This window comes from Ictidomys tridecemlineatus, chromosome 11 (genome assembly GCF_052094955.1).
Source record: "Ictidomys tridecemlineatus isolate mIctTri1 chromosome 11, mIctTri1.hap1, whole genome shotgun sequence".
Taxonomy (NCBI): Eukaryota; Metazoa; Chordata; class Mammalia; order Rodentia; family Sciuridae; genus Ictidomys; species Ictidomys tridecemlineatus.
Window position 1 is genome coordinate 117,173,685 of NC_135487.1, and position 72,089 is coordinate 117,245,773.

The 72,089-nt window shown below is 41.8% G+C and overlaps 2 protein-coding genes across 2 annotated transcripts; both read right to left on the minus strand.

Moving 5' to 3' along the window:
* Positions 1-5,053: 5,053 nt before the first annotated feature.
* Slamf7 (SLAM family member 7) lies at positions 5,054-22,439 on the minus strand. Its single transcript, XM_040287277.2, has 7 exons — positions 22,358-22,439; positions 11,139-11,462; positions 9,417-9,689; positions 9,087-9,206; positions 8,091-8,194; positions 7,078-7,140; positions 5,054-6,433 (listed from the first exon to the last, which is right to left on the minus strand). The coding sequence occupies exons 1-7, from the start codon at positions 22,410-22,412 to the stop codon at positions 6,362-6,364; spliced, it is 1,011 nt and encodes a 336-aa protein (XP_040143211.2). The 5' UTR covers positions 22,413-22,439; the 3' UTR covers positions 5,054-6,361.
* Positions 22,440-64,932: 42,493 nt separating this feature from the next.
* Positions 64,933-71,011, minus strand: LOC144368332 (myomegalin-like). Its single transcript, XM_078027161.1, has 4 exons — positions 70,117-71,011; positions 69,015-69,158; positions 67,464-68,020; positions 64,933-65,892 (listed from the first exon to the last, which is right to left on the minus strand). The coding sequence occupies exons 1-3, from the start codon at positions 70,384-70,386 to the stop codon at positions 67,868-67,870; spliced, it is 567 nt and encodes a 188-aa protein (XP_077883287.1). The 5' UTR covers positions 70,387-71,011; the 3' UTR covers positions 64,933-65,892; positions 67,464-67,867.
* Positions 71,012-72,089: the final 1,078 nt, after the last annotated feature.

Genomic DNA, 72,089 nt, shown 5'->3' on the forward strand with positions numbered 1-72,089 from the left:
TTCTCCCTACTGTGTTATCTGTGACTTCTGTTGTTGAAGCATCTTGTTTTGTTTGGGGCACTTTATTCTCCTTGTTTTTTAATGTTGTTAATGTGTTTTCCCACCTAAAAGTATGGATCTAAGGCAGGATAAATTCTACCTTGTAGACCTATAGTGTCCCTAAAAGTTTTCAGCACCTCGCATTTACTGGTGAGATGAATATCATCAGCACCCAGTGTACACAATACATAGCCTTAAACCTAATAGCTCCCACTATGCGTCTACTGCTTTCTCGCATTGAACCAAAATGATGAGTTCAATAACTATCTATGGTACAAAGGGAATATTTGTTAAAAGGATTTAATATTTCAAATGGTGGATGAGATAACTGAGGTAGTGTAGTATGTGATATTCTTGAGGGGGGAAGAGTGGAAGAGGAGCTGACAGAGATTGGCTGTTGGTTGGAGAAAATTTGGAACCAAAATCCAAGAAAATAGAAAAGAGAGAGAAAGAATACAAACAAAGACAAAAAATTAAAGATATAAGAATACAAAAAAAGCAAAACACTATTCATATATCATTGTCCTCCACACACTGATGCATAAAAACATCCTGTTCCAAATATGGTAGAGATATTAGCAAATTGAAAAATAAAATAAAATAAAATAAATCTTGCTGGAAAGTCAAACTGTCTCTATCAGTGTTCAACATTTTCTCAGCCTTGTCTCTGACATCTCTCGGGATCACCAGGCCCAGATCAGCCCTCGTAGACCTTGTCACTATCCCACTAGTCTGGGCTTCACATATCTCAGGATCGGCTATGTTCCAAGATCTCAATGCTGCTCCTACATGCAAAGAGACCACAGGGATACACTAACGCAAAGGAGCAACCCTGAGATGCAGCAGCAAGACAAGGGCCACCAGAACTCTCAGCAGGAGGACTCCAGGCTCCTCCAAACCCTTAGGTACCTCCACACTGGACCTGCAGGTCCCAGCTGGAGTCCTCAGACAGAGGCTCTTGTGGTAATAAATCTGCTGACACCCAGGCCCCAGGCCTTGGCTGGTGTCCCAAAATGGGTGTGGCTACATGTGACCAAACCTGGAGTCTCCCCCCAAAGCAGTCCTCTAGGCCATGGTAGCAGCAATCATGGTGGTGGTTGTTGGCAGCAGGCAGTGTGTCAGCAATAGTGGTGGCTGCAGCAGTAGCTGCAGCTGCAGCTGTGGGGACAGTGTCACCAGTTGATCTTCGGGGATCAGCAGCAGTGTCAGCTTCAGCTGTATCTGGGGCAGCAGTTTCTTCTGTGGCAGCAGCACCAGAAAGAAGACCATAGGTGATCTCAGGCTGGCAGCAGTGGAATCAGAGGCAGCAGCAATGGCAGTAGTGGTGCAGGTGGCGGTTGATTGACAGGGGACTTCTGGTTCAGCAGCAGCAGCATGGAGGTCATGAGGGAATTGGCATCAAGGTAACTGAGGCTGGACCCAGAGAAGAGACCTCCGGGCATGGCAGTGGCATCTGTGGTATGACATCTGCCTTAGCCTGGACCTTTGGAGTTACATCACTACATCCAGGATATCCAAAAAAGCAAAAATCATTTTTTTTGGATCCTACCTCTCTAGCTGATCAAATACTTGAACAAGAATCCAGGATTTTAAAATAACAGCTCATTATTTGCAAAGTAAAAAGGGGGATATGTGGGGGCCATGCCTGAGCTATTTGAATAGCCTCAACTTGGCCTTGGAGTGTAAGAGAAGTATAAGAATTGGAATTTCCTAAACCTCAGTAGCAGAATCTCTATTCCCCAATGACAGTAGCCTCCCAACCACAGTTGTATAGGTCTCTCCACACATGGTGGTCTCAGACTTTCCACTTCTGTCTGAGGGGATTCAGACTGCATTGTCTAAGGAAACAGAAATGCCACTCCTGAGACTATTGCCCTGCAAGACATTTTCTTTTCCAGTGTGAAAGCTGACCTTCAAGGTCTAAGAGCTGTCCTGCTCTTGATTTGAAAACTTATGTTTGTGTTGTGTGATTTTTCGCTCCCTTCTTCTTAGTTTAATGTGGCAGCCAGTCCATTTAAACCCAGTCTGTCTCATCTGTGAGGGTCACAGGTGAGAGATAGCTTTTCTCTCCTTTCCCTTCATCAAGTTTCTGTGCTTGAGAATCCATCGCTCACATTTCACAAGTTCCCAACCACACCGCTCTAGGTCTGCATGTGGTGTGCTCAGGATATGGTTGACTTCTAACCCTCACAAGCTAGTGGTTTCCTTTGCTTGCTTGGTTGAGCTCAGGACGGGGAGCTTTTATCTGCAGACAGCATTGGGAAAAGATCTTACTGAGTGTCCAGATTCCAAATCTATTGGTCTCCCTGGATCCCCATCTAGCTTAAAAGGGGGGTAGGGTGATAACTAGGATGATCAATTTTAATTACTTACCATCTGAGTCGGCTATCAAGAGAAGAGGCATGCAGGAAGGATGCATTCTAAAGCCTAGCAATCCTCTTCCCCCTCCCACTTCATACGTTGAGGCCCTCCGCAGTCTCAGTTACCCTCTCTGAGGCAGACTAATTCTTTCCTCCAATCATCATTGGAGGGGCTTCCTCCCTTCTGCCCACCTAGTCTCACTCAGGGGACACTTTCCATCCTCCTACCCACACCTACAACATAAGGGTTCAGACTTTCCCCTCAGCCACTCTTAGTGACACACCGCTTTCTTCTCTGTTTAAAACTTCTTCTGCTCTATTATGCAATACACACTTTCCCATGAAAAAGCATTTGGAAAGCGAATATAAAAGGAAAAAAAATCCAAGCCACCTAAACTTTCATTCTCCTCAACCAGCATTGATATTTTGATGTATTTTCTTCCAAGTTTTTCTATGCATATGTGTCTTTTGGAAATACTTGCCATCATACAGCAAATTGAATTTTACACTCTACTTTCACTTGCTATTTTACAACACTTTCTAGGTTTATAACCTGTTTGTGTTCACTTAACCTTTATCTGTGGCCTGACTCCAATTTGTTTCCAGAATTTTACTAATGCAAATAGTGACACAGTGCATATTTTTGTATGTGAATTTTATAATGTCTTTTTCCCTATAATTATGCATTTGTTGGTATTGTTATAATGCCTTTTAAAAAAGACAATAAAGGATGCTATTCACTGAGGTCTATTGTCTATTGTCATAGACCTCAGTAAAGGAGAGACATAGGCCTCAACTGCCCTCTCACTATGCTTTTTGAGACAGATAATTCTCAATCCAACTTTTGCTCAATGAGCCACCATTGTGTTTAAATTCTTTCAACACTCTGAGGGAAGCTAATTCCCACTTTCCCTCTTCCTTGTGCTCCTCTTCACTATAAATCTTTCTTTCAAGGACAGATTCTCTATTTTAGTGCTTCCATTTCTTATCCTAAGTTGCTTCTAGGAAGCTGTAACCATTTTAATGAACCATTCCTTTAATTATCATGTTCCGTGTATGAATTTCCATGTATGAAACAAGTGTACCAAGTGCTTACACTTGTTTCATATAATCCCCACAGTGAAAGAAAGCAGAGGCTCCCAGAACCCAAGTCATTGGCCAGAGTCACTGTGCTAGTGGGGGAATCTGAATCCAGGCTTACTTCCAAAGCTATTATCCTTTCCCCCATTCTGCACTGACAAGAGGCACCCATCTCCCTCAAGCTTTGAGCCCCGGCTTCCCACCTCCTCTGCAGAGGTAGATGGTGGTGGAGTGGGCACTTCTTCTTTTTTTCTCCTAATCTCTATTACTGGGAGGTTTGGGTAGGTGCATCCTGGTAAGATCTGAACCATGCCCCCCCGCCCCCGGGAGAGTCAGGCAAACACCTGAGCTCTGGTTAAGGTGAGGCTTCATTCAGAGAGATTATATGACCTCAGTTTAGGGACACTGAAAATTAATTTGTGACTTTTCTTTTTTGGTCAGTTAGACTACTGGGTCCTGCCACATCCTGTGCGGGTGGTAGAAGTGAAGGTTCCTCTTGGTGGAGCGGGCTGCCTGCGGGTTAAAAGCTAAGAAAGAGAAAAATGGTGAAAAAAACCCCACAGGACACAAAAAGTGATTTTAAAAAGCGGGGGCAGGACCGACCAGCCAATCTTAGGGATTGAGCTTCCATGCTGAAAAGATACCAGCAAAAGCAAGATGGAGCCCATGCTTGTTTTATTTATATGGGGGGAACATCAAAGATTTCCATGGAATGTTCTTTGCCAGATAAAGGAGGAGGTGGCTGTCCAGTTTACAACAGGTTATGCCAACTCTGGAGCTACTGGAGCAGTCTCCCTGGTAGAGTGGAGATAGGGTTCATGTGCATTGGGCAGTTCATTGAGTGGCAGGAGCCACAAAGTAGTTCATTATGCCAAACCTGAATCTCCCTGGCTCCAGACTGAGGGAAGGTCTTCAAGTCATTCAGGGGTGGCTCCCTGCAATTGGGGAGTTCACATTCTTGCCTGAAGATACATCTGGCTTTGGCATGAAGAGGAGCAATGATGTAACTTGGCAAAGAGCAAATAACAATTTTTATTAGACTGACATGACATGGTGCTTTCTTTATTTAAAATTAAAAATTTTTTTTTTTGTAATTGTAGATGGGCATCATACCTTTATTTTATTTGTTTATTTTCATGTGGTGCTGAGGATCGAACTGGGTGCCTTACACATGCTAGGCAAGTGCTCTGCCGCTGAGCTACAGCTACAGCCCTTTATTTAACATTTTGACATTTTGATTATTGAGGAGTTTTTGCACTGTTTTTGATCTTCAAAATGACTGTAGTAAAATATCATTTAATATTAATGCCAAATATTTTGGTATGCACCCTTCCCCTCTGCCCCCCTAAGTTTTACGCTTTAGTGTCTCACCTCATTTCAGGTCCTGAGGATGTGGCACATTAACATAGCTGTGGTAACATCAGTGTGGGTAACACAAGTACCCTGTTGGTATTGGAAAAGTTTAAAGTCTTGGCTTCCATCTTAGCCTTATCATAAATAGTTCTTTCCAAGTGATGCTATCCGCCCACTTCCCCCCCCCACACCACTGTTGTAAGAATTCAAAAAAACACCCCTTCCTCAAAGCATGATTTTATTAAAAGGAACACTCCCCACCATTCCCCCAGAAAATTGTAGCAATAAATACAGCATTTATCATGCTATGGTTCGGGCAATCCACACCTGCCCAGCTCTGGGTGGGCCTAGCCAAGTCCCTCATGGTGGTGATGGGTTAGTTTCCACACCTACTCCTATTTTTAACTTTTACTTCCTCTCACATCAGCCTGAGTTCATTCTCTTTGTTTTTTACTTGCAAGTTTATTTTCTCTTAACTTGGCCATTTTATATTCAAACGTTTTCCCTCCCAGATGTTTTCTCTTTTCACAAATTTAAATGCACAATGTGTCCACCTTATTTCATACCCCAGCCCTGGGGCCCCAGTTCCCTTCCTGGTATCTCCATTCAAAACACGTATCAGGAACACATCAAGTGCAGTCCTACTTTTCACCCTCCCCAAGTCTTTACCATTTCACTAAAGAGAAGGTGAGTTCTATAGGGGTAGAGATTGTGTCTGACTTATTTGTGAAAGTGACCTAGCAGAGCTTATTAATAAATATTGAAACACATTTTGAAAGTTTACAAGTAATTCATTCACCAGGCCCCACATCCCAACTCTAGGTGTCATACTAGATCCAAAATGTGCCTGTAGAGTTTTTGCATCGAGATAGGCTCCTGTATAGACCTTAACAAGGCCTAGGCTTTTATTTGCAGCTTAGGAGTACAAATTAAGCCAGGCCATGGTGGGGTGCACAATTCTGTGTCCTTGTTTGTGTATTCAGAACTTATACACAGGAATTTAAGCCTCACATAACTGGCCATAAAAGTAGTTTATAAGTGATCAGGTTCATGAGAGCATGAGTTCATGGTTCATCTGCCCAATTAAGTTCAACAGTGCCCCATACATAGTGAATGATTCATTCATTCATTTTTGGCAGCTATACCTGCTGGTGCCAGACACACCTGTCTGGCCTGGTCTTCTTGCCGTCCTGGCAACCAGACTCTTGGTATGTTCTGTCTGGAATGAGACTCCAAGCCCTGTCCTGGGGCCATCATTAATATGACCGAGGCAGATATTGATAGGCATTTACATGTTAGTAGAGATATTTAGCCTTTTCTTGAGATTGACTGATAAATTCACAGTCACATTCCATATGGGAAGTGATATAGATTCTAGGTTTAAAGAGAGTTCTCAGTAGTTGGTAGAATTATGAACTCCTAAACTCAAAGGTGTATGCTTAGGAATGGTTTCTTCCAGGTATTCTGGACAAGAAGATGAATTTCTTTGTACTTCCTCTGGAGTGTGGTTTGAGGGAGCATGCTGATGTCTAAATGACATTCTCATAGGTAAACAGCCTGGGTGTGTCTGGCGTGATGGTCGGTGAGCAGGGATTCTCCACCTGTAGGCGACATGAGGAAGCAGAACGCTAGAAGTGGGCAGGGATCTGGGTCTACCATAGAAGACCCTGCATCCCAGACACTCACTATGTCCAACGGTACCCAACCCGAACCTCCACCATGCTTGCTCCCACTGTTTAATCCCTCCTAGTTTAGAGAAACTATTCTTTAGGATAAACCCATCTTTATCTTGCTGAGTACTTAATGAACTGAACTTATAATCATTCACAGAAGCATGGCCAATGAATTTGACATGTCACTAAGCAAACTGCTTTCAAGATCCCCATCTATCAGTTCTGTTTGAGGAAGAGAAAGGAGTTAGGAAGGTACAAGTGCTCCTCCCACACATCATCTGTGAAAGAATGAGCCTTAGGTCTTACCACGTTGAACTAGGGGAGGGCGCAAACCAGACGTAACATAGCTAGACCAAAGGGAAAATGGAAATCTCTCTCCTAAAACAGAATTCTTTTCTAAATTCCCCATATTCTTGTGTCACCCCCTAAGCAAATGGGATGGGGGGAACTATCAGAGGTACATTTTAATGCCAGTGAATATGAGATTCCTGAGGTCCAAGATTTTTAACCTAAACACGAACCAGGAGAAGGGATAGGACAATTTAGATGAAACTCAGCTCTAAATCTCTTACCATTTTTGGTATCTGCACAGTGGAATAAAGTGTATTTAGTGGATCTTCTGCTGGATTAATTTTCTATAAAAAACAAGCAACAAACAAAAAGAATCATCACCTACCCTGGGTCATGTAGAAAATACCAGAGATGGCACACACATTATCCTAGTGACTTGGGAGGCTGAGGCATGAGGTTCTCAAGCCTGAGGCCAGCCTCATCAAATTAGAGAAATAAAATAAAAATAAAATATAAAAGGGACAGGAGTGCTAGAGGGCCTCTGGGTTCAATCCCTAGTACCACAAAAAATGAAAAAAAGAAAGAAAAAAGAAATAAAGAAAGAAAAGATCCAGAGAGAGACTCAGAGTCACAAGAGGGAGAAGCGGAGGTGGGAGAAGATGAAGAGAGGGTTCTGGAAAATGGATGGCTCAGGGGAAGTGCTCTAACTGGTGACTGTGATTACAGTGATTATGAATAACATTTTTAGGAAGTCACAGCATTGATTTAATTCATGTTTTTATGCTCTTAGGTTTGTTTATTGCATTATTCATCCTGTGAAATTAAAATGAATGCCAAAAATACATAAAATATCTAACTCTCACGAACTGTGACCCTCCAGGAATCAGCCCACAGGAAAGAAGCATTTCTTGAGCAATGCATCTTCTGACAACATGACTCAAACATCACACCAAAGTCACACTCCACTGCACACTGCCTTATGCAAGAGTAACCAGGCCTCTGGAGAGGAGACTGTGAACTGTGGGGAGGAAGGGTGACTCATGTAACCTTCACAGTATGAGCGTTACCGAGGGAGGAGAATCAGGTGCCCCAGGAGTGAATTCACTTCTACCCAGAAGTAGATTCATAAAGACTTGGGGGAGATGGAGTTGCCTTGGGTTTTAAGGACTATCCATCCTAATTCCTCCTCCCCATTCCCATATTAACCAAACCCATGGAAAAAAAAATCTTCAGTAAAACAAGGCGAGTCTCAGAGAGGTGAATCAGGTCCCAGGAAAAAAGGGAAAGTACTCACATGGGCATCGCAAATTGTCTCATACACTGTTTTCTCTTCAGAATGGGGGCAGACATTGGGAATTTCCTGATGAACGTCCATTCTTTTTTCCCCCTCCATGGGCTCTGAAACCAAGTTGAGAGTGAATGAAAGTCTGCCTCTCTGACCACTCCTCCTCCCTCTTGGCCCACCATCCCACCTGGATGGCCCACTTAAGAGGACCAGCCATCTTACTAATTCAGGCTTTTTGGGGACAGGGATTTTCAGGGTTAAAATTAGGAAAGTCCTAAAAAAAAAATCAGGATGAATTAGTTGCCCTTGTAATTTCACTTCCTGATCTCTGGGCCGAGGTGGCCACAGTGGGAAGCAGAGAAAGGCTTTCAGAGTGCTCCTAACAGGGAAGGGCGGTCTCAAAGTCTTTCAGGTCCCTTCCTGACATTGGACACGAGAAGGTAAATCCGCAGGGCTTAGGGACGCAGAGAATGGGGTGCCACCTGGAGAGAGACAGAGCCCAGCTTCTCCAGGGGGAATGTGTCTACACTGCAGTGGGGAGGAAAGGGAGATCTTGGAGTTGAACCCATGGAGAAGACTGGAACTGGTTTGGGAACTCTGACAAGGATGAAGCTAGGAAGGACTGGTTGGAGGGTATCGGTCTGTGGAGGCATCAAAGTTGGAGGCCATCACCTCCCAGGTCAGGGAGCAGAGTGAATAGTATAGAGCTTGTGCCAAGAGAAGGGCCACCTCAGTGACTCTCTCTGAAGGAAGGAGAGGAGTGGGCACTGGAGTGGGGCTTTGTCCTAGGAGAGAAGGCAAGGACTGCAGCTCTTGCTCTCTCTCTCTAATCTGGAATGAAGAGTGTTGGCTGACTGTGTGCTTCTTGAAGGCAGACACGATGACCTCTTCAGCTCAGTATCGTGTTAGCACCAGGCCTCATACACCACTCGGTACATGCTCGAGAAATAAATGAGGGATTCAGTGGATGAATGAGGATGAGGACAAAAAACATACGTGCCCTACCTTTTCTTCTCTTCATCCGCATAGTCAAATGGAACGTCAACACAAGGGTGCAGAGTGTGAAGACCACCAACAGAAGACACAGCAAGGTGAGGAGGAAATTGGAACCACCACCATCAGCATCTTTAAAGAGAGAATGAGTAGAGGCCTGAAAAGGGAGCAAGCCAACTAGGAAATATGACCCAGAGTTTAGAGCATCTGCCACTTTCTTCCCAGCCTGATGACTTTCCACAGGCCACCGGTTTTCACACAGGGCCTGATCTTTGGGGACACAGAATTGAAGAAGGTATAGTTACCCAGACCAGAGGCTCCGAAAAAAGAAGGGACAATCACCTCTACAGAGCTTCCAGGCAAGGATGGGACTTGAGGAATTACTGCTGATGGGGTTCCTGGCCGTGCAGATGAAGACCATGTCCATTTCTCCCAGTCTCCAGGATATGGGAAGGATGGAGCCATCATAAGACTTGTTGCTTCTCTGCCCCAGGACATTCCAGCTGTATGTCACATTCTCTCCTCCCTGTTCCATGGAACATGTCAGATTAGTTATGCAGGTGCCATTCTTATTGTTCTGCAGACCCATGGTGACTTTAGGCTTTGACAGGCACTCTGTGAAAGACAAAGAACAACCAGGGACGGAAATTATGCACACAGCTCTCCTTTGTCTGAATTACCCTTGGATAACTTGAACCTCAGTCTCCCCAAGGAGCTTCAGAATGCAGAGAAAACAGCAATTCAGAGCAGAACCTGGGAAAGAGAACTACCTAGTTCTTGCCCACCACTGTATAGCAATAACCATGGTGACAATAACTGCAATAATAAAAGAAATGATTATGTAACAATAATGCAGCCATCACTTATTGTCCTGAGGCTTCCTTGAAGAGATTTCTACTTTTATTCTCCAGGAGAGAACAGTATAGGAGTGGCACTCCATTGTGCTCACTCTTCCACTCTCCAAGGATGAGCAGTTGGTTGATTGGTGAGGTCAAGTCTGCTGTCCATCATTTTCTTTCTCTACTTACAGATTTGAGCCATTAAAGATTGGGGACATGGAACTGAAGAAGGTATGTACTCTTTTATTCCCACCCACAGCTAGTTTGCCTGTAGAATATACATCTTCTGTGTCCTTTGATCATGTCCCTATGGAAGACATGTAGATTGAGGTTCATGGTCTTGGAGGCCCATTTCCTGGTCTCCCTGCTATTGGAGCTGGGTGAGTGAGGCAAGTACTCCTTTTGTAACTGAGTGAGTAATTATTTTGTAAATTTGACTTCCCTGGGTGGTGGGTTCCTAAATCTAGATTTGGAAGGAGATATTTCTCCTACTGAGCTATACCAGAAACAGAGTGGATATTTTTATCTTCTTTTTACCAATCTTTTTTTTTTTTTTTTTGAGACAGGGTTTTCTATATGGTATAGTCTGACCCCTAACTTCTGGGTTCAGGTAATCTTCCTGCCTCATGTTCTTGAGTAGCTGAAATTGCAGGTATGCACCATTATACCCAGCCTTTATCTTCTTTTTTGACCCTTATGTCTTTTCCAGAAATGCTTAGAATCTTTAGTGGAAGGGCTGGGATTGACACTTATATCCAATAATCTTCCTAAAGTAGATATTGCTTTTTTCTTGGATATGGAAAATAAGATTCAAAGAAATTAAATAACTGGGCTAAGCCCAGGCACCTAGTAAGTAGAGAAGCCAGCATTTGACTTAGATCTGTGTGGTTGCCACTTCTCATGTTGCCCAAGTACTACACCATACAGTCTCTTACAAAATATTTGAGTAAGCAGAGGCCTACGAGGTCAGCTTCATCCATGCATTCTCTCCCACATTCTTTTTTTTCCTTTATTTTACTTATTTATTTTTACGTGGTGCTGAGGATTGAACCCAGAGCCTTGCATGCGCTAGGCGAGCACCGTACCGCTGAGCCACAACCCCAGACCTTTTCTCCCATATTCTTGCCAAGCATTTATCCATCCTTTTCTGGAACATTTGCTGTTGTCAGGGAGTGCACCCTCTCACCATGGCACGCTACCCACCATTAGGACGGATTCTGCTCACCGTAGACTTGTAGCCCATATTCCTGGGTGAAGGATGGCTGAGAGGATAAGAGGTTCATCTGCACACGGTAGACCCCTGAGTCATTCTTCTTCAGCTGGAGGAGTGTCAGAGAATAGTCACTGTCTGAGAAGATCATCCTTTCCTTGTTCTGACTTCGGGTCATAAGGATAGTGGCTTTTTTGTCTTCCACACCCGGCTTTATGATGGCAAGTGTGTTTGAATTGAAGTGCCAGACAATACTGTCAATGTTCTGCATTGAAGCTTCCACAGGAAAGGTCACAGATCCACCAAGGACACCAAACTTCTCCTTCAGGGCTCCAGAGGCTGCAGACACAGAAAATCAGAAAATAAGTCTGAGTCCCTGCCTTTGCCACCAATTACTCACCATCCTCTTTGGGTCCTGGGAAGATCCTGAAAAATTCTCATCTAACCCAAGCAGCCTCCAGGAAGCACTTCAGAATCTCAGTCGCATGAAATAATTGAGATCAGAACTCTCTGCCTGCAAAGGGGGACTGCAGATGACCCGATCCATTCCTAGATACCTCCGGTTGTAAAGCCCAATGCCACCCTGGGCAGGTCCCTGTGAGTGGACAAGTGGAGAGGTTGCTGTCCTTCCTTTGGTACTGCCACATTGCCCCAGAGAGAGAGCTGAGTGCAAGCTGATAAAGTAAGCCTGCTGAACATGGGCAGTGGTTTGCAATCATGGATCAGGATGGTGAGAGCTAGAGCCATGTGTTCTTAGTGATAAAAATAGCGTATCCCAAACTATTAGGAATCACACTAGAGGGTTACTTCCACAAGAAATTTTTGTTTCACCAAAGTCTCGCTTCACCCCAGAGAACATGACTTCAAAAACCCTGGCCTCAAATTTGCCATCCTTCTGCCTCAGCTTCTGTGCCTTGATCCTATACATTTTTACATTTATTGACTCTTCTTCCTTAAGGAATCATTTTTATCAATGAGTATATGACTCCAAGTGAGAAACAGTTAAGAATGACTGCTCAAGGAACTTTTAGAGCAGCCAAGCAGACGTTTTCAGTGAGGAGGTATGAGGACTCATTCATCTTCTACCTATTAAAATTTAAGGGAAAAAATCAAGAATGACTGGGGCAATGAGACTTTAGATCATGTCCAACAGTCTAAAAGCACTTAGTAGGATCGTATTTATCATTTTATTTGTTGTTTTTAGATACACATGGCAGTAGGGTGTACTTTGACATATTATACATACATGGAGTGCCACCCATTCTAATTGGGATCCCATCCTTGTGTTTGAACATGATGTGGGGTCACACTGGTTGTGCATTCGTACATGAGCTTAGGAAAGTCATGTCTGATTCATTCTACTGTCTTTCCTATTTTACTTACTCTTAAAACAACCCTTAAAAGAAATTTTTTTTCTTTTTTTTTAATTTTTTAATTTTTTTATTGGTTGTTCACAACATTACAAAGCTCTTGACATATCATATTTCATACATTAGATTGAAGTGGGTTATGAACTCCCAATTTTACCCCAAATGCAGATTGCAGAATCACGTCGGTTATACATCCACAATTTTACATAATTCCCAATTAGTAATTGTTGTATTCTGATACCTTTCCTATCCCCTACTATCCCCCCTCCCCTCCCCTCCCCTCCCTTCTTCTCTCTCTACCCCATCTACTGTAATTCATTACTCTCCTTGTTTATTTTCCCATTCCCCTCACAACCTCTTATATGTAATTTTGTATAGCAATGAGGGTCTCCCTTCATTTCCATGCAATTTCCTTTTTCTCTCCCTTTCCCTCCCTTAAAAGAATTTTTTTATAAACCCATCTTACAAATCAGGAACATGAGGCACAATGGATAAACCCCTTACAACTACATACATGATAAGTGAGGTGCTTTGCTCCACAGGCGGAGACTTCAAAGCACATATTGTATAGATGAGAAAGCAGCATGGCAGAGACCTTATACAAGGTTCCTAGAAATGAGCAATCTAAAATTAAATACTTATAGGTCTTCTCCTTAAAAGAACAAAACCCAAAGTTATGTTCTCTTCTGCCTTTTAACATAGTTTACCAGGTTAAACTTTTTTTAATGCTTTTTAATTTTATTTCTAAAAGTTATTTTGGTACTGGGCACTGAACCTAGAGATGCTCTACTACTGAGCCACATCCCCAGTCCTTTTTTTAAATTTTGAGGCCAGGTCTCATTAAGTTGCCCAACCTGGCCTCAAATTTGCCATCCTTCTGCCTCAGCCTCTGTAGTCATTGGGATTAGTTGTCAAAAACACTCAGGGTCACTCCAGGGGATCTGGGCTGCACGAAATAACCACACAAGAGACAGAGATACCTTCTTCTTCGGGGGTCCTATGATGGCTCCTCTGACCTTAAGGGTCCACAGAAAGAGAGTGAGAGCCAGCATGTGCTAACCCTTTTATTGAGGAGAAGCCATTCAAATGAGGCAAGGGGTCAGGGGGCTGAGTCTAGCTTTATGATGTCTGCTGTCAGCAGGTTGACTGACATCTAGCAAGGCCACACCCAAAGGCAGAGCAAGAGAAGGGGACACACAAAGGGCTTTTCTGTGGGACATCCTATCCCAAACAGGGCAAAGGGGTAATATCACAAAGGAACAGATAGGCGCAGCTGGATCCATGGGGCTGCAGGAAGGCATGCCTACGCATGAAGATACGTTTTGCTACTTCGAGGATCAGGGCAGTGTCTAGGGCCAATATGAATGTGGCCAGATCACTACAAAAGTGACCTTCAGAGCCTCTACCTATCACTGGAAGGAAAATGCTGATCACTTAGTGTGACAGCCCCCCACAATTAGTTGGGTTCAAGTTAAAAATTTTAAAAGGAATTTCATTAATTTAGTCACGGAAAGCCAAAAGAAACGAAGGCAATATTAACAAGCCATACTGGCTGAATGTTTTCTCTGATACGTGGATGCTAATTCACAATAAGGAGGGTGGCCAGAGAAGAATAGAGTTAATTTAGATGAGGGAAGAAAGGGGGTTGGGGGGGTAGGAAGGATGATAGAATGAATCAGACATTATTATCCTATATACTTGTATATGACCGGTGGGATTCTACACCATGTACAGCCAGAAGAATAAGAAATTATACTCCATTTGTATATGATGTATCAAAGTGAATTCTATAGTAATGTCATGTATAACTAATTAGAATAACAACAACCAAAAGCCTGGGCTGGGCAGGTGGCCTACACCTGTAATCTCAGCAGCTGGGGAGGCTGAGGAAGGAGGAATGCTAGTTCAAAGCTAGCCTCAGCAACTTATTGAGGCCCTAAGCAACTCAATGAGATGCTGTCACTAAATAAAATACAAAAAAGGGCTGCAGATGTGGCTCAGTGGTTAAGTGCCCCTGGGTTAAATCCTGAGCAAAAAATAAAAAATTAAAAAAAGCCACACCGTAAGATGCTGACAGCTCTATTGATTGCCAGGGTTATGGCTTGCCTGGATCCTATATATTTTTATTTTATTTTATTTTTTATTTTATTTTTTTTATTGGTTGTTCAAAACATTACAAAGCTTTTGACATATCATGTTTCATACATTAGATTCAAGTTGGTTATGAGATCCTATACATTTTTACATTGGTTGACTCTTCCTCCATAAGGAATACTCCTAAATATTAATTATAATTTTTGATGGAGTTGGTATGAACATAAATAGAGCCTTGGGTGTTTGCTTAGTTCTGGTGGCGGCTGAGGTGGGGAGCAATTCAGCAGGAACCAATACTTGTGCTGTGACTAGCAGGGTGACATGGAGGGGCCACTGTGAGCAAGATTGTCTCTCTCTCACAGACATGCATGACTTCCCTGGATCTCGCTCAGTGCCTTGCAGGGAAACCCACAGACAGATCTATATCAGCTCTAACCTTCAGACTGCAGAATGTAACTTGGAATTTCTTGTAAAACACTCAAGGAAGAAATGAAGACAATCTGGAAAAGTGCTCACTTGTGGTAGAAATGAGAATTTGTAACTTATGTGCTATATGCATTTAAATAAATAGATTAACATTTTTTAAAAATGAATATAATTCAAACTATATTCACTACATTTATTATTGTTATGTTCATTTTCTTTTTCTTTCAAAAGAAATTTAAACTACGTTGTGTGCCTAATTGGTCCTGAGAAACCCACCAAGCACTGAGTTTCTGTTGGTTTAACAACTTAGACTCTCTTACCACAATATTTTCTACTACTCCTGCACTGATGTCACTCATGACAAGAAAAAAAGACAAATTTCTGTGCTGGACCTCTCGGTACTGACTTCTCCAGATATCCAAAATCACTTCGTGAGTGATTTATTTCCTTGATCCCTATTAAAATTCAAATTTTCTGGAAACAATTTCCAAATAGTAATAGTTGCCATGTAATAAAGGTTTACTCTGTGTTAAACATTTACTGTAAGATTCTGCCTAATACCTGAAGCAATCCTGCAAAATTAGGCTTTCTGGCCCATTTTGGGCTACTTCATTAAAAAAAAAAATAAAAAAAGTCTTACTGAAACATAGCCATGTGTCTTCATTTACATGTTGTCTGTCTATGGCTGCTTTTGCAATTCTAAGGTTGAATTGAGTATTTGCAATAGAGATCCTATTGATGAAGATCACATCGCCAGCAAAGCTTAAAATATTTACTATCTTTTTTAAAAGCAAAAGTTTGTTAATATCTGACTTCATAAGAATTCTGAGATATAAATAAATAAATAAATAGATAGATAGATAAATTGACAAATTGACAAATTAAGTAACTTATCCAAGGGACATAGCTAGTGGGTGATGCTTTGAGGACTTAACTCAATGTCACTTCAGTTCTGGGAACTTGGACTCAATCTGGACGTGTCACTCAATTTGAAAGTACAGTGGCATCAGTGTCAACTTTAGTTCTTTTCCTGACTCCCTTTTCCCACGCTCCTACAGTGCTCAGGTGTCAAGTCCAAAGTCCTTGGACATGGTTGAGCCCCATTTCCCCTTCACGTTCTTTAGTGAGTCACCCCCATACACAAGCTGCTCTGCCAGAGCTCAGGGTGAGGAACTCAGACGTGGTGGACCTACTCCTTCGATTCCAGGTCGAAGGCCTCTACCAACTTTTTGCCAGGTTTATGTCCAAAAGTACTAGTTTCTCTTCCTGGATAAATGTATTTTAAGAGAAAGTTCCCATTTTTTTTTTAACTTTTCTCTCTCTACTTTACCAGTCAGCACATAATGTATGTGTTGGTTCCCTGAAGATATATCAAATTATCCAGCCAAGTAATCTGATTTTTTTAAAAAGCTACTCTCCCTACTTCTTCAACATGAAGGCCAGGATGCTTTTAGATTGCCTTCTGTAATCATCTCAAGGCGTATCAAAGAAGTTCTGGTAAATAATTAATTTTATTTTTAATTTTTAATCAATTAATACATTTATTCTTTCACTTCTACAATAGAGATAGAAAGAGTAAATATTTTGAAGTCAAATAAATATTGGATATCCCTTGTCCCCAAGGGAGATCCTGGATTTAGGCAATCTTTGAGCAATTTCATTTTCACAGGGGCATATCAGTCCATTTTTTTTTTGTTGTTGCAATAACAAAATAGTTGGAACTGGATACTTTATAAAGAAAAGAGGTTTATTTAGCTCACAGTTTTGGAGGCTGAAAGTCCAAGATTGTGTGGTATCATCTGTTAGGCCTCTGGTGAGGGATCCCTTGGCTGGATCACAACAAGGCAGAGAAATTGAAAGAAAACCAATCGTGTGCAGAAGAGGTCAATGTCGGGTGGCTTTGCTTGATAACAACATGTTCTTGAGAGAGAGTTGACTCTGGGACAGCAGCGTGAATTCCTTCTGAAGGTGTCACTCTCATGACCTAACACCTTCCACTAGGCTCACACCCTAAAGGTTCCAACACCTCTGCGCCACCACATTGAGAACCAAGTTCCTAGCATATGAATCTCTCAGGGACAAACCACATTCAAACAACTTCAGTGGCAAAATTTCAAGCACATGGGTTTTGTGTGTCTGCATGTTTGCATGCATTTAAGCCATGAGCATTTCAATCTTCCACACACATGGTGCTATTTGCTCAGGGTTTAGTACCCCATGTGCAAATTGTGGGAGAGTATAAAAAATGCCTTCCAATGAATTGTCCCTTGGAGAGAAATTGGAGGATGACATTGGACAAACCAGATGGAGTATATTGTCCTATCGTAGTGTATTTTCAGGGTGGGAAGAAGAAGAATGAAAGAGGAAAATAACTTCCTGCCATTTCCTAAATATGGGTTCAGAGAATAAGGGGCAGGGTTGGTGAGACCTAACCAGTCTTATCCATGCTTCTCAGCCGGCTGGAAAAAGGTATCCAGAAACAAGAGACTTTTCTGTCCAGCTGTCCAGGGCTTACCTGAAGCTCCCTTTCTGTGCTGGCTTTGCTTCCTGCGCTGTGTGGCTCTACAGTATTTTACCATATCAAAGCAGGTCACATTTGTCCCATTCAGTTATTTCTGCCTTGGACAAGAATTTATTTAGTTTCACATTTATGACAGGCATTTGTTTAGGAGCCACATACATAACCGGGGAGCAAGACAGTCATGATTCGGGCGTCCATGGAGTTGGGAGATGGTCATTAAGTAAGCACTTGTATGTGTGATACAAAAGGAAGTAACAGGTATTATGAGGGTGCATAGTAGAGGGGCTTAATGTGACTCGTGGGGTCAGAAAACTCTAGAGATGAGTAACTACCAATACTCACCTGAAGGTCCAGGAGGACTGGACCACTGTGAGTCTTGTCTCCAGAGGGTTGCTTTTCCAAAGTCAGAGCAGGGAATGCTGGAATTTGCCTCCTCTGCATCTATTCTATCCCTTTCTCATTTTCACAGCAGCTAAATGGTTTGGTAAGTCTGAGGGCACTCGGCTATAATGATAGCTCTTCTCTGGCACAGTGGGCGCCACGTGACCGAGGGTCGTTCTACCCCAGGAAAACCCAGGGCTTTTGCTCTAAGGTTAGGATGATGCTATCTATAATGCTGTGAAAAGATACGAAACCCAAGACTGCTACCCACTGCCACCAGCAGATGCTCAGCCAGGCCTCCTCCCTCTCCTGACTGTCAATTCACTTCCTACTTCAGGCCCAGAGAGGAGTCTCTGTCCATCTAAAATAAATCTTATTCAAAACCCATAAAGCCCACTAGGAAGTTCTCCCGCAAGGAAGTCTCTAACACTTATTTTTACACCCATGCCCCGAACATTCACCACTTATGTTACTTCATTTTTAAAATTCTCCAGAAAGAAATAGATCCTTGGGTGGTAACTGGACAGAGCCTTTTGCTGTGTATTAGCCCATGACCAGTCTATTAGCACTAGGTTCCGGATGGAGTCCTGGGGCCCTTCCCAGAGAGTCATGGCATGATGATGTTATAGATGATGGAGTCACAGGGTCTTTACCAGAAAGTGGCATGAGAATGGCCTAACTCCCCCCCCCCCCCCCGCCACCCGCCCCATATGCAGAAGTGTTAAAAAGGGTTCTAGTCTTACTGGCAGCCAGGAAGGAGCCCTGGATTCCATTCTGGTTCCCCCATAATCACAGATCCAGCAATGAACACTAGGTGCCACTCTGTAAATTGTTAGTAACTCTAACAGCATTGTTTTTCTTTCTTTCTTCTTTATTTTTGGTATCAGGGATTAAACCCAGGGGTGCTTAACCACTGAGCCATATCCCCAGTCCTTTTTATTATTTTTTTTTTATTTTGAGACAGAGTCTTTCTCAGTTGCTTAGGACTTCACTAAGTTTTACAGAGTCTGGTTTTGGACTTGCACTCCTCCTGCCTCAGCCTTCCCAGCTGTCGGGATTAAGGGCCTGTGTCAAATGCCCGGCTGGCATTATCTTTCTTGATCTTCAGAACAACTCCGTGAGAGAAAAGTTAGACTCTATAAGATTAGGATACTGAGATTGAGTGACTTTCTTAAGGTCACAAACAAAGAAGTGGGATTGTTCCTCTGAGAGGCTTTGAGTTTCAGTTTTTGGAATTCTCATGGGAGGAAAAAAAATAACACCTTAATTGACCAGCAGTTTGAGGAAGTCAAAGTGTAAATATGGATCTGAAAGCACTTGAGGAGTGCAGATACCTGTCACATGAGGGCAGGGGGATCGAAGGGTGAGGAGGGCTGTGGAAACCCGCGTTGAGGCAGCTTCTTATTTTCGGGTCTTACTTCTGTAAGTGTGGCTAAGAGTGAAAAAAGGACATCCCCCCAAACATGTCTGCATGGCTTCTGAGCAAAGTGAGCCAGGAGGCCAAGAAAGCAGGAGACACCCCCCGGCCAACCTGCTTTTGGAGGTACCGCGAGCTGGGGCAGGGGACCCAGGCTCAGTTGTTTTGGGCATCAGGAGCATTGGCTCTGAGATGATCTCCTCACCCCTTGTCACCCCTCCCCCCTTCCTCTTTGTTGTCACTTCCTTTTTTTTTTGTTTTGATTTTTGGTCTTGTTCTCCAAAGGTTCAAGAATTAAGTGGAGGAAGGAGCCAGATGACAAGGAAGGCACATCGTCATGCAGCCAGAACAAGAGATGGCGGTACAGAAGGAAGGCATAAGGGGAAGGGAGTATAGACCCGCTCCCTGCTTGCCAGACCAGTGTCCGAGCACCTCTCCAAGCGCTTGGTGCCTCGTTGTGGAATGCCATGAAGGCAGCATTGGCATGTTGTGATTCCTTCCTTAAGGAGACCAAGAACCAGAATATCTCAGAGCGGGGAGGAGCCTTAGGGACTGCTTCGTCCAATTCCGTTTCATGGATGAGGAGGCTGATGATCAGCAGGTTAGGGTGATGTGCCCCAAGTCAGTGGAAGGCTAGGAACCAAGTCTCTGAAGGTAAGATTTCCCCAAATGCTACCCTGGGAGACTGAGTAATGCAGTATAATTCCCAGAAGCTTAGGGCTGGGGAGTCTAAAGGCTAGAGTGTAGGGACAGAGGATGATGGGGTGGAGGCTACGGGGTGGAAGCCCCCCCCCATCAGAGAGGCTTCAACTCTATACCTACAGTCATCTATATGTTTGTTTCTGTGTAAGGTTTTGTTGTTTAAGAGGAAATCACCGCTTAAAAAATAAAACAAAATGGTTTAGACTGCTCTTTAGCCAACTTCTGCTTTCTTAATGTCTCTTGGAAAGATCATGTGAAACATGGAGAATAGAAACTTGCAGATCTCTCAGTCTGATACATTTATTCCCTAACTATTCGACCCTAATATTCCCATCCAAGCTCCTCACCTCTCTGCCCCACACTCGTTTCCTACCACATCAACCTTACTTCTTCCGATTCTTTGCAACACTCCCTGCAATATCCCCTCGCCTCTTTTCATGTTTTTCCATTTATGAATTGCCTCCTTAAAACTACTGGGTCATTTAATCATCATAAAAGTGAGGGGGATAGGTTATTGTACCCATTTTTCAGATGAGAAAACTAAAAAAGTAAGAGCTACTCCTTGGGCCCTCTGAGCTTGGCCAGAGTGATTTCCTGTTGGCATAGCCACCTCCCTAAAATACTGCTACCTGTTCTCCTTGGAAAGGCCTTTCCTTTCCCTGACTTGGACTTGTGTGCCTGGAGAGGAAAGAAATCCCACCTGAGTCTCAGCTCAAATACACAGTAACTGAGCCCCTCTTAAGGAAACCAAGAACCCACTTCAGTGGTATCAACTTCAATGTTAGGCAGTTTAGTATGATGAAAAGAGCACTAGTCTTAGAAATTCAATCTTTGCTCTGACTCTTAACAGCTGTGTAACTTTCCCATGAAACTTGACTTGTATGAGCCCAAATTTTCTTACTTGTAAAACAGGTATAATAATATGTGTCTTACAGATTTCTGAGGAAATTGTATGGAAAAACACCTTGGATGTAGTAGAAGCTTTGGTAGTGATGATGGTCACTTTGCATTTGACATCTCATTTAAAAGATGACAATAATTTTGCAAGTTAGATTTTATTATCTGTTATGCACTTGAGAAGAATATAGGGTAAGTAACTTGCCCACAATAATAGAGCTACTAAGTCAGTCCCAGGATGCCCTTGTTTAGGGTCAGCCTCCTTCCACTGACCTGTCTACTGGACAATCTACTGGATGATCTCTGACACCTTTCAACTTTGGAGGACATAGCACAAGACTGCCCACTGTCTCCTGCAGCAGGCAGAGGGGAAGACCCCATGACAGATTCTCACACTTGCACCTTGCTGTGCACAGTTCAGGTTTCAGGTGGACACCTGGGGGTTTTCAGAGCCCTGGCATTCCCTCCCCCATCTCAAATGCTTCAAGTTCCATTTCTGATCACCATTTCCGTTCAGGGAGTAATTTTTAAAGTAAACCTATTCCAGATCACCCGCTTAGGACCAGGTGCTTCCTAACAGTACAAAGTTCTGATGAATTCAAGGAGGAGTAAGAGTCTGTAGATGTGGACCACTTAGTGGCCAGCTAATGGGGAGGAAAGGATTGGAGGTGCTGTCTGTGGGGTTTGGGGCAAGTTAGTTCAGGTAGGCTTGGGGTACACATAATGAACTGCTATACTAAGTGCTCAGAAGGAAAGCACTTAGTATAGTGGTACCCCATGAATCTGATGACAGGAGAAAGATTTCTCACTTGCGAGACTCCTAATTAGAACAATGAAGATACTAAAATCTTCCCAGACTATCATACCTGTGAATAAAAATTCTCAGTCCTCCATGTGATTAGAGTGTCTACAGTTAGAGTTGTTTTTCTAAGGACAGATGGATTGGATTGCGTGGGTTAAGAGAGAAAATTCAACTGGTTCTTCCATTGATATCATTATTATGCATCTATATTTAAAATACAGTTAGAAATATATTTCAGCAAATATGCTTATAAATAAATATACAATTGTATCATTGTGCTTTTCAAGCTGCCCTCTCAGGGAGTGAGGACTAGACAATCAAGACTGAATTCATACAGAATCTGCATTAGAACATAGGTCTTCTTAAACCCAGAACCACTTCTTTTAGTCCTTTCTTTTCTAGCACAGTCAAAAAGTAGTTGGTCTCCAAGACCATTTTTTTTCCTTTCCCTATAGTCCCTTCCTACCCAGAGACCAGAGGCTGGTAAAAAAAAAAAAAAAAAAAAAAAAAGCAATGCTAGATAAGGAGGCAAAACCTTCTAATTTGAGCCAGAGCTTCAAAGTGGAATCAGGAACCTGAAGCTACGTCTCAGGATAAGGAAGATAGTCGGGAGAATGGACTCACCTGTGAGCTGGCAGAGGAGACAGATGAAGAGGAGGCATGCTGGTGAACCTGCCATATCGTTCTCTGAGTGTTAGTCACTAAAGTGAAACCCCTTCTAACAGGGCTCACCTCTTTTAAATATAGGAGGTCACATCCTATTGACAAGTCAGGATGACTCATCTCAGCAAATAGTAAAGGAGGGAAAAGTAACCTGAGCCCAAAGATGGTGAAACTATCTTCTGTTGCAAGGCCTGCCTTTTTTTTTTTTTTTTTTTTTGCTATACAGAACCACCCTTCAGAGCTTAAAAACAAGAAATAGAAGGTTAGATGGGGAACAAATAGGTGGCACTGTAGGAAATAATATTTATTGGGCTTTCTTTAGTGCCTGGAGCTATGCTGAAAATCCTTGATTTCTTTTACTCATTCCTTCTAAGAACTCGGTGAGCTCCTGCTGTAGATCTTATTTTACACACGAGAAACCAAAGGCTTAGGGTATATTACAGCAAAATCAAAGGTTCTTTTAACCAAAAGAAACCATTGTGAAAATAAAAAGGCAAATCAGAGTGGGAGAAGATATTTGCCATGAGTACATCCCATGAGCATCTTATAATATCTAAAGATGTCCTACAAGCCAATAAAATTTAGGCGGACAATTTAATGTTCAGTAAGATGGTAGATCTAATTACAACGACATCAGTAATCCCACTAAGTGTAAATAGACAGACTACTCCCATTAAAAGGCAAAGATTGTTACAGTGGATTAAAAAAAAAAACAAACCAAACTCATACTATTCTGTCTGTAAGAGGCACACTTTAAAAATACAGATGGGTCAAAAGTAAACAGATGAATAAAGATATACCATTTAGCCACTAGACTTAAGAAGGTTGGAGTGGATCTATTAATATGAGATAAAATTAATTTTAGAGAAAAGAGAAAAAGAGGGATATTTTTAATGGCAAAGGGATCAATTTGTTAGGACAACATGATAATTATAAGAATACTGCTTGTGGTGCTTTGATATAATAATAAGAAATATACATATATTTGTTGCAATATGTGATGGAATCAGGGACACTACAGGTCAATTGAGCAGGCAGTGAAGAAACCACACACACACAAAATTCCTTTTTCAGGGTTCAAGATGGCTCTGCAGCCTCAAGAATCAAGCTCCCATGCTGGAGGGCAAGGATAGCCAGGTAGGCAAGAGGCAAGAGAGAGAGGGTTTGCCCTGAATCCTGGTATTTATTGGGGAAAAAGACATTTGATAGAAAGTGCTGGGTTTCTGTTCTTGCGACTAAAAGGCTCAGGGGTCACTCCAGTTAAACTGGGCTGACTGGGCTGCACAAAATAACCACACAAGAGACACAATACCTTTTTCTTTGGGGTCACTGTGACGGCTCCTCTGACCTTAAGGGTCTGCAGAAAGAGAGAGAGAGGCGCTGACCCCTTTTATCAGAGAGAAGCTATTCAAATGAGGCAAGGGGTCAGGTTTCAGGGGGCTGAGTCTATCTTCATGATGTCCACTGTCAGCAGGTTGACTGACACCTGGGTAGGCCACACCCAAGGGCACAGTAAGAGAAGGGGACACACACAAGGCACTTCCATGGAAGATTCTATCCTAAACAGGGCAAGGGGTTATATTACAAAGGAACAGGTGAGCATAGCTTCACCCATGGGGCTGTAGCAAGACACCCCCATGCATGAGACACCGACCCTCGCACCCAAGAAGGGTGCCACATTTCTGTGACTGAGAGCCTCAGCACCCAGCCGGGGAGTGTAACTCAGTCACGTGTAAGGTTGGCCTCCCACAAGAAAGCACCACCCAAATAATGCAGGGGTTGGGTTTCAGAGAGAGGAGTGTTGCTTAATGATGCATTGTGGTCAGCAGTTTGACTGATATCTTGGAAAGTCACACCCATCACAGGCGCTGTGTGAGATCACAGGCAGAGTGAGAGAAAAAGCACAAGTTTACTTTTCCCTCCTTTGCTCCTTTGCTCCTTTGCCCAGTTCCCTCCTATGCTCGAATGCACATAGCTGGCACATGGATGGCTTGCGACATATATTTATCCTAAAAACCTTTTAATTGCTTGGATGTTGGGAGAACCTTTTGTTTTAAGGAGAAAACCCTTGATGGGCTCTGAGCTAGTTTTGGAATGGGAGCTATATACTGTCCCCTTTCAGAAACTCAAAAACAGGTAATAGTAGGTTAGATGGAGGACCAGAAAGAACAGTCCATAATCAGAAAATTGGAACTTTCAGCACTATCTCCCGTCTTCTGAGAGGGAAGAGAGGCTGGAGATCGAATTAATAATTGATCATGCTTATTGATGAAGTATACAAAAACATCCCCCAACTATGGGGTACAGAGAGCTTTGGAATGGTGAACACATCCATGTGCTGGGAGGGTAGCACACCTCACTTCCACATGGACAGAACTCCTGTACTCAGGAACCTTCTGGACCCTTCCCTCAGTTCTTCTTCATCTGGTTACTCATCTGTATTCTTTGTAACATCCTTTACAATAAATTGGTAAATGTTTCCCTGAGTTCTGTGGAACTCCCAGGAGTTCCCAGGAATGTGAGAATGAGCAGTTATTATAAAAATTTGTCAGCATGACCCATCATATTGAATAATTGCAAAACAACATTTTATCATCTGGATGATATGATAAAATCTTTGATAAAATTCAATCCTCACTGTTATGATTTGGATCTGGAATCTCCCACAAAGGCTCTTGTTCTATCAAATTATGCTATGTCCGTGTACAAACTCCCGGAATGAGTTGCACTTATATTTATAATTATAATGCACTAATTAAAATAATAATAACAATAGAAGGGCAAGTAGAGTAGAGCAAGCAGTAGGGGGAAGGAGGAGGAGAGGGAAAAGGAACCTTTAGAGATAATAAAAAGTCAGGAATAAAGATAAGAATTTATCCAGTCACTGATAGTATTCATTAATCAATGAGTTACTTATTAAATAATGGCCAAAGCAACAAGACAAGAAAAGTAAATAAGAAGTATATGGATTAGAAAAGGAGAGACATTTTCCTTATTTTTTAGATCACATGTTGATGATGTAGAAGATCCAAAGAAATCTACAAACTATGAGAATCATTGAGAGCATGACCAAGGATTCCAACAAGAAACTGTTAATCACAACTTGGCTCATAGGTTGACGCTTGTTTGTTAGTCTTGACACAGTGCATTTAAGAGCCAGGGAGGTATTTTTTTTACAAGGTTATATAATATTTCATTAACAAAGTCAGGACAGGAACCCAAATACTCTGACTTTAAAACCAGTGGCATTTACATCATGAAGTGTCTCCCATTTTTTTGGTACCATAGTAGTATAAATGTGGCAATGATAGAAAGAAGAGGTGTTAAAGTTGCTTTTATTCCTGAAATTCCTGGCAAACAGAATGAAGATGGAGAAGAGCTTTTCTGTAGAAACTGCCCTAGAAATAATTTTGGAGAGGATGTTTTATTCTTAAACAGTTTCCCTCTTGTGTTTCATGTCATACTCTTCCTTGTTCCTGGAAAGAACCATGCAAAGGTTTTTGAGAAGATATGGAGAGCAACTGTCATGAGATGGGAAGGTGCCTGGATGGGGTAGAATGAGATCAGTAAAAAGTCCTGGGGTTGCCCCGTCAAATAACGTGTGAGAGAAACCAAAAGAGAAAGCCTGTGCTGACATAGGAAGTAAATTGCTCTATTCCCCTTGAGAAATTCTGGCAACCCTTTATTTACATACATTCTAAACAGTTACTACGAGATATTTTCAAATATTTCAAACAGTTAATACTAGAAAAATGTGAAGTGAACAGTTCACGGCCCTCAATTCAACCATTTATGAAGCAAGGAGTTTTAAAAAGCAAATCTGGGAATTGAACTCACTGATGACCATAGGGCTCTAGTTAAAATATTTTTTTTTCCTGTGGTGTTATTTCTGATCTTCCTTCAATATAGTTTCTCATGAGCCAGAAAGATGACTTTAACAACATTATAAAAATCAGCAATTTTTGAGACTACTTATAAGAAAGATCTCTGAGAAATCCAGCTTTACCTAAGGAACTGGCTTCTGCTCAGCTTCCCCCTCTCCTGGAGGTAAACAAACAGGCACCTTCATCTTATCCACATGACCTTGAACCCATACTCCTCCTGGGGTGTGACTTTAATTAGAACAGGCCCAGGTTCTGGACGGGTAGGAGTACCAGTGTGGAGGACACAGCTCAGAGGCTTCTTTCCCCCCAAGAAGTGGAAGGAATGGGGTTTTCTTTCACAGAAGAAGATCCTGGGGTCTAGATCTCAGGTGGGATGAATACATAGGTAATCTCTGAAGTGCATAGGCTGACAGTTCCCCACAGCCTTGGGGAGTGAGCATTGGGAATGAAGAGCCATAAAGAAATGTCCTTTTGTTATTGGTTGGAGCACCCCCTTTACCAAGGAGATCCCCAATGTCTCTAACTGGAAGACAAATATGGACTCTTAAAGGTTATACATGAAGACTTGCGGTACATTTTTGATCTGAACATCTTGCCTGGTCTTGGTGGTGATGTTTCCGGTTGACTGGGAACCAGCTTCTCCTGTTGTATCAAAGTGTTGCCAAGGAAGTGATGATCCTGTAGTCAATAGATCTGCTGGGCACCTAGTGGGTACTGTGCTGCTGTGGGATGCATAGCGGTGTTCAGGCCCACCTGGGAACATTGATGGCATCTCTTTCTAGAAGCATCAATAAATGAATGAAGAGCAGTTAGCTGCCTTTGGATGGGGGGATAGGCTTCAATTCCAATCAAACTGGATGCTTCAAAGACGCTTCAAACTCAAATGTGTTCAAAATTGAACTCATTTTTAGCCTGTGTGATGCCCTGGGTTCAATCCCAGGATATTCCTCCTCCAGCCTGGCAGCAGTGTGAACTTTACTCCATCTATAGACCTAGAGGTTTCTCTCCCATCTTTGTAGAAGCATTAGACCTTACACCACACCTCAGTGAATCAGAAAAGCAGGAGCAAGATCCCATCATAAAGGTTTGGCAGGAGGATCACTGCAGGTCAGGAGCTCAAGATCAGCCTGGGCAACATGGGAGACCCAATCGAAAGAAAGATGGAGAAAGAAAGGAGGAAAGAAGGGGAGGAAGGAAAAAGAGAAAGCCATGTTCAGTGGCTCACGCCTGTAATCCCAGCAACTCAGGAGGCTGAGGCAGGAAGATCGCAAGTTTCAGCCTGAATAAAAAGCCCTGTCTCCAAATTTTAAACCATTTTAAAGGGGCTGGGGATATAGCTTGGTGGTAAAGTGCCCCTGGGTTCAATCCCCAATACTGCAAAAAGAAAAAAAAGAAGGGGGAAAAGAATCATTGACCTTTTTGTTACCACAGACACAATTCGACATGTTTATTTGGTTCTTGGAAAACGTCTGTACTCCCCTCTGCCCCCATGAGACGACAAGCTTCGGGGAAGGAAAGGATCTTGTCTGCCATTTTATCTTCAGGGTCTAGAAGCGCCTGGCACACCGTAGCTGCGCCACAAAATTTGAATAAATAGAGCAGTTAGTCTATCTAAAGGCAAAGAGACAGGTGTTGAAGATCCGATGATTCAGAGCGGAGGCAGGGTTCCCAGGGTAAGGTGCAGTGCGCTCTTCACCCGATGACTGTGAACTGGAGGTAAACTAAGTGTGATTCCCACCCCCGGGAAGAAACTCTAACTAACTAACGCAGACCTTTAACGAGGGCAAAGAAAGCTTGGTGACAGCCAGCTGTGTGTCCATGGCGGGTTGCCTGGGGTGAGAAGGCAAAGCAGAGGACCAACAGGCAGGCGCGATGGGTCCCACTCTGTAGTATCCCTGTGTCCCCACACTGCACTTGGCTGGCCTCTTCTGGCCACGGGGATCCCTGGCTTCCAGAAGGGGCCAAGGCCACCGTTTCTCAGTGCCAGGTGTCAGAGTCGACAAAAGTAAATTGCTCTGAAGAAAATAAAAACTTATCAGAAGCACTGGGCAGTGGATCACTCCCTCTTTCTGGGACACTTTGGACCAGGAGACTCCATTCTCTCTCTGGTGCTTTCCCTGCTAAGGCTTCTCATTCTCTGAGGCTGGCCGCTGCCTAGTCTCTCTTCCTTAAATTGAAGTGTCCCTGGGTTCCAGTGCTTAGACTTCTTGGTGACTTTATCTAGCTTGATTCCTTAGGTGATCTCATTCAGTCTTTTGGTTTGACCTTTTCCATCTTATTTCCAGGCCTGTCTTTTCTGAACTCAAGTCTTGTCTCTTCAGCTACCCACTCCCATCTCCAGTTGGCTATTTAACGGGCATCTGAAATTTCACATGGGCCCAGACTCTTGTTGGCCTACCCTCTACCTCCTCTCCCACCTGTCTTGTCCATCTCATTGAACTGCAGCTTTAATCATCCCGTGTTTCAGGCCAGAAAATTCTAATGATCCTTGACTGCACTTTCCCACGCCCTGTATCCCCCCATCAGCAAATTCTCTAGGCTCGGTGCTAAGATTTGAATATGGACAGTGTGTTTACCAGCTTTTTTGTCCCTGTGATCCCTGACAAGGACAACTTGAGGAGAGAAAGCTCATTTGGTCTCCCAGTTTCAGAGATGCAGCCCATGGCTGGTGGATGCTCTGGGAACAAGGGGAGGCAGAACCTCAGGGCAAGAGGGTGTGGGAGAGTAGCTCTGCACCACTCGAGGTGGCTAGGAGGCCAAGGGGAAGGGGAAGGGACCCTTCCAGGACATGCTCCCAGGGACCCACCTCCTCTACCTGCCTACAGTTACCATCCAGTTAGTCCACTCAAACCAGGATAGGCTAGTTAGGTGACAGCTCTCAAAATCTAACCATTTTATCTCTGGATCATCTTGTACTGGCACAGGAGAATGTGGGGGACATCTCATATCCAAACCATAACAGCTAGTATCCCTCAAAGGTCCATGTATTAAAGCCTTGGTCTCCAAAGTGGTGTCACTGGGAGGTGCTGTGGACCTTTAGGAAGTGAGGTCCATGGGAGCTCCTCAGTCATTGGGGACAAGCTCTCAAAGCTAATTGTGGGACCCTCATCACTTCATCTCTCTGTTCTTCCTGGTTGATGATATGAGCAATTTACTGTACCACAAAGTCCCTGCCATTTCTATCTGGTTCCCTCACTAGAGGCCCAGAGTAACAAGGCCACCCAATCTTGGACTGGAACCTCAAGAACCATATAAAATCTTTTGTTTTTATAAGTTAATTTCTTCAGGTGTTTTATTATAGTAACACAAAGCTGACTTACACACTCTTCCTTAGAAGAAATAAGTCACTTCTGCCACCTTTGCCACTACCATCTCTTACCTGTGCTACTGCAACAGCCACCTAACTAATCTCCTTGCTTCTACCTTAGTCCTCTGTAATCTATCACAGGCTACTAGGGTGATACTTTTAACATATTAGATCATGGTAGTCTCCGTTTTACCACTTATCTCCCATATCACTTAGAATAAAATGCAAAGTCCTTCCCAGGGTCTCCAAATCCCCACATGATGGTTATTGATTACCATTTGGGGGTGGGGTGCCAGGGATTGAACTCAGGGACACTTGCCCACTGAACCACACCCGCAGCCCTATTTTGTGTTTTATTTAGAGACAGGGTCTCAGTGAGTTGCTTAGCACCTCAACTTGTGCTGATGCTGGCTTTGAACTCACAATCCTCCTGCCTCAGCCTCTCAAGCTGCTGGGATTACAGGCGTGTGCCACCATATCCAGCTGGTTGCCAGTCTTATGTCAACTCCTATCACACTCTCCTGAGCTTGTTCTACACCTCTCACTGTTTTTGGATCCCAAGCACACTTCGACCTCAAGACTTTTGCACTAGAGAAAAACACTCCCCACACCAGATATACAAATGACTGTCTCTTCTTTAAGAGCTACTATCACCTATTAAATAGTACTTCTTGTCTTATTTATAAATCATGGTTCCCTGAACTTTGGCTCTCTCCCTTTCTCCTGCCTTATTTTTCCCCATAAGATCAACCATGATACAATCTAAGAAGAATCAAAAGTCCTTACTGTGCTCACTGCCCTCTCTCCTGCAAATAGAACAGTGCCTGTACATTATAGCGCATATGTCAAATTAATGAATAAGTGTCCTGAGCAATAAAAATTGATGATGAGAGATACCCAGCATTTCCTTCTTTCTATTTGGAGAAGAAACTTGGGAGCATATGAGGGTGGGAGTCCATCGCCTGTGAGATTGATATAGTGGAGAGCGGAATGTGGTGGTGGTGATTCAGAAACCAAAGAGAGACATGAAAAATTTAGAAAGAACAGAATGCTTAAATATTTTGGGGAGGGGAATTTTGCATTACTTCAAAACAAGAAACTGCTGCTTATTTTAAGACATGACAGTGTTGTTACAACGAACTTATTTTTAAAGGTAGCATTTCAATGTATTTTTGAAACACATATAATTAGAGTATTATTATAGTAAATTTGTACTGTTTTAACAGAATACCTGAGTCTGGGTGATTTATAAGATCTATTTCTTATAGTTCTAGAGACTGGAGAGGTCCAAGATTGAGATTTGGAGAGGGACTCCACTTTTTTTTTTTCATTATTCCATGGTGAAATCAGAAAAGAAGGGAAAGAAGGATGGAGAGAGGAGGAGAGAGAAATTCATTCTTTTTTCAGAAATCTACCCCCATGATAATGATATTAATCCATTCATGGATCACCTCTTAAAGATTCTACCTATCAACACTGTTGCATTGAGGATTAATTGAATTAACCCATAAACTATGGGAGACACAGTCAAGCCACAGAAATAGGTTACACAGAAGAGGTTGAGCACAATAGTCATCTTCTCATGGATGACATTTTTTTTTTACTCATTTACCATATCTAATCTTACTTTTTAAAATAAGTGAGTATGACATTAAAACATAAAATAGAGAACTTTAAGTTTTAAGCTAAAAATACAGGAACATTTGGATATCTGACTCACATATTTTAATTAGTAACCAAATTTTGAGATATCTTGAATAAAATGTTTTTTTTTTCTAACTCATTCCATAATCTTTTTATTAGCATTAAAACAGCCTGGGCAATGCATGTACCTTTAATCATTTGATACTGTGGACTTTGTAGAAACCAGCTGCAGACCGGATAAGATTGTTATTTCCTTATCTGCTTGGGGATTCCCTACCTCACTGCCGCCGAGTGCGCGATCCTGTTGACGTTACACTAAAACCACGAAGCCCAGAGCCTGTGGCTCTCCTTGTCCTCTGTGGGCTTTGGTTCCTCTCCTTCCCACTCACAGGACTGGACCTGTCAATTGAATGTCCTTTCCAGCTTATCTGGTTATGTGTCTATAACCGTGCCTTCCTGAAACTGTGCCCAGTTTCTGTAAGCCGCTTGTTTGCGGGCAGAGGTGACAGATTCACCACATATGTCACCTCTCTCTTGTCACTCTTGTTTTCTCGCTCCTTCTGTATGGGTTCCATCAATTATGCAGCGTATCTTTCGAGGAAAGGGAGTTCTGGGAAAGAGAGTGTGTCCATTTATGTGTCCATGAAGTGCCCACACACATACCTCTGGGACTCAAAGATCTACCTGAAATTTTATGTCCCCCTCTGCTCCTCACGTGACACCCATGCACCTTGTGTCACCAGTGTATGGTGAGTTTAGAACATAGTTAAAAGATGCTTGTCCACCTTCAGAACAAGGTGGGGCACACACACATAATGCAGTAATTCCAGTGCAGATGGCAGAAGCAGCGAGGGGTAAGGCAGGACCAGGGGATTTTTAGAGCACAGAGAAGTTCTAATGTAGTGTCTGACACTACAAGCTACTTTACTTCTATGATTCATAATTTCTTCATCTATAAAATTAGAATAAAACTGCCTCATCTTGCTGACCTCATGGGTCATTGTGGGGGAAGTGGAAGCACTCTGTAACCCTCAAGAGCAGACTGCAGCAAGACCTTGATTCCAAGGCAAATTAGGTGGCCCTGGGAGGAGCTGTCCTGTCATAGCTGCCCTGTGTAGGGCCCCCTGAGACTACTTTTGGTTTGGGGGTTTACCTAGATATTTAGAGCTCAGAGCTGGGCTTAGCTCAATGTCACAGCTTCTGGGATGCAAAAATGTAGAATAGAAAATAGCACAGAGGAGGCTTGGGTACCCCAGGTCTATGTCTGCACCAGTAGAAACCACCAACCCCACCCTGAAGGATGGGAAAGTCGAGTGTCTTCAGGCAGGGTGGATGCTAGCCTCCCTCCCTGCTGGTGTTGTGTTCCTGTATCTCAGAGCATGCTTATTCTCTGGGCCTAAACTCCATCCCTCCTGCTTTAACATATAATCATTTCATACTTGATGAAAGAACACAATAATTACAAGCTTTTTCTGAAATCTCTTCATTCAACTCCTTTAATGGGGCACAAGTCAGGAGTGATGAAAGAAAGGTCCAAAGTGCTCATTGTCACCCATGGAACAAGGACAGTCCATATTCTTCACTACTCTGCATAGCCCTCCTCTTTGTCCCTATCCTCAGTTCCAGTCCCTGACTGAAGGGCCAATGGCTTTCTCCCACTTGAAAAAAAGCCATCTGGTCACTTTATACGGGCCACCACACCTCTAATAATCCCAATTTCACATACTCCAACCCCTTGCTGCCCTCTGCTGGCACAGGTGTGCCTTGAGCCAAGCTTGGGTGAGAGTGGCTCACAGAGGTTCCTGGGGGGCTGGCAGAGTGTGTTTGTAGGGCAACAGACCCGATATATTCACTATGATATGATGCCCAGATATATTCACAAGGTTCACACCACCAATTGGAAACTCTTACATTATATTCCTAAAATGTAAGCATTTCTCAAAAAAGAGAGTGCTTAGTTGAATCTTGACATTTTGTCGATTGCTTAGCAGCTATGCAAATTAGTATAAACAGATTTAGAAAGCATTTTGGGAGTCAGTTGTAGAAATTAAGGATGATTTTGATAAGAAACACTACATTATGATCCAAGAAGACAGACTTGGTTGGCACATTAAGCTGAAAAAATGATGTCATATTAATGCTAAGAATGGAAAACATGTTGGAGAACTTGTCATCACATGCTTCTGACAAGCTGTGACCAGTTCTGATCTCGTATCAGCAGACAGTAGTGACCTCATGGCTAAATTAAGCAAGTGCATGCAGAAGTACACTTAGTGGAAATCACAAAAAGAATATGCAGGAGTTAAAAGTTAATGAGTGTTCAGAAAAATCCAGTCTTAAAAGAGACACAAATCTTATTCATACTATCCTCTGAGTGGTCACCTTGCAGAACTCCCAAGAAGGGGAGCTTATGGCCTTCTGGAAGTTGCTGGGTAGAACTGACTCTCAGAAAGGACTCAATGTTTTAGCAGCTGATGTAACTTCAAATACTTACTTCCAATATCCCACTTAATAATGCTTTTTTGCAAGTTTTTGTCTGACACAGACCTTACCTCCTAACTCTCCCCTCCTTTGGTGTGCCCACTCCCCACACGCAACTAGCTACCACAGTACCTCTTTCTGATCCTCCCCTAAGTGTCACATCTGCTCCACCACTCATTTTTATCATTCCCAAACCTGCCAATAAGGGCAGGAGGTGAAGCAGGGTTTTGTGACTCTAATGCAGTAGTTGTTCTCAATAAATGTGCCCTGTCACTGGGGTTCTGCATTACCCCTTACAGGTGTGACATCTAATCTTGAACAATGCATTTTGTCTGTTAACTGAGATGGTAATGTCCGTGAGATAAAGCATAGTGTTTAGAAAAACATGCTAGGTGGTCTGAAGTAGGGTACAAACTGCTGCAAGAAGTAAGATATAAGGCCAGAAGTTAAGGACAGAGCAAATGGGAGGTGACTGCTTACTGGGGACATGCAAGAAATTTACTTCCTAAGAATGTAACGGCATAGTCAAAGTTATAAAGAGGTCTACTAAAAACAGGAGCAAAGGAGGGAGACCAAGAGAATAATGCAATAACTGTGAATGCAAAGTAACCCCTCACAATACGTTACCACCACCACAGAAAAATCAGGGAGTTACTATTTCAGCATGGTAATTTGGGGGCCTGTGGTCAAGCATTCAGTTTCCACCAAGGACCAGTAGCAGGCTAAGAACTGTCTCTCAAAGGAGAAGAAGTTGTCTGAAGATGATGTCAGGACCCAGCTCCAAAATCCCAAGGGCCTCCATTGCAATTCACCTATGGGAACCTATCAAAGCCCTAATCAGCATCCCTTTCTGCCACACACATCTGAAGTACCATTGGGTCTTGGGAGTCATATGGTCCAAATGGCAGAGCAGTGTGCACAGCAGTCTGGGTCTGTTGCAAAACCTTCTCCTTTTCTGGGCCCCACTCAAAACTAGCCACTTTTTGAGTCACATAACAGGCAAGCCAGAAAAAACACACAGAATGCACTGCCTCCAAAATCCAATAGGACCACGAGGCATTGTGCCTCCTTCTTGGGCTGGATGAAGTACATATCCTTCACTTTAGAGAAGGGCTATATTGGCATGCCCCGCATTGCTGAACTCCCAGAAATTTCACTGAGGTGGAAGGCCCTAGAATTTTAGTGGGGCTTAATCCTCATCCACTGACAGGCAAATGCTTCACCAACAAGTTCAGACTTGGTCCAGTCAACATAATATCATCACAGTAATTGACCAGTGTGATATCTTGTTCAAGGTCTCTGTGAACTAAGTTATGACACAGGGGTGGAAAGTTAATATATCCCTGAGGTAAGTCAGTGCAAGGGTATTGCTGGCCTTGTTAAACAAAATAAATTACTTCTTGTGGGCCTTTATGATGGAGGATGGAGAAAAAGGCATTTCCTAGTCATTAGCTGCCTGCCAGGTAAGTGATTCAAGCAAGATGTTTTAGTCACCTTGCTCACCACTGTGTCTAAAAGACCTGACCAGAGGAGGAAAGTTTGTTTAAGGGCTCATGGTTTCTCAATCCATAGACAGTAGGCTCCATTCCTTGGGGCTTGAGGTGAGTCTGAACATCATGGTAGAAGAGTGTGGCAGAGGGAGGCATATCACATAATGATCAGAAAGCAGAAGAGAAACTTCACTCTCCAGATAAAAATATAAACCCAAAGCTGTAGTCAATTCCCACCTCATCAAGCCACACCCTACCACTTCAGTTACCAGTTAATCCCTACCACGAGGATTAATTCACTGATTGGGTTAAGATTCTCACAACCCAATCATTTCTCTTCTGAACCTTCCTTCATTGTCTCACACATGAGCTTTTGGAGAACACCACATCTAAACCATAACACAAGGAGACTACAGCTGGTACAGTCATTGCAATTGGAGTCACTACCTGATTAAGCTTATGATCATCAATCATCATTCTCCAAGATCCATCGATCTTCTGCACAGGCCAAACAGGAGAGTTAATGGGCATGTGGTAAGAAATATCAACCCTGCATCTCTCTAGTTCTAGATTGTGCCACTAATTTCTGTAATTTCTCCAGGGACATGCTTTGCTTATAATTTACTATTTTTCAGATAAAGGCAGCTCTAATAACTCTCTTTTGGCCTTTTCCACCTTAATAGCCCTCACGCCACAGGGTAGGAAACCAATGTGGAAGTTCTTCCAAGTGCTAAGTATATGTATACCAAGTATACATTCTGAGACTGGGGAAAGAGACATAGGATGGATCCAGGAACATACTGGACCCACTGTGTGTGGACCTTGGCTAAATTTCCATTGACCTTCTGATTACCATAAGACTCTACTTTGATCTCCTAGAACCATTTCCTTTTTACCAATGTACAGTTACCCTAGTAAAAGACCATAGGCCATTTTGGGAAAGGATGGGAGAAAGATCAACATTAAAATTTTGGGGTTCTTCCTCCAGGGGATCTGTCCTCCCCTTCATTCAAGGGGTTCTGGATCCATAAACTAGCTCAAGTCTGGGATCTGTTTGAGGGTTTGTGATTCTCTATTCTTATGATTCAAGGTAAACTTTTGTATATTTACCATGACACTTTTATGCTTATCTAAATTGAGTAGAAATTTAGTAGGTCTCCCATCTTTTTAACTTTTGGGACCACCATGATTAATCAGTCCCACAAATCTACATGAGTCAGACCATTCTGTTCACTGCTTCTCCTCTGTCATCCACTATGGTGAGTGCTCTCACTTTGCCTTTAGAAGTTGAGTGCCACCACTTGGCCCCTGACACTCCTGGATCCAATTATAACTGATCACATTTAGGTTTCTCAATTGAGTGACGGTGGTTCCCACCGTAAGGTCTGGCATACAGAGAAGAGCAATGATAGAGCTCTTCCAGGGTGTTGGTGCTCCCCTCACAAATCTGTTTCTTAAAGTGGTGGTGAAGGGCACACCTTCCAGACCCTGCCCAGGTGGACAAGAAGGTCTTACATGGCAACCCTACTTCAGCATTCCAATCTCTCTATGCTCAGTCATAGTAGGCCATCTTTTGATTCACCTTTGACAATGAACCAAATAAACTGTGGGTACCTTTAACACTGTGAGCTGCTACATTAAATACAGAATGTCTGCTTAATGGGCCCAGATCAATCAATTCAAACCTGGTTTACTTTTATGTTTCTTTGGCCATTATTTCACATCCTTAAAATCCGTTCCCATACATGTTCCCACGAATTCTTCTTGTATGAATTAGAAAACTCAAGAAGTTCCTTCAGAATATAGACCACCTTGTGGGCAACACTATGCACTTCACCTCTAGGGGACCTGCCAACACTTGAGTCTGGTTATGAGTCTGCAGGTAAAAGGTGGGTGGTGAGGTTGAGTCCTCCGGCGTATCAGCATTGTCTGGCACTGTGTCATGGAAGGTCATTACTGTTTCCATAGACTCGTTCTCTCAGGGAGAAGTGGAGAGGCCAATACCACAAGGGGTAGTGGTGGGGCTGCTCCTGCCACTGACATGAGGAGGCCACTTCTTCTGGCAAAATTAAACCCATCAGAGTGCAGGGGTTCAATGTCTCTAGTCTTATCAAGGCCCTCCCACATATCTCTGTCTTAATTTACAGGATCCCAATCTTCTTCAATCAATCAGAGCTCTCAGCCCTCGAGGCTGACAGCAAACTTGTTTTTAGGCAACTTCAGCCCTAAGAGAAGAAGATTCACCTTCAGGGTGTGTGTGTATGTGTGTGTGTGATTATAAAAGAGGATTTATCACACTGGTTTATAGGATCAGAAGCTGGATAGCCCCACAAAAGCTGTTTACACACTAGAGAGCCAAAGGAATCAGTAGCTCCTCAACCCAAGAACCTGAAGCCTCAAGAATAGGGGGGACAAATAATGTGGGCAAAGTCCCATGACCAAAGGCCTGGAAGCTCCCTGGAGAATTGCTGGTGAGATTACATTATGTCCACGGGCCAGGGCAGCAGTGACAGATGCACTGGCTCAAGAATAGAGCTTGCATCCACTGGGGCTTCTCTACATCTTTCACTCTATGATCCATCTGGGCCTGCAACTTATTGGATGGTGCTCCTTACATTCAGGGTGGGTTTCCCCTTTCATTTGCTGTCTCATGCCAATCATCTTTGAAAACATCCTCACAGATACACCCAGAAGTCTCTTTTTTTAAAATTTGTTCTAATTAGTAAAACATGACAGTAGAATGTATTTCAATTTATTGTAGACATATGGAACACAACTTTTCATTTCTCTGTACATGATGTAGAGTCACACCATTTGTGCCTAGGATAATGATGTCCACCTCATTACAACATCTTTACATGCCCCTTCCCTATTCTCACTCCCTTTTGCCCTATCCAAAGTTTCTCTATTCTTCCTGTGCCCCGAAACCCCCATTATGGATCAGCATCCACTTATCAGAGAAAACATTTGGTCTTTGATTTTTGGGATTGACTTGCTTTGCTTAGCATGATATTCTCCAACTCCATCCATTTACCTGCAGGTGCCATAATTTTATTTTCTTTTAATGCTGAGTAATATTCCATTGTGTATATATACCACAGTTTCTTTCCATTCATCTGTTGAAGGGCATCAAGCTTGGTCCCATAGATTAGCTATTGTGAACTGAGCTGCTATAAACATTTTTGTGGCCGTGTCACTGTAGGATGCTGATTTTAAGTCCTTTGGGTATAGACCAAAGAATGGGATAGCTGGGTCAAATGGTGGATCCATTCCAAGTTTTATAAGGAATCTCCATACTGGTTTCTATACAGGCTGCACCAATTTGCAGTCCCACCAGCAATGTATGAGTGTACCTTTTCCTTCCACATCCTTGACAACACCTTCTATTGCTTGTATTCTTGATAGTTGTCATTCTGACTGGGGTGAGATAAAATCTTAGAGTTGCTTTGATTTGCATTTCTCTAATGGCTAGCAATGTTGAACATTTTTTCATATGTTTGTTGATCAATTGTATTTCTGAAGTCTGTTCAGTTCCTTGGTCCATTTATTGATTGAGTTCTTTGTTGTTTGGTGTTAAGTTTTTTGAGTTCTTTGTATATCCTGGAGATTAGTGCTTTATCTGGTGTGTGTAAGGAAAAGATTTTTCTCCCACTCTTTAGGCTCTTTCTTCACATTATTGATTTTTTTCCTTTGCTGAGAAGAAGCTTTTCAGTTTAAATTCATTCCATTTATTGATTCTTGATTTTATTTCTTGCACTTTAGGAATCTTGTTAAGGGAGTCAGGACCTAATCCAATATTATGGGAGGCCATCCTTGCACTTGATTTGAGTTACCTCCCTGGCTGGGCAAGAGGCGCTTAGGCACATCTTGTGTCCAGAGCTTTCCCCACCCTTCTCAGGTCTGAGGGCTTGTTGGTGTGGATGCATGTCTTGCCAATACCCTGAAGACCCAATCGTTGCCCCTGACCTTGTGACACTGCCCCCCTTAATCTTCATTGGATGGGATTTTCCCCAGAATTTTTTGTTCCCCAATAAAAGTCCACTCCCTGGCATGTTCTCTCTCTCTCTCTCTCTCTCTCTCTCTCTCTCTCTCTCTCTCTCTCTCTCTCTCTCGCCTCTTCAGTAAACCTCAATACTATAATAGGTGGCTGGAGGCTGGAGCTAGGAGAAGCTGTCCTGGAGCTGGTTTAAAGGTAATTAGAATCTTGTCTCTTTAATTCAAAACTCCCTAGAGATTTCTTACGTTTGGAACCTTCATTCATGAAGCTGGTGCTGATCGTGGGCTAAACAACATGATAAAGAATTGGACCTACTTTTTCTTCTATTAGGTGCAGGGTCTCTGACCTAATTCCTTGGTTCCTGATCCACTTTGAGTTGAGTTTTGTGCATGGTGAGAGATAGAGATTTAATTTTGTTTTGCTGCATATGAATTTCCAGTTTCTCCAGCACCATTTGTTGAAGAGGCTATCTTTTTTCCAATGTATGATTTTTGCACCTTTGTCTAGTATGAGATAAATGTATTTATGTGGGTTTGTGTCTGTGTTTTCTATTCTATACCATTGGCCTACAAGTCTATTTTGGTGCCAATACCACGCTATTTTGTTACTTTAGTTCTGTAGTATAATTTAAATTCTGGTATTATGATGCCTCTTGTTTCACTCTTCTAGCTAAGGATTGCTTTGGCTATTATGGATCTCATTCTCCCAAATAAATTTTATATTTGCCTTTTCTATTTATATGAGAAATATTGTTGGGATTTTAATTGGAATTGCATTAAATCTGTATAACACTTTTGGAAGTATGGCCATATTGACAATATTAAGTCTTCCTATCCAAGAACATGGGAGATCTTTCCATCTTCTAAGGTCTTCTAATTTCTTTCTTAGTGTTCTATAGTTTTCATTGTAGAGGCCTTTCACCTCTTTTGCTAGATTTATGCCCAAATTTTTTATTTTCTTTGAGGCTACTGTGAATGGGGGTTTTGCTAATTTCTCTTCATTTGATTCATCACTGATGTACAGGTGTGCAATTAATTTATGGGTGTTAATTTTATATTCGGTTACTTTGTTGAATTTATACATTCTAGAACTATCAAAGTATTTTGGGTCTTCTAAATATAGAATCAAGTCATCAGCAAATAGGGATAGTTTGCGTTTTTCTTTTCCTATTTGTATTCATTTAATTTCTTTCTTTTCTGTCTAATTGCTCTGGCTAGAGTTTCCAGAACCATGCTGAATAGAAGTGGTGAAAGAGGGCATCCCTGTCTTGTTCCAGTTTTCAGAGGGAATGCTTTCAGTTTTTCTCCATTTAGAATGATGCTGGCCTTGGATTTAGCTTTTACAATGTTCAGATATGTTCCTCTCCTGTCCCTAGTTTTTCTAGTGTTCTGAACGTGAAGGGGTGCTGTATTTTGTCAAATATTTTTTCTGCATATATTGAGATATTATATCATTCTCATTTTTAAGTCTATTGATGTGATGAATTACATTTATTAATTTCTGTGTATTGAACCAACCTTGCCTCCTTGGAATGAACCCCACTTGATCATAGTACAATATCTTTTTAATGTTTCTGTATGTGATTTACCAGTATTTTATTATGAATTTTTGCATCTATAGTCATCAGGGTATTGGTCTGAAGTTTTCTTTCCTTGATGTGTCTTTGTTTTGGTGTCAGGAGGACACTAGCTTCATAGAATTTGTTTGGAAGGGTTCCCTTCTTTTCTATTTCATGAAATCATTTTAAGAGGACTGGTGTTAGTTCTTCTGTGAAGGTCTGGTAGAACTCAGCTGAGAATTCATCTGGTCCCGGGCTTTTCTTTCTTAGTAGGCTTTTGATGGTTTCTTCAATTTCATTGCTTGAAATTGATCTGTTTAAAATTTCTATGTCCTCCTGATTCAATTTGAGTCTGTCATGTTTCTAGAAACTTGTCTATGTCTTCAAGATTTTCTATTTCATTAGAGTACACATTTTCAAAATAGGTTCTGTTTATCATCTGTACATCAGTAGTGTCTATTGTAATATTTCCTTTTTCATTGGGAATTTCAGTAATTTGTATTTTCTCTCTCTCTTTTCATAAGAATGGCTAAGCATGTTGCAACATATGACTAAATTAGTCAGGGTCACTCTAGATAAATTGGGTTGGCACTGAATAGAGAGAACACAGAGACAGAGAAAATACCTTTTTCTTGGGGTTCACTGATGGCTCTTTAGCTCCAGCTCACACAAGGGAAGCAAGAGAAGTGACAAAAGAGAGAGTGAGAGCACCCTGAAGCCCTGTTTATAGAGGGGAAGACACTTAAGACAATTCCATCCAAATGAGGCAAGGGATTGGGTTTCAGGGGGTGTAGCCCAGTCTCACTGGGTGATGCCCACTCCCAGAGCTTCAATCTCCTGCCGAGTGAAGGTGAGGTCCACCTGCTCTCATGCTGCAAGTGGAAGCCAGTCCCACACCTCCGTCCCTTAAGGCTAAGGGTCCATGCCTGCTTACTCCTATGGGGCAGCTCCTGACATGAGCATTTATCGATTTTATTGATTCTTTTCAAGGAACCAACTTTTTGTTTTGTTGATTTTTTTTGGGGGATTGCTTCTTTTGTTTCAATTTCATTGACTTCAGCTTAATTTTAATTATATTCTGTCTTCTACTGATTTTGGTGTTGATTTGTTCTTCTTTTTCTAGGGCTTTGAGATGTAGTCTTAGTTTATTTATTTGTTGACTTTCTATTCTTTTAATGCAATGAACTTTTCTCTTAGACTGTCTTCGTAGCATCCTGCAGATTTTGGTATGTTGTATTGCTATTCTCATTTACCTCTAAGTATTTTTAAAATTTCATCCCTGATTTTTTCTGCTATCCATTTGCCATTCAATAGCATATAATTTAGTCTTCAGGTGATGGAGTGGCGTCTATTTTTTATTTTATCATTGATTTATAATTTTATTCCTTACAATCTGATAGGATGCAAGGTATTGTTTATTTAACCCCTCTGCCCTCACGTACATTACTGCCTGTAGGATGGGTTTAGATGTAAATTCTCCCCATCCTGCTGACCTTTATCCTGATTAACTCCTGTACATTATATTAGCTGTATATGTTTTCTCATTAAACGAGATCCTGCTTTGACAGTTCTCCCTGGCATGTCTAATTGTCCTCCGGGGAGGGAGGGCTAGGTGCGGGCGGGTGGCCAGTCGACCTTTACCTTTCTTGGCCTGTCCTGGTTGGGGCGTGCTCCCCCAATCTCTCCCACAGGTCAGGAGGGAAGGGGGGGGCAGGCAAAAAAACCCCAACATTGCCTTTTTTATTTTAACTTTTTTGAAATTTATTTTTATTTTTTATTCTAATTTTATAAATTAGAATAAATATTATAAATTGTAATGCATTCTGACAGCAGAATGCATTACAATTTATATTATACATATAGCACAATTTTTCATATTTCTGCTTGTACACAAAGTAGAGTCACACCATTCATGCCTTTATACTTGTACTTAGGGTAAAAATGTCCATCTCATTCCACCGTGTTCCCTTGCATTTTCATGTTGCTTATGTGTCTACCCATCTGACAGTATGGATTTGAGCAGTAGAGTCCATCCCCTGTGGATCTACAGTGTTCTTGAAGGTTTCCAGTACTTCACTGTTTAGGAGAGTCAAATATTAACAACAACCAATGCAAACAATATACAGCATTAAAACAAATAGTTCCTACGATGACATCTACAATGTTAATTATCACAATAAACAGCAATGATATGATCAGTTATTACCTACAATAAAAACAGCACATTTGCAAAACAAAAATTTACAATTTTCAGTGGTGGACAGGGAGATAACAGAAGTGGTATAAGATTAGATAATTACAAGGGAGAGGGAGATAAGAGAAACAAAACATTAAAGGAGGAGTGAGGGTGAGAGGGGTGAGAGGTGGGAGGGAAAAGGAAAGAGAAGGGAAATTGCATGGAAATGGAAGGAGACCCTCATGGTTATACATAATTACATACAAGAGGAAGTGAGGGGAAAGGGGGAAAAAAACAAGTGGGAGAAATGAATTACAGTAGATGGGGTAGACAGAGAAGATGGGAGGGGAGGGGATGGGGGATAGTAGAGGATAGGAAAGGCAGCAGAATACAACAGACATTAGTATAGCAATATGTAAAACAGTGGATGTGATGCTGCAATCTGTACACGGGGTAAAAATGGGAGTTCATAACCCACTTGAATCAAAATGTGAAATATGATATGTCAAGAACTATGTAATGTTTTGAACAACCAACAATAAAAATTAAAGGAAAAAAAATAAATTATGTAATCTGTTAATCAACCACTCACTTACATGCCTTCAAAGCCCCTGGCAAACTCTCCAAAAAGGAGAGACCTTTTTAACTCTATGATTTCCAGTTTGGGATATATAATATAAATGTAGTTATAGCACAGGTAAAATTTCATGTCTGATTTTGTTTACTTTTCTTAATATTTTTGAGATTTTGTTTACATGGTTGCCTGTTTCAGTACTTCATTTTTATGGAAGAGTAATAATATTCATACATATATATAGATGCTATATAGAGATATATATTTGTTTATATGAATATATCTATGTGTACATGTGCTTACTTAGACATGGATACATATAAATACATAGACACATTTTTTATCATTTTGGAAGGAAATTTGAATTTTCATATATTTCCTGGTGGAAATGGCGATGCCATTGATATTCATGTTCAAGTGTTTGAATATCTGTTTTCAGTGAATTTGGAAATATAGCTAGGAATGAAATTGGTAGGTCATGTGGTAATTCTATGTTTAAAATTTTAGCAATCATCAAATTTATTTCCATACCTACTATACCATTTTATATATTTAACAGAAGTGCATGAGGCCTCCCATTTTTCACATGGTGTCCAACACTTCTATTTTTAAAAAAATGAAGGTATTCTCTTGTTTATGAAGTACTCTTTCATGTTATTTGTTGGATTTCTGTTGTTCAGGTGTTGTTGTAGTATTTTTGGTGTACGGAAATGAACCTTAAGGTGGTCTACCAATGAGATACATCTCCTACCTGTTTTGTTCACAAATTCTCACTAAGTTACCCAAGGTTCCCAAAAACTTGCAATACTCTTGCAGACTCTCTCTCTCTCTCTCTCTCTCTCTCTCTCTCTCTCTCTCTCTCTCACACATTGCCTAGTGATTGGCTTTTCTATTCAAGAAGTTTTCCCTGACTCAGGGTACATGATTAGGAATGGCTCTTTTTTTCCAGGTGTAGAGCCAAAGCCTTTTGTAGTTGGAGACCACCTGATTGAGGCTAAGTGGAAAATTTCACCAGCTGGATAAGCTGCTGGCATTCCTGCATTCCAGGTAGGTAATTGTTCACATGTAGTGCTCTGAGCTAGTAACTGGTTAAAACATGAATAATGAGAAACTTAGAGATTTCTTGAGACTGATTCAAGTTTTCCTTATACAAGTCTCTAATTCAGGGTCTACTTTCTCTGCAACTCTACACCCCACCCCGTTCCATCTCATTCGACCCCACTCCTCCACCAGTATCCTTTCTTTCCTGAATTCCTACAGCATTTAGTATCTCACTCCAGGACTTGGCAAGCCCCCCTTAATCTGCTACCGGGTTGATTAGTGTGCGTCACCTCAGCAGTTCAGCTATATTGTTTGGATCCACAGGATGAGTCAACATTGAGCATTTCTTTTATAATTGCCTGCTGGTACCTTGTGTTGAATTGACACATAGTAAAGACTCAGCAAACATTGGTTCTTGTTAACGTGTAGGATTCGATTTAAACTCAAAGGGAACTTGTGATATTCTTTCCCAGAAATGAGAGTTGGGTATCAGAAAATCATAGTTGGTTAATGTTCACCAGCCTCGTATCCAGCATGTACATCTTCATGACCACAGGAAAGAGGGGGTCTAGAAAAAGACCAGATTCTCAAGAATTTTAATATTTTCCCTTTAGGATGAACTAAGGTGTGTCATGAACTAATCTAGTCTTGTTATATTTTATTGCCTTTTAGAGATGGAAACTTTTTATGTCACAGATGCAGAAAGGTTATGTCAATGTCATATTAGCTAGCAAATGGCAGAAATAAGAATTGAGGTACTCACCTTTACACTCAATGCTTTTTCCAACAATTTAGGGCTAGAGTGTGGCAGGAATTCTCGCGAACTCTTGATCTTATGTTTTGGCAATCTTAAGTTAATTTTCTTACAAAGAATATTGTATTGACAACACTGTACTTATTTGTTTAGGCAAACTGAAAACAATGACAACAAGGGCTCTCAGCTTCACTGTTCTTACTGTATTATTTTGAATTCTCCTTTAATCTATTCACTGTGTATATGTAAGTTTTCTCATGTATTATGGGGGATTGCTTCTCCAAATTGTGTCTCAGATGCCTTTTCTAGATGATAATGGCTTATACCACCAACTAGGGCATAGCAGTACATAGCTGACCACCACTGATAAAAACACAGATCCTGGGACATACAGTAAATGCCATCTATCATCTGAACTAAGAAAGTTTCATAAAGATTAGCTTTAACCCTTCATTTGAATGAAGCATCTGATTCAAACTAAGAGTCTAAATATACTAAGGGCTCATGAATTTGCTGCTATCATTTCTGTGAGTATGGTATCACACACTTGGTTTCCACCAAGCATAGCCATAGGTGTGTGCTCTAAACCAGCTTTCAGAACTTCAAACTGGTGTTAAGGTGCCTTGATTAAGGAAGAGATTGCAGACCCAGCCAATGCAGTTCTATTCAAGCTGCCTGGGTCATCTTTTAATAAGGCCTATATTGTTGGGTGCAGAGCAGGCTGAACTGTGTTGCCTGCAGGGCAGGCTGAACAGATGTTGGCTATAAGATAGCCCACGCACTCAAACCCCCCTCTGTCTGGTCCTTTATGACCTGTTTGCGTCAAGTCTGAACATTCAACCCCACTCAAGGCTGAACACTTAACGCCCCCTTGGGCCAACAAGGCAGCTTGCAGACTCAGAGCTCCATTAGATTTGGGCTATAAAAACTCCCTCCTGCCAGGCCCCCCTCTCTCTTGCTCTCTCTCTTGCTCTCTTTGTCTTTCTTGTGCACGCTCTCTGTCTCTCTCTTGCTCTTGCTCTCTCCCTCTTCATCTCTCCTCTTCTCTTTTTTCTCTCTCTCTCTTTCTCTCTCTCTCTCATTATTTCCTTCTTTCTGTTCTCTTTGTTGCACTGCTGCAATAAAGATCTTTTGGTTGCTCTGAGTGTTGTGTTCGCTTTTCTTTCATTGCTGCCGAAACCCAGGAGAGGGTTAAAACCCACTTTTGGGTCCCTCTTCCTTCGGAAGTGCCACTCACTGGATGGCCTGAACCCATTTTCTTGATTGCCAGAACTCCATCCACCACTGACCTTCGATTGGTGAGTTTCCCCTTCCTGGAGTCCTAAACTCAACAGTGGTGTCAGGAGGATTTGACCGTTGATTGTCCGGCAAACCTCTCTGCCCATCTGCGGGGAGGAGAGCACCCCACCACAGCCTTTAAGGCCACGGTGGCCCTCAGGGACTCCTTCCTAGGGCAGAATAGACTCCTGGTTCTAAATTATTCCCTTCCCTTCCCAGCTGGTAGTTTACCAGCATAGGCTTTGTAGGTCTTCCTCGAAGGACTCTGGAACTTCCAGGGACACATAACAGAGAACTGAACATCACACTCCACCCAGACCTTCACCGTCTTGGTGGCTCTCCTAAAATCCTAGTCCTCACACCTTCAAGACTCAGCCGCCAGAGAGAACCTTACCCTCCCCTTCCTCTCTCTTCCCCTGTCTCTCTCTTTCCCCTCTTTCCGGCCCTGGGAGTATCTGGCCTCTCCAGGAGGGGTCCTGAAAAGCCTTGGCCAAGGTCTCCCACGGCTCCAGCTCTGTCTAGGATGAGAGCTTCGACTGTCAGGATTCGGTGACAACCAATCTCTGCAGCTCGAACCTGCCACTAAGGCACTCCTGATTTTTGGCTCTAGTGGGGATGCCCCTTTTGCCAATAAATCAGTTTCCTCCTTCTCTCTTATACTATCTTTGCGTTTCTTTACCTCTTCCTCATACTATATTTGAATCTCCTTCCTTCTCCCCTATACTATGTTTGCATCCTCTTCCCTCCTCCTTATACTATGTTTGTGACATGGGTAATGTGTCCTCTCTGCTGGTCAACTCTCCCCTATGATGCCTCTTGGATAACCTCAAAACTCTCTCCTTGACACCAGACATCAAACCCCCAAAATTGATCAAATATAGCATCCAGGTCTGGCCCACTTATCTCTTAGACAACCAAAGCAGATGGTTCCCCTTTTGGGTCCCTGGATACCCCCATTCTAAGGGATCTCTACAATTACTGTGAGCATTCAAAAAAAAATGGGTAAAAGGCTGCTATATCAAAGCTTTCTTCTTTCTTGTGCTCTCTGCATCTCTTGCAGATCTCTGAAAATTTTTCTAGCTTGCAAACCAACACCCGCAACCACTGATCCCCAATCTCCTCCTCCTCCGGACTCATCCACTACTTTTGACCCTACTGATGAATTTCCACCCTATTGCCTGGCTCAAATAGGTCCTCACACTCAACCTTCTGCCCCAGACCCTCCACTGTCTCCCCCACCTGAACAACCTGACTTCTCCTCTCCACTCTCTAGATCAAAAACTTAAACAACCGCCTTTCCTCAAACCACTGCCTCTTTTCTGAGGTAGCAGGTAACTGTCTCCCCCACCTGAACAACCTGACTTCTCCTCTCCACTCTCTAGATCAAAAACTTAAACAACCGCCTTTCCTCAAACCACTGCCTCTTTTCTGAGGTAGCAGGTACTGAAGGAATCCCTTCACCCACTCACTCCTCTATTCTTCTGTCAGCGCCCACACCAGGTCCCACCAGGTCCTCTTACCAGCTAACCCAAAGCTCAAACTAGCTGAGGAGAGCCCTTGGACCCTATCAGAGATCTGGTGAAAATGGCCTTTAAAGTTGCTTTATCATCACTGAAAACAGGTTACTAAGAATTGTCCCTTACAGGCTTTTTGGGATATCCACTCCCATCCTCCCCTCTGCTCTACCTGTTCTACTGCTCAAGTTTTCCTTGCTAGGAAAAATCCTATTATTTTACATCAGTCCTTCCTCATTCTCAGATCCACAGCTACTCTCAGCCCTGCCTTCCCATCTTCCCCTTCTTACCCAGGCCCACAGAAAAGTCTTAACTGACCTTCTCCACAAATCTTCACCATGGCTGATTTTAGGACTTTCAGCAAAAGAATCTCTCCAAAAATATTAATGTAGATAAACTTTCTATTTTCCTGTTGCCCTGTTTTACTTGGCCACTGTCTGGAAAAAATCAGTACTCCAGACCCTGGACACCTCCTTACTAGTTTTCCCAAAATATGTAAACAATACCTCTGGCCTTGAGCTGGGGCTTCACAGAGAAGGCTACATTTCTAAGATAAGGAAGCTACCAACTGTAACTCCATGATAACAGCTGGTGGGGGGGTAGGGGTGAGGAGGAGAGAAAAGGAAAAAAAAGCTCTCCCCTTCCCAGGTGTGTCCTTGGAAGGGTTAACTTGCCCAGAACACACACACACACACACACACACACACACACACACAGAAATACACAAAAACTGCTTTTTGTGAACTTCTGCAGACTGTAAACTTCTGAGCCCCTTCCCTTACATGTTGGGTACAAAATTCTGAAACAACCTAAACTTGGGGTTCAGGGGATTAATTGATTACAACAGAAGCTGTGCCTTCTGAATCTGGCTGCAACCAAATAAAACTATTTCCCTATCTTCAGTGCTATCTTAGGTGCCTTGCCTTGTCTGTCCCTACTACAGTATAATTCTATATACTTAAACATTGTTCATGTTTTCATGAAATGGTCAACAGATGTGATTAAATGTGTGCTGCAAACAACAAAATATCTCTTATTAAAATGGAACAATTTGCCTAAATTCAGAAATTTACAAGGATTGTTTCAAAGTGTGAATAAAGAAGTAGTTAACAGGAGAGAGAAATTAGAAGGTTCTAAGTATGGATTTAATAGAAGAAAAATGTGTTTCTGGATAAGAGAGTCTATTAAGTAAATAAGAGGATTGAAGCAAGTGATGAAGAAAGTCTGTGTATGCTGGCTACATAGGTTTAAGTAAGTGCTAAAGAAGGTCTGTGTATACAACTATGGTTAAACAACAACTGTTATTTTGCAATATTGTAATATGTTATTTCTTTAAAAGCTAAGCTTGATTAATATAAAAACATCAATAATAATCGTGGTACTATTACTCTTCTTTGTATATTAAATGCTTTCATATTTTCCAGGTATATGTCATTAAGATGGAAGCTTTAAAAAATTTTATCAAGCTAGTGTTCTACAAAAGGTTGCATGGTTATTTTAGGCTTATAAAAATAACATATTGGAGATTTATTTATATCATTTAGTCTTCTAAAACTGAACCTGTTATCAATAAGATTAATATAAAATTCTATACACTGGGTACAATTCAAATGTAATATACTGTATTACCTAGAATTAATGTGACATCAAGCAACAACATATATAAACTTTATAAAATAATATTTAAAAACAAAGATCAGTTCGATAGTAGAACACTTTACCTAAGATTTATAAATCTTAGCCTTACCTGAGATAAGGCTATGCTTCCCATCTTACTACATGTCAGAATGACTCCAAAGTAGGCCAGACTTTAGCTAAAGCCCAATACTCTTAATTTAGGGTGAAAATAACTTTGCTGGATGTTTATGAGCAAGACTTAAAGTTAAATTAAAATGGCCAAGAAAACCAATATTTGGTTCTGGCCCTCTGAGTCAGTCTGAATCCAGGGAACAGGGAACTTCTCTAAAGAGCTTTGCAACTCTGGGCCACATAACCTCCTGGTCAGGGAGATTATTGAGACCACTGGAGAATGAAAAGCCAATCAGTGCACTTGCTGTGAATAGGAGAGTCACTGGAGACAGGAGACATCCCTGATGTTTCCAAGGGAAGTCACATGATCAAGCAAGACCTGGACCCATCCTAGCACAAATGGCATTAGCAGAACTAAGAAGCTGCTCTCAAGTTCCCCCACGAGCGGCCCCTATGGGAACTCAGCTGACTCTTAACAATAGATAGAAACAAAGTCAATTTTGACCAACTTGATCTTAAACACCTACCAAAACCAGTTGAGCCAAAACACAGTCTTTCCTGGGAGTAATAAAAGACAAGAACAGCTAGAAAAGAGGAGACAGCAAATAAGCCAACAGGCTCCATGGGGAATGTTCAGTCAAGTATGGCCTTGGCTCCTCCCCCTCACAGGACTCCTATTAGTCCTCTCTAGGTTTCTCCTAATTGGACCATATCTATTAAATTACCTACAGAAGTTCATGCAAGATAAGATACACAAATTCACCAACAAGGTGATCAATCAACTTCTTCTTTAAGACTACCAGCCCTGATGCCCAAGATGGAGACCTATGACTCATGACCAACTCCTCTGGCTCCAGAGACTCTGTGGCCATCTAAAACCCTGTCTAACCCATTTTTCCAGTTTTCACAACCCCTCTTTAACTTCCTAGGAATGAGAACTACTCTCCAGCAGGTCCACTCTGCTTATTCTGTCCGTTCTACAGTATCCCCACAAGAAAGCATCAAACCTAAACTCCCCACACCTCAGATGAGGAGCCACTAGCCAGGCAAAGACTGGTAGATCAACTTCACTCATGTGCCTAGGCACAAAAAGCTTTGCTACCTACTTACATTGGTTGATACTTTTTCAGGTTGGATAGAAGCCTTCCCTACATCCAGGGAAATTGCTGACACTCTCACCTCCATCCTCATCCAGCAGATCATTCCCAGGTTCAGACTTCCCGCCTCCATCCAGTCAGACAACAGTCTGGCCTTCACTTCTCAGGTTGTTCAACTAGTCTCCAAAGGTCTCAACATCACTTGGAGGCTCCACATCCCCTATCAACCCCAATCCTTGGGTAAGGTTGAGAGGCCTAACGGCATTCTCAAGGATCATCTCACTAAACATGCTATTGAACTCAGGCTCTTCTGGCCCAATCTCCTGCCATTGGCCCTCACCTGAATTCAGGTAGCCCCAAGAGCTCCCTCAGGCCTTAGCCCATTTGAGCTACTCTCTGGGTGCCCTTTCTTAATCAACCAAAGCTTTTCAATCACTCCTCCTCCCCTTGTGTCCTACCTGCCTAATCTCACACTTCTATGCAAACTCCTAAGGGAACATGCAGACCAGTGCCTTCCTGTTCCATTCATTGCCTCAATCCCCGCACAACCACCAACTGAATTGGACCCTCTTCAACTGGGTGACTCAGTCTTACTTCAGGAACTGCATTCTCAATCATTGGAAGCTCAATGGATGGGACCCCATACAGTCATAGTTATTACCCCCATGGTGGCCAAGCTTTTGGGCCACTCCCCCGGTACCATGTCTCGCACCTTAAAAAGGCACTTGTTCCAAATGTCCAGTCCTGGACTTCCACCATGCCCACCAAACTCAAAATTTCTCACGAACCCTCTTCTTCTTTTACTAATCATTTTTCTCTCTCAAGTTTTTATCTCAAACCACAGATACCACTTCTACATCCAAGTGACATGACACCAGGATGACACCATCCACTCTCAATTTATGGGTCAAGGCAATTGCCCTTCTACTGGCTGCAATCGTTCTGTCACCCTTAACATTACTGGATTCAACCAAGCCACCTCCAATACTTCCTAGTGTCCCTGCTACAGGAACAGTGGCTGATACCAGAATCTCCTTCATACAGGACTGGTTTGATGCCATCAAGGACTTGTGGCTTCAAGGAACTTTTATGGACTTTACCCCTACCACAGTAGTTGTCTGTAGCCACTGAGTGTTATTTCTGGCTGCCCTGGTGTTCTCAGACCTGTCCCCCAAACATTCCTCCACTTCCCTTTATAGGTCAAATGCCTCCCACATTAAACAGGAAGTAGCCAGAGGACTTTACGCCGTCCCTCATGTCACTTAGAAAAACCAAAAGGGAGGAATGTTGGGTGCAGAGCAGGCTGAACTGTGTTGTCTGCAGGGCAGGCTGAACAGATGTTGGCTACAAGATAGTCCACGCACTCAAACCTCCCTCTATCTGGTTCTTTATCACCTGTTTGCATCAAGTCTGAACATTCAAACCCACTCAAGGCTGAACACTTAACCCCCCATTGGGCCAACAAGGCAGCTTGCAGACCCAGAGGCCCCATTAGATTTGGGCTATAAAAACTCCCTCCTGCCAGGCCCCCCTCTCTTGCTCTCTCTCTCTCTCTTGCTCTCTTTATCTTTCTTGCGTGCGCTCTCTTTCTCTTGCTTTCTCCCTCTTAATCTCTCTCTCTCTCTCTCTTTCTCTCTCTCTCTCTCTCCTCTCTCTCTCTCTTTCTCTCTTTTCTCTTTGTTGCACTGCTGCAATAAAGATCTTTTGGTTGCTCTGAGTGTTGTGGTCACTTTTCTTTCATGTACCACAACATGTGTCACCTGGACTCCCAGAGAATTCTTAGGCTTGTGATTCTTCTAAGTGGGTCACAAGAGACACTCCCTTAGGAAGCCATGGTCAGGCAGGCAGTTTGGTCTCCCTTGAGGTCATCTGTGCGCACATAGTGTTCATGCATGTGTATGAACCTGGTTGCTTCTGCACACAATCACCCAGTGACACACTGTGCTCATTGAAGCACAAAAGGGGCTGTACTTTGCAGTCTTATTGCAAGCTGTGTCAGAGTGAGGGAATTTAGTGGTGTAGCACTGGCGTTCAATGTCCCTTGAAATTCAAGTCAAATCAGTGCAGAGAGTGATTTTGGTCTTTTTGTCCTCTCCCATTTCTTTAAATTAAAAAAAAATTGCAGAAGCAATTTTTAAGCCACTTGTTTAAAATCTTAATGAATACAAGTGAACTCATGGGCACAGAAATGACTATTCTCATTTTAGAAATAACTGTGCTTGTTGTAAGTTCTTTGTGGCTAATGGCATCCCACTGCAAAGTTTCCTGGTGTCTCAATGACCATGACTTAGTTGTAATATAAGGATCTATCATGATTGATGTTTTCTGTTTTATAAGAATATTGCATGACCAATGTTCCACCCTTTATTTCCTTAGAACACTGAGGCCCTCCAGGGGGTTGCCTGACTCAAAGCAAGACTCATGTGTACCTAGTTGGCAGGAAACCAAGAACTGGGCACAGGTTCAGAATCCAAACAACTACCCTCTTTGGAGGACTAGGACCCTAAGCCAACCAGTGCAGGATGTGTGATGTTGGAATATTTTACCTCCCTTGGGACCGCGGCCATTATTGGCTGTGGTGGCCTCATGGGGTTTTGACCTTAGTCCCGCCTAATGGTTTAACCTGAAATCTGCCTAGGCCCTTAGTGATAGTGACGTAACTGCTCCTTATTGGTTTTTGGTACTGTCTCTTCTTACTCCTTCTTTCTATCACTGTATAACCTTGTCCCTGACACAATAAAGTTGAGATTGCTGCACCTCTATGGTTGACTCAACTCCGGACTCCCTGTAATTCTTGGCCAGGCTGGGTGGTGGGACGGGTTGACACTCACCCTCTTGCTCAGATAAGGGAAGCACCAGCTAGTCTTGTGCATTCCCCAAACCTTTGTTGAAGGGCGGTTCTGACAGTGTGAGACCCTCTTCAATACTGTAAATTAAAAGCACTTCATCATGTAACAACCAACTGGGCTGGATTTTACAGCAGTGCCCAATCACTCTGAGCCATGTGGGAAATAACTGTAGTGTTAACAGAGGAGCCAGTATGACCCTGCAGGTGCACTTGGGGAAAGGCCCAGGAGACTTGCATCAGGGTGTAACTCAAGCAAACTTAGGTGAAGGCAAATTATACAAAAAGGTCTTTCATCTATAAGGGGGAGCATGCAGGGGCTACTTCTCCTTGCTTTGGGCTCATTCCCCAGCCTCTATGAGGCATTTCTTCATGGAACTTGGAAGTCTTGATACTCCCCAAATGTCTGGAACAGCAGGTTTTTCATCATTTCTTGCCTGAGATCTGGCCCCCTCCTGGGCTTCTGTCTCACCAACAGCAGCCTCTACCCCAGAGACCTGTTATCTGCTGACAGCTGGAAAAAAATAGGCACAGGCATCACAAATCCTATTTTGTCACAAGCTCTCCTGAACCACGGAATGAGCCTGTTTTGTCTCAGGAGTGCCCAAAGTGGAGGTGGTAATGGCATTGCAATTCTTCACAATCTGAGGTATCCTAGTGCTGCCAGGAGTCTGCTTGAGTAACCTGAGAAGCTACACCATGATTTCCATGATGTCAGTGATATTTCATGTGCATTTCTCTAGAGGAAGCAGAGGCAGGAGCAGCTCCATGCTCTCCCTGCTCTTCTTGTTGGATTGGTGTTGGGCTGACTGTGGGACACTTTATGCACATAGCAACTAGAAAAACTACATCAGTGTCACAGTGTAGCCTCCAGCATTAGAACTGGAGTAACCAGCTATGGAGGTAAAAGCAATAAAGGGCCCATCTGTGTTGTCAAAGAGCAACCTCTGCTCACACAGAAGCAAGATTCAGGAATCTCGCTTTAAAATCAGCAGCGTTAACCATGTTTTAGAACTATTTCTTCTGTCCAATTTGATCATAATTTACTCACACTCTGAAAAGTATTAAAATGTACTTCAACTTTTCTCTAATTGTTTTTATATATAAATCCCTGAGAAGATATTTATCTACTTGAAATTTGCTTTTAGAGTTAATAAACTTTCTGCATGGAAGCAGAAACCCCAAGCCTGTGCCATCTGTGCTGTCACATGTCAGGAGAGTTGTAGACCAGGCCACCCTTTCTAAAAACAGGGTAGGGTGAGGTGCTGAGATGCAGAATCCCAGCACAGGAGCATGAGGTGCATGATGCTCACTCACACTTGGAGACTCAGAGGTCTTGACCTAATAGGGTATCAGGGCCACCATAATGCTTCTTAGGAACCCTATTTTTCTGCTTTTTTTAGACCTCAGGACAGCTGGTGCCACAAATGAGCAAGGAGTTTAACCAAATTGGGTGAAGAAAATGGACCAAGAAAGAAAAGGAACAGGGGAAGAAAAGAGAAAGTGAGGAGGATTTTAGGGAAGGAACTTGGAAGCTGGAGGGAAACTGTGGTAGGTCACCACTCATCAGCACCTGTCCCCTGGAAAGATGATGAATGGAGGGCAGACAGCCTGGGACTAGATGCAGCTGTTCAAAGAAATTAAAACACAGCAAATAATGTCAGCTGGACTGTCAGGGAGACCAGGGGCTATTTTTCTCCATCTCAGGGATCATAAAATCACATCTCTGTGAATCCCATACCAAGAAAGAGGTCAACTTAACAATGTCGCCTAAGAACTGACTGGCCCACCTGAGCCCCAACACTCCTCAGGGTGACCTAGGGGCTGATCACAAGCCCAGTTGACTCCCCACTTGCCTCTCTCACCTTTATCATAGGGACACTACCAGTCTGTCAAGCATGGGCAGGAGGATTCCACTTGAGAATATCTGCCCTTGTGCTCCCACAGATCCCTAACTTGAGAGAGGTATGAGTCCAAAGATCAACTGCTGAAAAACATCCAAACTTTGCTTCTTGACATCTTGCCTTGCCCCCCACCCCCCAAGCCTAGGCAGAGTGTTCACCTGCTGTACTGCAGCCCTTTCCAAAGAGACTAAAGAATAAGGGGAATCTCCTCCTCCTTAGTGAGAAGAAAAGGGAAGAGACATTGTCCTTGAAGTGTAACAACTTTACTACCAAATATGCTACCACACAGCCAGACTGAGATGTGCTGGGCACCTGATCCAGAAGCCACTTGGACCCCACCTGTGGATATCAAAGAGAAGGACTTCCCAGGTAGCCTGGAAGTGACTTGATTCTGGAGAGAAGAACTGGAGAGAGAGTTTGCACCAGGCTCTGCACCAACTCTTCCTGCACTTGGCTCTTTTGGGATTCACAGTCACATTCTTCTGCCCCTAATCTACATCACAGCTAAGAACTGTCAGAGCTCTCCCAAGCATGTATCATTCTCCTCACTTCACGATACTCATCAGATAATGACTGCTTCCACCTAACCGGAAAAATGGCAGGCTCAACTTCAAGTCTGCCAAAAAAACTGTTGTGCTGACATCAGTTTGCTGATTTAGTGGATTTTCTAAACGCATGTATCTTCTGAGCTATTCTGTGGACACCAGCAGTATTATTGGCTATGCCTCAGGCTGGTCAGGCATATTCTGTGCATCTGAACAAAATTAGAACAAACATGAAAAAGAAGTCCCAGGTCACACACCTCACAATAACTCAGAAACTGAAGAAATCACCTGCCATACCATTGACAGTCCTCCCATCACTGGAGACTCTGACAATGGCTTGTGGTGGAGTAGAGGGCTGGATGGGACCAGGAATGTGCATTTCTGGCCAGGTAGCAACAAAGTGCCACAGCTTGTCAGGGTGGGGCTCCATGCCATTCCCAGTGCCCATATACTGCCAAAGGCCAATGTCTCGGCTTGGCACCAGAATCACGAGGCACTCACAGCTTTGTAGGTTCAAACAGCAATTCTTTATTCCCGCTCTCACACCGCCTCCACACAGGTCCAGGGGCAAACACGTTCTGCCGTCTGCCTGCACAATTCACCTACTCCACGAGGCTATCTCCAAATCCCATTTTAATCTCACGAGAACTCAATGGGAACAAGCAGCAGGAACACCCTAATCCCAGCAATAATCTTCAATCTCCAACTTCCCTAAAACCCATTATCTTAAACTGGCAACGCCTTAAACTCAAGGAGCCGGTTACTTCCTCAAACCTGATCAGCTCTAAACCCGGATCTGCCTAGGTCCTTGAGCAAGGTCACCTCATTAAACCATGCATGCAATGTCCCATCAAATGTCCTCTAAGCAGCATGGGGTACGCTTGGCAAGGAAATTTCGATGCGTCATTCCTACTTGGTAATGGCCCTCAGCAATATACCATGGTGCTTAACAGGCAGGATTATTAGACAATCTTCTGGCAGCCAGATGCCAAATTAGCCAGAGAAGAATCTGCCTAACACTGGCTGTTCCAATGACAATTAGGCATTCTTCAAAGTTGGAGCTTCTTGTAGGAACTCAGGATGGGTGTCCAGGAAGAACAGTCTCTAAATCAGTGAGAATAGAATCTGCAGTTGTCAACACAGGCTGCAGTGTAGTCTCCTGGGAACTCAAACTCTGATGTTCAGTTCCCCCAGAGCAACACAGCAGCAGTCTCTGCATTAGGAGTAAGGGTGGGAAATGTTGCAAAGCTGCCAGGTGGTCCGCAGGGCATCCAGTATTGAGAATTACAAAACAGAGGCCATTTGACCCTGCCTGGCTGGGCCCTCAGCTGATGAGGGAGGGGCTTGTGGTAAGACTGGTAAAGCTATGGATTCCATAGACATGGTATGAAGATGCCACAATGCCAGGGACACAGTACAACTCCAAAGATAAATGAGGTCATTTGCAGCCCTGTTCTCCAAGGTGATGTGACCAACCTCAACTTCTAAGCCATAGGGGTGTTCCAAATCCAGTAAACATCGGTAGTTCTAAAGGTGGGTCCAGGATTCTGAGGCATTCATCCTGGTGCCTTTCTGGGATTTAGGAGAAGTGTGTTAAAATCTGACTTTGCTACATGGTATATTTATCTCAGCAGTCTCTCCAACAGCCTGGGTGCAGCCTTATGATCTGTTAAGTTGGGAAGGAATAGTGTGAAATCTTTGATAAGCTCCACACCCAGAAGTGCCAATAGGAAGCAGCAAGGAGAACTGAGTGCCAGCCCCTGCCTGCATCATGAGACAGAGAAGTACATGTCAGCATGAATCCAGGGTTATTGTAAAGAGCTTTCAAACTGTGTACAATAGTTTCAGTTCATGTCGCCAGTATTTAAATTAACATTTAAGTAAAGTGCATATGTGACAGATACTTTAAAATCCACTAAAAACTTCTCAGTGCTTTGGACATAAAAGCATAGAGAGAAAGCTCCACTGAGAGCTCAGCACCCAGGCAAATCACACCTGTGTTCTGCCAAAGACCTCACATCCTGGAAATTTTATAAAGCTGGCATGAGGATGAACATCAGGGACAATTACCAAAGGAAAAATAAAAGTAAACTCCACTTGAGCCTGGAAGAGACGGCTGTCCTGAAAGTGCTGAATACTCTTTGAAATTTGCTAAAACATCTAACTTAATACTCAACTCTAACCACCTGTTTCTAAAAATCACCTCCTGCCCACTTCAGCAACTTCATCACTCTGGTTTTCTCATCCTTTTTGCATAGTTTTTACCTTTTAAGGATATACAGATTTGACTTATCTAAGGGCATATGACTTAATTTTCTATTTCTACTAATCACTTTTTAAACTTACCCCTCTTATTAAAACTCAATTTTTTTCTTATAACTAGTTAAAGATTTACTATGTGGTGTATCCAATCCAAAGTCTCTGTTTAAAATGAATCTAGCAATAAATGCAAGTTTATTTATGCATTATTTCATAAATTTTGACAATGATTTTTTTTTATTACTGTATGGCCAAGAGTTCACTTGATCATTTTGCTGTAAAAGTCAAAGATTCCATCAAATAAAAAAAAATATACAGCATCAATTAATCAAATTAATAGGAAAATATAGTTCAAATTTGCACCCACAATTAGATGGAAAAGGTAAAAGCCAAAACCAATGGTAAAAAGATGGAGAACCCATGAGTTCTGTGTGTATTCATACAGCCACCACAAATATTTTAATCCAAGGGTATTCGGGCACATGTACTTAAACTTCTTTAAATACAAAGAGCCACATCACCTGTAAAATGGTGCAGAATGGTGAATAATGAATAAAATACAAAACAATGCAAAAATACTACCTTTTGATAAATTGTTTTTTTTTTTAATTTCTTAATTGATGTTCTATAAATGGTGACATTTAGGTAAATTGTCCTTTAGGTGTATTGATTGCTAGGAGAATGGGTGTTAGACAAATCAGTTTGTGTTGTTCCCAGTTAGAAACAGTTCATCACCTCCTAGATTCTGGGAAGAAGTCTGTTAGAGGCTGTGCAGCACTGGCAGAGCACACTGTAGGAGCCCTGTGCATCCTTCTGTGCATCCATCCTGGGGCCCCCCTCCCTGTGTTTCTCCCCATCACTGCATGTCTCAACTTCTTGCATGACCCCACCCACCTCCTACCTGGGGCTCTGCACCAAGTCCACAGCTGCTAGCCTGACACAGGTCCTCTGCTCAACAGACCCCCTCATGTCCTTTTCCTCCAGTGTGGTGCCCGCCTTTCCTTCTGTGCTTCTGCCTGGTGCTTCCTCTCTGCCCCTTCTGCCTTCCTCTTTTCTTTCTTGGACTCTTGTCCTGCCACTTGGGGATCTGCAGGTGGGTGCTATCTTGGTGTTGCCCTTCTGGTCCCTCTGGAAGGTGGGTGCTTGCACCTTGCTCATGTGGATGCTGAGGACCACCACACCTGGCCACTCACTTCTCTGATGCAGGAGTTTGTGGGGCAGGAGGCTGGCCTTCCACCTGGCAGAGGCTGACCCCTGGGCCCCTGGCAGGTAAAGAGATGGGGTGCTGACTCTTGGAACCTCCTCTCTGGAGGCCCTCTGGGCCTCAGAAGTCTGCTATTGTTGTTCAGTGCCTTCCTCCTCAGCCCTCTCTTGGGCAAGGGTGTCCTGGTTCCCTGCTAGCTGCTTGGATTTACTTACTGCCTTCTGCCTTTTTCCCACACAGGAAAGGTCCTCAGGGCTCACAGTTTGGCAGATGATGGCCACAATTGGACTGTAAAAGCTTATGCTCATCCTGATCATATGGTCTAGGATGCTCCCATCCTCCAGACCCCAGTTGGAGTGCTAGGTCAGCATGGACCACACAAACTCAGTGAGTCTCTGCAAGCATTTTTGGAGGTTGTAGGCTTCAGAACTTCCTCAGAGGCCAGCAGCAGCTCTAGCCTGTACTTTTCCCCAAACTCTTCGGGAGAGGGTTGGGCGCGGCCTCCGCGCGGCCTATGTAAGCGGCTCGCTTCTGAGGGGATATTTCATGGCGGGTGTCCCTTCCATGTATATCTGCCCCTGCATCAGGACTCTGGCACACTCCATTTAGCCCTACATGGTGACTTCATCATGGCAGTGAAGCTGAACATGTCCCTTCTTTCAAGATCAAGGCCAGAGAAATAGTTCAACAGGTAGTTGGTGATGGTGGGGTGTCCTGCAGGCACAGCTGTGATTAGGGCCATGTTCTCCTCGTTGCCTTGCCAGTTGATGCTTATGGGGGCACTCTGCTAAGGTTATCACAGTGTCCACAAAGCACACAACAAAAAGGCCCATCAAGCACTGCAGTTGGTCCCCTGCACCTTCTCATTTCGAGGACCCCACTGCACCAGTGCTTGAAGGAGGAGCCCTCAATCCTTGGCACAGCCAGTGCACAGGAAGGTGGCCTCCTCCAGGACATTGTCCAGGGTGCTGTCCATGCTCACCACACTGCATTTCTTGTCACTTTCAGAAAGATAGAAGGAATCATCAGAAGCGATTCTATGGGTGTCTGGGAGAGTATTCTTTTCTTCACATTTTAGCTTGTCTGAAATTGGGATGCATCTCATTACCACCAACCATTTGATAGTCACAGAATTATCCCAGATTGTGCACATGTGAATTATAGCTTATAGTGGTATCCTCTTGACTGACCTGCATACCATTAATATAAAAAATGCCAGGTTTGATTGGCATTGTAAAATGGCTTCAAAAATATTACCCTATGACTCAAGTTTATCATACATGCAGAAAAGCATGGAAACAGAGCAGCAGGGTAGAAATTTGATATTAGTGAAACAAATACTCAGTGTTAGCAGAACTGATCACCATTTCATATTTTCTTGAGTAGCACTCACAAAATATTTTGAGAGCTAACATAGGAAGATAAGCACAAATAGATGAAGTTGAACTACATTTTGTCAGTGAGGCCTTGCAAAAGGTTGTCTGTCTCATGCCAATCAATGAAGTTGAAGGCAAAGAAAATCACTGTCTCACACTGTCTCATATGTGAGACAGTGCAAGAAGGTTCAGAGGAGAAATGACTGAATGCTTGTCTTGATCTAATCAGTGAATTAGTTCAGTGGTAAACTCAAGGCAGGTGGGGTGTGGCTGGAGGAAGTTGTTCATTGGAGGCATGTCTATGGGGTATACATTTTGAATCTGGAGAAAAGAGTTTCTCTCTTTCTCTGCTTTCTGATCATCGTGTAAGTTGCCTCCCTATGCCACACTCTTTCTCCATTAATATTAAATTTATGTCTAATTACACATGAATATTCATATTATTACATATGCTTTATATTAATGTGGTTTTATGTATAGAACTAAATTTAGGAATAGTGTAGGGTTAGACATAGGGCTAGGGAATGAATATATATATATATATATATATATATATATATATATATATATATCTCAAAAGCATGAATATTCATAAGAATGTACACGTGAAAATGTGTATGAAAATATATATGTTGTGAAAAAGGCAAGGGTTTAATTTGAATCATAATACACATCTTTAATTTGCAAATGCAGTGATAAATTATGTAAAACATATTGATATATATGCAAATATACCATTGAAAATTGAATATATAAGTCAAAATATACATAAACATATTACTACATACACATTCATGTAAAATTAAGTATAGAGATATTTTGAGAGTTAATATTAAATTATAGCTTGGGTTAAAGTTAGAGAATGAATATGTAAATCAAAAAGAAAAATATAATTACACATGAAAATATATGTAAGTGTACATTTTTCAAATGGAGAAGGGTTTAATAGGAGACATAAATACACATTTTTTTAAAATTATAAACTCAGATAAATGTATATTAATATGTAGTAATACTTATGAAATGGACGTGTCTAATTAACAAAAATATTCTTATTATTATATATGATGCTATATTAATATTTTTAGGTATAATATTACATTTAGGATTACTATTGTTTTTAGTGTAGGGTTAGGAATTAACATATATATATTGAAAATCATGAATATTCATAAGAATGTACATGAGTATATTTGTATGGCAATATATATCCCTATATATGGGTTTGTTTTTTTGGGAGGTGTTTCCAGGGATTGAACTCAGGGGCACCCTTGTCCACCAAGCCACATCCCTAGCACTATGTCAGTTTTTATTTAGAGAGTCTTACTGTGTTGCTTATTGCTTTGTTTTGCTGAGGCTGGTTTTGAACTCCAGATCATCCTGAGACTCCAGAGCCACTGGGATTACAGGTTTGTGTCACTATGCCCTTGGTATATGTTTGAAATAGGGAAGTGAGTCTTATAAATACACATTTTAAAATTGTAATTGTAGAGATAAATTTTATATATGCATATACAATTATATATGTAAATATACCATTTGTAATTGAATATCTAAGTTGAAATACACATACACATTCATATTACTGCACATATACTTATGTAAATGGGTTTAGGTATAAGGGTGTTGTGAGAGTTAGTATTAAATTATGGCTTGGGTTAGGGTTGATGTTTGGGAATGAATAAATTTTTCAGAAAACATGAATATTAATGAACATATACTTGTGAAAATATCTATGAAAATATATATAAACACATATGCTTTAAAACAGTGAAAGGTTTAATGTGAGTTGTATGAATATACATTTCTTATTTTGCAAATGCAGAAATAAAAAATATATATTCATACAAAAATATGCAAATATGCCATTGATAATTGAATATATGTATCAAAATACACAAAAAACATTTATGTAAGTACATAAGCTTTTATGTAAAATTAGATTTACTTAAAGGGGTATGCATAGGATTAGTATTAAATTATGGCAAGAGTTAGCAATATAGCTATGGAATGAATATGTATATCAAAAAACATGAATATTTCTAAGAATGTACATGTGAAAATATATAAAAATATATTTTTTTGAAATAGAAAAGAGTTTAATGTGAGACATATACATACACATTTTTAAATTTGTGAATACACAAATAAATATACATATATAATATATATGCAAATATATTTTTGATAATTAAATATATGTGTCTCATTACACATGTATATTCACAATTTTATGTATGCGTCTATATTAATGTAGATTTAGGTATAAGATTATATTTAGGTTTAGTGTTAAATTTTGTGTAGGGTGATGGTTAGGGTTAGTAAAAAAAAATGCATATGAAAAACCAAGAATAGTCATTAGAATAACTCATGAATATAAGTATGAAAATATAAATAAATACATATGTTTTGAACTAGGGAAGACTTTATTTTTTATTTATTATTTCAAAAAATTTAGTTGTTGAGTTTTATTTTATTTATTTATATGCAGTGATGAGTATAAAAACCCAGTTACTCACACATGCCAGTAAATTGCACTACCACTGAGCCCCAGCCCCAGCCCCAGCCCTGAACTAAGAAAAGTTTTAACATAACACATATGAATACAGATTTTTAAAAATAGGACTGCACAGATTTATTATATATATGAGTACATACTTATACATATTCTAATATAACATTGATACCTGTATACATAGTTATTTACAAATGAATATTAAAATTATTATATATGCTTTTATTTAAAGGTAGGTTTAAGTATACAAGTAAATATAGGGTTATTATCACTTTCAAATTTTGGTTTACATTTATGTTTATCTTTAGGGAATAAATATACTAGTTGGAAAAATGAATACACCTAAGAATGTGCATGGTAACATTTGCATAAAAATTAACATAAATATGTTTTGAAATAGGGAAGGGTTAATATGAAATATAAATACAAATTTTTAATATGCAAATGCAAAGATAAATTTTATATATGTATATATAATAACACTTCTGCAAATATAAGTGATAAATGTGTATGTAAATATAAATACATATGAGTATTCATATAAGTACATATGCTTTTATCTGAAGGTAGGGTAGTTATAGGGGTAAAACTATGATTAGTACTAAATTTTGTATATAGTTAGGGTTAGGGAATGAATAAGTATATTGAAAAATATGAATATTTTAAGAATGTACATGTGCAATTTTGATGTTTTGAAATTCTGAAGGGTTCAATATGAGATTTAGGAAGACACATTTTTAATTTTTGAAAGCAGATATATGTATATATATGTATATAAACATGTATATATGCAAATATACCAATGATATATGAAGGCAAGTCAAATTACACATAAACATTAGGCAATGAATAAGTATATTGAAAAACGAGTAATTATAAGAATGTACATGTAAAAATGTGCATTAAAATACATAGAAATATATGTGTTTTGGGATAGGATAAGGTATGATATGTATAAATACACATTTATTAATTTCCAAATGTACAGATAAATTATATGTGAACATATATAAATACTTATGTATACAATTATCAATTGGATATTTGAATATGTATGCAAGAATATTCATATTGCTATATATGCTTTTATATTAATGTTCGATTAGGAATGGGGTAAATTTAGGATTAATAATAAATATTGTGTAGGGTAAAGGTTAAAGTTAGGGTATTATATATATATATATATATATATATATATATATATATATATATAACATGAATATTTAAAAATATGCATGTGAAAATACATATAAAATATATTTGAAAAATGAACATAGACCTAGTAAAAAAGAACATTATATGGCGAAATGTTGACAATAACTAAAGGAAATCCACTGCCATATATACAGTTGGAAACACATAAGTTTAATATACAATAATAGAAAATAGAAAAAGTACAAGGGAAAAAAAGTTTATCTCAGATATTTCGAAGCAGTGAAGGCAAGATAACAAATGCAGTCATAAAGCAAGACTCAAAATTTCCTCAAGGATTTATTGAGAATAGATGATTTGAACATAGAATTCAATTATGAGTCAACAATAAAAAATAAGTGAAAGATCAACAGAAGTTTCAAATAAAGCAAAGACTTTATATAAAAAATACATATGGGGTAAAGAAAAACATTACAAGGAAAATTGGAAATGCTTTTGAGATGACAGATAACAAAGATTCAACAAATCAAAGCAATAGGAGGCTGATGAAGCAGTTCATAATTCCACCTGCTTACATTAGAAAAAGACACAGGATAAAATCAGTGTTGACTCTGATCATGCAACTTGAGAAGCACTAATAATAATTTATTTCTAATAATAATTAAGAATTTGCTTAGAGTAGATATGTACATGGAGTTCAGGGCCAATGAATGTAGCATATACTAACGTGGGATCACAAAGAGTGCAGCACCATAGCAGGCAGATGAGCAAGTGGCCAGGTGCAGAATGGTGTCCTGAAGATGTGTGCAGGTCAGCTGAAGATCTTGACTTTGTTGTCTCTGGATGGGGTGGAAGAGAAAGGAAGGGAAAGGACTATTTCTTAGTTGTTTGTGCTGCTGGATCCTGGGCACATTGACCACAACCATAGAACTTTTTTTTTTTTTTCTCTGATGTGTGGTTTGGTCTTTGGAGCATTTTTCTTCTAGGTCCACTCCCACTCTCTGTGACACAGGCCACATTTCATAAGATGAGCGTACACTAATCATGTGACCTGTCAATGCAGGGACCTGTGGTGGCTTTGCTTCTTTTGTGGCTCCTGGAAGGCAAGGGTCTCAATGCTGGAGCACACAGAAGGACCCTTAACGATTTCACCTGCAAGTAAACAAAAGAATTCTGTTCAGATGGAACTGTTAGACCCCACTTATGATGCCCAGACACTGGAATTAGGGCAAAGCATGCAGGAAGGCATAAACATGGTGGGAGGTAGTAAAAAGAATGAGTCAAGGGGATGCACTGGATCTGGAGGAGATTCCAGGTTCCAGCTTAGAGGATAAGCTTCCCTGTGCACCCAAATCCCTGGTGCCCCAGCCATAGCCCTACTGCATGTCATATGGTCAGATCCTACTACTGTCCTTTTATTACCCAGTTCATACTACATGTTATGTGGTCTGAAGAAAAATAAAGGCCTTGTCATATTCCAGGAAAAGAAGGATGAAGCATGAAACACGCACATGTAGAAACAGCCTGTACTGAAGAGGACATATTGGGGCAAGTTCCCCTGTTAATTGTGTGTCTCATTTTTCATAAGGAGAAGTCAAATTGGCAGGGACCTCAGAGATGGTCCACCTTTAACAGATGAAGGGTAGTAGCTCACAGAGGCAAAGGGGCCAGCCAATGGCATACAACCAGTTAACATTTAGCCTGGAGTTAGAGACCAGAAATTTGGAACAAAAGAGGGTGGCCTGCACACTGGAGGGAGCCAGCAGGAACTGGAGGCTGTGGGTTAACTTGGCAGGGATAGGAAGAGGCTGTACAGAGCCAATCCTCTAAGTGTTGTGTTAAGAGGCTCAGGAAAGAAAGCAATTCTCGGAGAACCAAAGGGAATTAGAAAACAAGAGCTAGTTAATATACATCCCATGCTTGATCACACTATGGGTGTCAAGGCTCTCAGGGTACAACTTAGGAACATTCCTAGAATGCTCAACTGCTCTGATGTTTACCATATAAGTTTAAAGGTTTAATTTCTCATATTTAAAACAATCAGTTACACATGAATTTTCTCTTAATAGGATTTCTAGGGAATTATTAGCACAGCATTTAAGTGAAAGTAGAGAATATCTGCTATATATATATATATTTTAAAACTTTTCCCTTAAAGTGTATTTTTTTCTTTTCTTTTCTTTTTTTTATTGGTTGTTCAAAACATTACAAAGCTCATGACATATCATCTTTCATACATCTTTTTTTCATTATCAGTTTTTTCTTTTATATCCAGGAGACCAAATGGATCTTCCTTCATGTTTTTTAAAGAAAATGAGATGTTAAAATAAAATGCTGTTCTTAACCTAATTTTGTGCACTAAAGTCAATTTATAAGGTTATGCCTTATTTGGTTTTTCATAAAGTAGTTCAGGAAAGTCCAGAATGCACTTATGGCCTCAAGATCTCTTGGTAGACAACTAATTCACAGAGAGACTTTGAAAGTTTCTTCCCTCAGGGACCAACTGAACTGCATTTCTCTGGCTCCTTGCTTGACTGACATCAAGGAGAGAAAATTGGGCTAAAGGGGAGAGATGGTGAGGAGAGGAGAATAATAACAGGGTAGAAAGCAGAGGGGGCAGGAGGGTGAAGGGATGGAATCTTAAGAGGAGGCTATCCAGGAGCTAAGACCTGTGTGGTGAACCTGATATCTCCTAGAAGGTAAAGGAGGTCAGGGTCACTTACAGAGCTGATGTCAGATGGTGATGTATTTGAAGCAGGCTCTGTGACTGTGTAAGATGGAATCGTTGCTTTCGCTCCAAGTTAGTCCTTGCCTTCTTCAAAATATCATGTGTCCTGGTCACTGAAAGAAGAAAAGAGCCCCAGAGAGAAGGAATTTCCAGCTGGGCCCTACTTGCTGGGCATGCATTTTCTAGAGCATTTTCTTCTCACCCCTCAATCATGGCCTCTTGCTGACCCCTTTTTCTCCCCCTCCTTCTGCAACCACAACTGCTCATGTCACAGGAGGGTTGGGCCCAGTGCATCAGACTCTCCCTTCCCAACATTCCCAGTGCCTCTGTGGTCACTGTTTATCTGCAGCACAAGTGGGACATCTGCAAGACAAGCCCTTTCCTCTGCTGCTCCACAGCTCAGGGGCACCTACGCTGGCTGACAATGAACTGCTCCATGTTCTCCTTCTGCTGGTTAGCAGTCTTCAGACGCTCAGCTGTGCTCTCAAGGAGCTTCTCCTGTTTCGATACTTGGGCTCGCAGATCCAGGAGCTCCCTTTCCATTGATTCATCCTGGGGAAGAAGGACAAGCTCTCAGACAACAGTTTGGAGACCGAATGTATCCAGTTCTTTGTGGTTCCTACCAATCAGAAGCAGAACTCCAATCTTCTCAGCAGACTGAGTTCCCTTCATTATAGCTTCTCAATCCCTCAGTTCAGAACAGTTGAGAAAAAGACCACAGGTAGGAATGTTGAGAACCTGAAAGCCCCCAATCAAGGATCAAGGAGACCCTGACTCCAGACCCACAGCAACTCCCAACTGTGAACAAGACCTCCAAATCAGTCCTTGAAGTAATTTTGTCTCACCCTTCTCCCATCCATGCTGGACTTGGAATTTCAGAGATACTATGTCTGGGACACAGGGCTACCTGATGACAGTGTTCACATTTCAAAATGTCTGTACGAATCTGAAGATGGTAAAGTGCTTCCTTGTAATTAGCATAGTTTTTTCCCCAAACATACCAGTTACATTAATATGGAACTAAAAACTAGTGAGCGGATCCAGATTCTAGTCCAACCAAGGCAGGACAATTCTTTAGGGGCTCTACCTTTTCCCCAGACTGAAACAGAGATAAAAGGTGTGTTGGGATTCTAGGAGCATGACTGAAAGAAGCTGCAGGATCACAGTGACTTCCTTTGATCTTTTGACCAAGAAGCCCTGAGGAATGGAGAAGCTTCAAAGGCCCCTGAATTTTAGTTCAAACTTCAGATTTATTGGAAGCAGATATTTATAGATTACCATGGCATCTATGTCTGTGCTTCTCCATTTCCTTTTCTTCTCTTTGAATTATTATCTTGGGGTTTGGGGTGTGAGGACAAAGTAAGGTAATCAGAGCTTCAATGAAAACATCCACCAGGGGTCTCCCTCCAGGATGCTACATTAAGATCCAGCACATTCTAACAACCTGTGTAGCTCCTGACCCTCAGAAAGCCCTGGAACTGAGAATACAGAATCTCATGGGGCAGAAGAGCAGGGCTTATACCAGAAGACAACACTGGCCTCTTACCACTTTGCCAGGCAGCCCAGGGCCATGGATACTTGGTAAAGCTGCTCTCCAGAACATGGTCAGGAGCGAGGCTGACTCATCTAGGGTGCGCTGCAGGGCATGAGCACTGCTTCTTAGCTCATGGAAACATTTGCTGCCTGGTGCCTGTGGAAAGGTGGGAGGGAGCCATGGACATCACTGAAGTTGAGACATCACAGGGCTCACGACATTGCAGCCCTGCACAAGACTCAAGCTTTCTTTGTTGATGAGGCACAAAGCATGGGCTGCTTGAACCTGCAAAACCCTAGCTCATCCCTTTGAGGTCCCAGGACTGAAGTGTGGCTCCTTTTACCTGGAATGACTCCTCACCTGGACACCCTATATAAGGCTGTCACAGCTCATTCCCATGTCATGTCCTCTACAGACCTTTTAACTTCCTTGCATACAATAAAAGACCCCTCTGCACCAGTGAACTTGAGGTACAAGAGGTGACTTCTCACATTGGGCTTGTGGCCCATTAGTTGGTTTATGAATAGGGGTATGTATCTTGCCCTGAAGTGGGGGTTACCTGGATGCAAGGCTCTGTCTATACATCCATGGGTCTCTGGTAGCTCAGACAGCACAGCCATTGGCCCTTGTTGTCTCTGAACACAGATGCACTCTGAGAAGCATTTGCAGATTGCCTCCCTCCCACTGCCAGATTCTTACTCTTTCCACACACAAGGCCTTTATGGATGTGAATCCCTTAGTACCTGTCCTCCTGACAGATTTTAATCCACATGGGTCAGCATGAGTGTAACAGATAATGAGCCATGAGACTGTGCTGATTTCAACATCATATGGGCATCAACTCTTAACAAATACTTTACTGAGGATGGTGGCAACACTGCACAGACATCTCTGTGGCTCTGAGGCAGAATATCTAGTTGGTTTCCTATACCACAGAGTAGAACATAGAATGAATAAGGAGATAGGGAAGCAAGGGCTTGGCTAGAATAATTGGAAGATGCTTCCTCTGTCATTGGGAGATGCAGGCCACAAAAATAAATAGGGGAGAAGAAACTAGAATTAAGGACAAAGGGCACAAAGAAAGAGTGAAGGCAGGAGCTGCAGGTGTGACTACCTCTGAGCCCTGAGCATCAAGGCCCAGGAAGTTGCATGTGGGTGTCAGGAGAGACTGGATCTGTTCAACCAGCTGTTTCCCCTCCGCAATCTGATCTCTGAGAGCAGTATAGTCATCAATGTGGCCTATGATGTGGCGGCCATGCTTGTTGGCGAAGGAGCCATCCATAGAATCACCCTCTAGCTTCAGAGAGTTCTTCATTCCTGAAGGATCATTTGAATCCAGCTCTGAAAAAGAAAGCCACAATAATAAAGATCTGCTGTTATTCATGAAAATATCCTCAGTTCTCACAGTGCAGAGACAGTGAAAGAGCTCAGGGTCAAGAAAGGCAGCCTTCAGAAATGCAGGGTGGCTCAAGCCTATAGACACATTTTGGTTTCTTTATTTTTATAATCTTTCTTACAACATTACATAATGATAAACTTTCCAGAAGAAAAATTTTGTTTTCATTGACAAGTGGGCTATTCAGGACAATATTATAAACATGAAAGCTTTCTGTATAGAAAAGGCACAGACAACTGAATAAGAATGTGTACAGGGCAATGACCAAAAGACAGCAATAGGACAACTGTGGCAAGAAGAAGAATGAGAAGAAAGGCAGCCACAGAAGTCTCAAGGAACATGGAAGATGCTTTCTCTGTGAGGAAAAAGGATGTCGCACACAGAAAATTTTCTAAATTCACATGACACACTTACAGAGGACCAGGAGATATTTGCATTAATAATTTTCCTTCATTGTGTCCAAGCCCTTTAGTTGTCATATTTATACCATTTGTCCTGGTGACAATGACAGTATCTGAGCCAGGAGAAGAGAAAGAAGAGCTGTGGAGGACCAGAGTTAGAAAATCTATGCCAACACCCCAAATACAGAGGAAATACCTGAATCTAGGGAGTAAAAACAACCAGTGTCAAGGACATCACAAACAGCCTGCACCCCAAATCATGCACAGTCTGGCCTTCACCACACAAGATCTAAGGTGCCAGGACTTCCCTCTCATATCATTAGCCGATATATGTCACATAGAAAAGCAAAAGTCAACAGATTGATATGTTTCTATTATTTAGAAAAAAAATGTTTGATGGATGGATATTCCACATGAATGTAACTTCCAGTAAAAACTTGTTAGGTACAATTTCATAAACCAACTTTGAGTATAATTTTCTATGTGCTTTCTAGTACAATGCCTTGTATTGAAACTTAAATATGCACAAAATCACATACATATATAAAATACACATACATATGCATATATATGAAATATGTATATGTTAAAATATTTATCAAGGGCTGGGGTGCAGAGTTCAGTGGTAGAATGAAGAAAAAGAAACCACTCTATATAGTGTGGCAGGTCTAGCATACACAGAAGAACTTGGGTTCAAATTCTCTGTATTATAAAAGTAGATCAAAATGTAAACTATCAACAAAAGGAGTTCCTGGTAAGAGGAGAGTGAGTCATAGCCAGGTTCCAGTTCAGGCCTCTGGAAGCTGAGAACAAGAGGAAGAACAGGGACTGAGCCATGCTGCTGCATCTCAGCTGGTACATGGGAACACAGTGACAGGGAAGCCCTGTCAGGAGGAAGTGAAGAGGAAACTCAACACCACACCCACCATGGCAGCTCCAAAAGGGCAAGGCAGCAACCTAATGTATGCTGAGCACTTCCTGCCAGCTGGGTACTGTGCTTAGCAGTTTACAGATATATCTTACTTACAGGCCACAATAAAAAGTCCATTAAATAGTCCACTTTCATCTGACATTTGAGGACATTAACTGAAAAATGAGTATTCAGTGCAACCAGAGAAAATAAGGATTAATATGACCCAAGAATATCTGGCATGAGAATGTCAAGGCTCAGACTTAGAGGAATCTGAGCAGAAGTGATTGAGGATATGGCCATGCAGGTTATTGGAGAGGGTGAATTAATTGGTGCCCCCCAAAAGACAAAACAGAAGACACAGAGTGGAATGTTGTGTC

Coding starts and splice junctions, on each gene's coding strand:
- Slamf7 (XM_040287277.2), bottom strand. CDS start 22,412: ATGGCAGGTTCACCAGCATGCCTCCTCTTCATCTGTCTCCTCTGCCAG. Junction 11,463..22,357: donor TCTCCTCTGCCAGCTCACAG/GTGAGTCCATTC, acceptor CTGTGTCTGCAG/CCTCTGGAGCCCTGAAGGAG. Junction 8,195..9,086: donor GCGGATGAAGAGAAGAAAAG/GTAGGGCACGTA, acceptor ACTTGGTTTCAG/AGCCCATGGAGGGGGAAAAA.
- LOC144368332 (XM_078027161.1), bottom strand. CDS start 70,386: ATGAATAACAGCAGATCTTTATTATTGTGGCTTTCTTTTTCAGAGCTG. Junction 69,159..70,116: donor TTGATGCTCAGGGCTCAGAG/GTAGTCACACCT, acceptor ACCTTTCCACAG/GCACCAGGCAGCAAATGTTT. Junction 68,021..69,014: donor CTGGGCTGCCTGGCAAAGTG/GTAAGAGGCCAG, acceptor CTTCTTCCCCAG/GATGAATCAATGGAAAGGGA.